The following is a 72,089-nucleotide window of genomic DNA, read 5'->3' on the forward strand; positions in this document are numbered from 1 at the left end:
ATTAAATTTGTTTGAATTAGCTCAAGAGCTTAGAGGGCCACAATTGGACAAGGGAAGGAAAAGTGATCGAATAGCCGTAAAAGCCTGTTCGACAACATCCGAGGTAAGTCCTCAAGAAATGACCCTACTCGAATTATGTGAAATGAAATAGGAATGTGTAATGATTATTGATTATGGGTGTATGAGCAGTTGAATGATACTCGGGCTAAGTCCCGAAGGCGATTATGCTAGTAATATGTTTGTGTTTGAGCCTTAGTAACGAGAAAGAAACATGAATGTGTAATGATCATTGATGTATGTGTGTGCATGAGCAAATTGTGATATCCGGGCTAAGTCCCGAGGACATTTATGCTAGTAATTATATCCGGCTAAGACCAAGGCATTCGCAAGTTGTTAAATCCGGGCTAAGACCAAGGCATTTGTGCAAATCGTGATATCCGGGTTAAGTCCCGTAGGCCTTGGTGCGGGTTACCATAACCGGCTATGTCCCAAGGCGTTTGAACGAGTAGCTACATCCGTTAAACTCAAGGTATGTGATTTGAAAATTATAAGCTTGCTGGAAAATTTCAGCTAATGCACTTGTGAAATTTCCCAATAACAAGGTAAGTGTGGTGTGTGCTTATGCTGCTAGGAGTAAGAGCGTATGCATATCCGCTCCTATGATGGAACGAGTTATCGGCCTTAACGAAGCCGTTATTTGTGTATGAACATAAGAGTTGGGATGGTGAAGTAAGTATGATTATGTGAATGTGTATTAATGAAATGATGTATTTGGTTATGTGAATGTATTGCTTTAATTAAAGCTGATTTTATTGCTTGAGACTTACTAAGTATAAATATGCTTACCCCGCTGCTTTGGCTCTCTATTTTATAGATTGTGCTCGATAGCAATCGGATTCGGGATCATTAAAGTCAAGTCATCTACACTATCAAAGCCTCCATTTTGGTATAATTTTGGTTGAACTTTGAAATGGCATGTATAGGACTACCCCTTGTTGGTTTAAATATGTTGTGATGTATATGTGTACGGCCATGCTAAAATGGCTCGTAAAAGTGAAGTACTGAACTTAGACTATTTGCGGTTTGTATATATATATATATGGTGTCATGATGTGATCATGGATTGAAATGGGAGTGTTGGTCACATGATCAGCCATTGGTATGGTTAAAATGATCATATGTGAACCTATGTATGGCAAGACTAGTTGGTTCATGGAGACTACAAAATAGGCAAGACCTACCTTAAAAACAGATGCTGCCAGCTGCAGTGACGTGAATGTGAAAAATCACCAAAAATTGTAGGAATGGTATTAAATAGCGAATAAGCTATGTAAATGAACCTTGATGAGTCTATTTTCATATGGAAGAAACGAAACGGTCATAGGAGTTACACATTAAGATATATTAAAGCTATTGTGAGACAGGGCCAGAACGGTTTCTGGGTCCCCTGTTGCAACTTTAAAAATTTACTTTAAATTATCCAGAAAGAATTAGGAGTCATGCCTTATATTTACAGATTCCATTTTGAGTCTAGTTTCATTAGAAACAAACGGAACCAGTATTAAAGCTCTGTACAGAGAGATATTCAAGTTGTAACGCGCAAAGGTCAGAGCAGTCGATCCCTGTAACATGGGTGACTTTAACTAATAAACTGTACCAATTTCCCCGACGAAAAATTCTAGAAATAAATCCATGGATGGATATATGAGTCTAAATTCAGGGAAAATTTACGAAACCAGTTTCCGTGTTTTGAAACTCGAGATATGATTTTTAAGGCGACGGTGACGCAGTTTTCCAGCCTGACTGGAAATGTCAAATTGGTGGGCAAAATATGTGGACTTGGCTTGTTAACCCTCGTGTCCCTAATCGCGATGGTCTCGGGTTTGGGGTGTTACAATTTTATTGGTATCGAGCCACGGTTTAGTCGATTCTAGGACTACCGTGATGTGTTTGGGGTCTAGCTATACATGCCATTAAATGATGAATCGATAGTGTGGTGATTTCGACAATTTGACTTTGTGTTTGTTTATAGCAATGGATCCCGATCCCAACCGAGCGATAGCTGATGATGTGGAGAGTGTGGCGCTGCTCGCGCAAGGGACAGCGCCAAGGACTCTCAACCCACGGCCAGCAATCCGAATGATGAGGCTAGGCAAGCCTTTTATAGTGTGATGAATGAATGGTTTAACCAATACATTCGAACTAACACTACTGCTCCACAACCTCCATTCCCGACAAATGCAACCTCAAGACCTACAATACCTCCCAGAATCGACCAAATAAGGTCAAGTAACCCCCATCGATAGGATTCGAAAACATGGGGCCACCAAATTTAAAGCTACGGATGATGATGATGCCGAGCGAGCTGAATTTTGGTTGGACAACACTATCCGGTGCTCGATGAGCTATCTTGTACACCGATGAGTGCTTAAAGTGTACCATCTCCTTGCTACGTGAGTCCGCCTACTATTGGTGGAGTACTCTAACTTCGTGGTGCCTAGAGAGCAAGTGACTTGGGAATTCTTTCAAACCGAGTTCAAAAAAGTATATCACCAGAGATTCATCGACCAAAAGCGAAGGAATTTCTTGATCTCAAGCAAGGTTCTATGTCGCCATCGACTACAAACGAAAATTTGTGAGGCTTAGCCAGACGCGCGAGAATGCATTTCGTCTGAAGCTATTATGTGTAAACGCTCGAGGATGGACTGAATGATGATATAAGGATGTTCGTTGGCATTCTCGAAATACGAGAGTTCAGAGTACTTGTTGAGCGAGCTTGTAAAGTCAAGAGCTTAGAAAGGAGAAACAAAAGTTGATGTGGGAACCGGAGAATTTCGAAGAGGTCCTCGGAAAGTCTCTTCAACAAGCATCAAGAGATTTCGAGATGATGTGAGCCGGTCTAGAGGCGCCGGGCTTTTCTAGACGAGGACGCGATCGACCCCGTGACCACACGAGTCACTTCGATCGCCGATGGTGGAAATGATCACGAGAGAGGGTGGAGTGTCGCATTGTGGCAAATGGCATTCGGGAGCTGTTGGTTCCATGATCGCTCTGCTATAAGTGTGGATCGGCCGACCACTTTATGAAGGATTGCCCGAGGTTGCTTGAACAAAATGTAAGTCGAGTGGAAACCCGGTGCTACCATCGCCGAGGTAGGCCACCTAGAAATGTGGGCAATGTTAGTGGCGGTCGAGAGGATCTAGAGATGCTACCATCGATCCGAGGCTCGAGCTCCTGCTAGGACTTATGCCATACGCGCACGCCGAGGATGCCGCCTCTCCGGATGTCATTACCGGTACTTTCACTCTTTTCAATACTAATGTGATTGCTTTGATTGACCCCGGTTCTACTCATTCTTATATATGTGAAACCTTAGCATCCAAAGAAGACTTTGCCTATTGAGTCTCATCGAGTTTGTAATTCGGTGTCAAACCCTTGGGTCATTACGTGCTTGTCAACAAAGTGTGCAAGAAAAGTCCCCTAGTGTTCCGAGGTTCTTGTTTCCGGCAGACTTGATGCTTTTGCCGCTCGATGAATTCGACGTTATTCTTGGTTTGGATTGGTTGACCATGCACGATGCGGTTGTAAATTGCAAAAGCAAGACTATCGATTTGAGGTGCGCGAATAACGAGATAATTCGGGTTGAGTCTACGGACTTAAAGGGGTTGCCACCGTAATATCGCAATGTTGGCCCGGAAATATGTAAGAAAAGGGTGCGGCGTACCTTGTGTACGTGCTCGATGACAAGGAATCAGAAAAGAAACCCGAATCTGTGCTCGTGGTTTGTGAATACCCGGATGTTTTCCCTGAAGAATTACCGGGTTTACCACCTGTTCGGGAAATAGAATTTGGCATCGAATTGGTACCTGGTACCACTCCAATTTCGATAGCTCCGTATCGTATGGCGCCAACGGAATTAAAGGAGTTGAAAGCTCAGTTGCAAGAATTGGTGGATAGAGGTTTTGCTCGCCCGAGTTTTTCGGCTTGGGGTGCGCCAGTGTTGTTTGTGAAAAAGAAGGATGGAACCATGTGGCTGTGCATCGACTATCGTCAGCTTAATAAAGCGACGATAAAGAACAAATATCCGTTACCACGATCGATGACTTGTTCGATCAACCGAAGGAGCCTCGGTGTTCTCGAAAATAGATTTGAGATCGGGCTATTATCAATTGCGAATCCGAGATTCGGACGCGCCCAAGACCGCCTTCGAGCGAGATATGGTCACTATGAGTTCCTAGTGATGCCGCTTGGGCTTACTAATGCCCTGCGGTATTTATGGATTTAATGAATCGGATCTTTAGACCATATTTGGATCGATTCAGTAGTCGTGTTCATTGATGACATTTTGGTCTATTCAAGAAATGAGACCGAACATGCTGAACACCGAGGTTAGTGCTGCAAATTTTACGGATAAGCAATTATATGCTAAGTTCAGCAAGTGTGAGTTCGTTAAGAGAGGTTAGCTTCTTGGGTCATGTGGTATCTCAGATCGGTATTCGAGTTAATTCAATAAAATTTCAGCCATACTTAATTGGAAGCCTCCAGAAATATTATCGAGGTTCGAGCTTTTTGGGGCTTACCGGTTATTACCGACGATTTGTAAAGGTTTCTCAACGATAGCCACGCCAATGACGGTTACTCCAAAAGGATGTTAAGTTCGAAGGACGGAGAAATGTCGAAAAGTTTCGATCAATGAAAACTTATTTGATGAAGCCCCAATTCTAGTGCAACCCGAATCGCAAAGAGTTTGTCATCTATAGTGACGCCTCCTCCTTGGGTTAGGTTGCGATTGATGCAAGAAGGTCGAGTTGTGGCCTGCGCGCCGAGGCAATTAAAGCCACACGAGAAAAATTATCCGACCCATGATCTCGAATTAGTCGCCATCGTATTCGCTTTAAAGATTTGGCGACATTACTTATTTGGTGAGAAGTGCCATGTGTACTCGGATCACAAAAGTCTCAAATATTTGATGACCCAAAGAGACTTAAATCTGCGACAAAGACGTTGGCTCGAATCTGTTAAAGGATTATGAGTGGTCATTGACTATCACCCGGAAGGGCGAATGTGGTTGCGGATGCCTTGAGTCGTAAATCATTATTCACTTTACGAGCGATGAATGTGCACTTGTCTGCTCGATCCGACAAAGGTGTTAGTGGCTGAATTGAAAGCCAAACCATTATTGATACATCAAATTCGAGAAGCTCGTAAAGTCGACGACGAGTTGGCTACAAAATGGGCTGAGTGTGTTCAACAAGGACTCGGAGTTTCAAATCGATGATGACGATTGTTTGAGGTTCAAAAGTCGTGTGTGTTCCAAAGAATTGAACTCATTTCGATAATTCTCAATGAAGCCCATTGTAGCCGAATGGCAATCCACCTGTGGAGTACGAAGATGTACAACGATTTGAAACGTCGATTTTGGTGGCATGGTATGAAACGAGACATCTCCGACTTTGTTTCGAGATGTTTAATATGTCAACAAGTGAAAGCGAACATCAAGTGCCTTCAGGATTACTTCAGCCAATCACGATACCCGAGTGGAAATGGGATCGAGTCACAATGGACTTTGTATCCGGACTGCCATTGTCAGCAAGTAAGAAGGATGCGGTTTGGGTCGTGGTAGATCGATTGACTAAGTCTGCTCACTTTGTCCCCGTACGTACGGATTTTTCAATGGACAAATTAGCCAAATTGTACGTTTCTCAGATTGTGAGATTACACGGGGTGCCTATTTCCATCGTGTCGGATAGAGATCCGAGATTTACCTCGCGATTTTGGAAAAAGTTGCAAGAAGCTTTGGGTACCAAGTTGCATTTCAGCACCGCCTTTCACCCCCAAACCGATGGTCAATCCGAGCGGATAATTCAGATACTTGAGGATATGTTGAGATGTTGCGTCCTCGAGTTTAGTGGTTCATGGGAACGGTACTTGCCGTTGATTGAATTCGCCACAACAACAAATTTTCAATCAAGTATCAAGATGGCACCCTACGAGGCTTTGTACGGTCATAAATGCCGTACACCATTGTTTTGACCGAGCTCGGTGAAAGCAAGATTTTCGGTGGATTTGATTAGGGATTTGAATGAAAGTGAAAGTAATCCGTGAAAGTCTCAAGATAGCCTCCGATCGTCGAAGTCGACGCGGATCTCAAGCGTAAGGATATCGAGTATCGTGGGTGATAAAGTGTTTCTCAAGGTATCGCTTGGAAAAAGATACTCGTGTTTGGCCGTAAGGGCAAGTTGAGCCCGAGGTTCATTGGGCCATATGAGATATCTGAGCGAGTCGGTCCAGTGGCATATCGCTTGATTTTGCCCCCTGAACTCGAAAAGGTTCACGATGTCTTTCATGTTTCGATGCTTCGACGCTATAGATCCGATCCATCGCACGTGATTAGTCCATCGGTTGAAATTCAAGCCAATATGAGTTATGAGGAAGAACCGATTCGTATTCCGCACGTGAAGTGAAAGAGTTGCGAAACAAGCGGTTCCGCTAGTGAAAGTGTTATGGCTCAAACACGGATAGAAGAAGCTACTTGGGAAACCGAGAACTCTATGAAAGAGCGATACCCAACCCTATTTGCGGTAAGATTTTCGGGACGAAAATTTCTTAAGTGGGGAGAGTTGTGACAGCCCAAAATTGACCCTAGTCGGGATGTGGTTTCGGGACCACAAAATCGAGGCATAAAAATAATTTAAAAATTTATTTTGATGCCTATGATATGTGTTAATATGTGTATGACATTTTGATGTTTCGATTTAGTGTTATAAAGGTGAATTTCACTAGAAAGGACTTGTGTGAGAAAACTTAGAAATGAGGTAGGCAAATGTTGAAGTGGCCTATTGATGCATACTAGGAAATGTTGTCCTTGCATGTCAAATTTCCCAAATTTGACTATAGTGGCCGCCAAGGTGGGTATGATGGGTAAGGAAAACATGTTTCCAACATGTTTGGCTAGTGAGTTATGTATGAAGTAATATAATAAAATTAGCATAAAAAATGAACCCAAAAAAAGAAAGATGAGCTTGGATGCCCTTGTTGCCGTGAGTAGAGGAAAGAGAGGAGAAATTTTGTTCATCCATTTTCACTTCTTGGCCGAAAATACTAAGGAAAAAGGGGAGGATTTTGCTTCATGCTTGGTTTAGAAGAGATCTAGAAGGAGATTTGGCTAAATTTGCATCAAGATTAAGGTATGTATGAGGTTGTGTTAGGAGTTTCATGCATGTTTTGGTTGCTAACTTGATGTGCATGTTAGCCATGGTTCAAATCTTTGTTATGCCATGGAAATGGTATTTGGCCAAAGTTGTTATTGTGTTAAAGCCATTGCATGCTAAGTGTGAAGCTTGCTAATGATGCATGCAATGATGGATTGTCTACTCTTGAAATTCTTTGTAGTAATCTTGAGTAAGACATTGAGTTTTCTTTTGTTTAACCATGACCGAAGTTGAAAGGGCATGATTATGATGTATTCGCCATGAAGCATTCATGAGCATGGTTTATGCTTCTTGCATGTTAGTTAAAATTTGTGTTTTGGATGGCTATGGACACCTTGAATTTCGCCTTGCACCTATATGTGTATATATGATTGCACATGATATTTTGATTATGAAGAAGTGATGAATATGTTTGTTTAAAGAAGAAAATGTTGAAGAATGTTTGTGAAATTTCAAGTACATTCGCCTAGTATACCTATGATGTGGAAATCTTGGAATTTATTGTTGATTTGGTGCAAGTATGACTAAGTATAATCGGCCATATGAGTGCTTGATGATATATTATAAGTATTGAGCCACAATATGTAAAGCATTAACTAGTAAAATGCATGCTGTTTTTGTGTGGTGTTAAGTGTATAATTGGCCTCAAATTGGACATGTATATTCGGCCTTAGGTAGCCGATTGATGGCCTTAGCTTTTCCTTGATGCTTGAATGAATTGTATTGAATTGCTTGATGTAGTATAAAATGTGCATGACCATTGTGTACTCAAGCTAAAGGGTGGCCATATGACCATTTAGACTCCTTGTCATATTCGGCCATAAACTAGCATAATGAGGTTTTAATAAATTAAATTTGTTTGAATTAGCTCAAGAGCTTAGAGGGCCACAATTGGACAAGGGGAAGGAAAAAGTGATCGAATAGCCGTAAAAGCCGTTCGACAACATCCGAGGTAAGTCCTCAAGAAATGACCCTACTCGAATTATGTGAAATGAAATAGGAATGTGTAATGATTATTGATTATGGGTGTATGAGCAGTTGAATGATACTCGGGCTAAGTCCCGAAGGCGATTATGCTAGTAATATGTTTGTGTTTGAGCCTTAGTAACGAGAATGAAACATGAATGTGTAATGATCATTGATGTATGTGTGCATGAGCAAATTGTGATATCCGGGCTAAGTCCCGAGGACATTTATGCTAGTAATTATATCGGGCTAAGACCAAGGCATTCGTGCAAGTTGTTAAATCCGGGCTAAGACCAAGGCATTTGTGCAAATCGTGATATCCGGGTTAAGTCCCGTGAGGCCTTGGTGCGGGTTACCATAACCGGATATGTCCCAAGGCGCTTGAACGAGTAGCTACATCCGTTAAACTCAAGGTATGTGATTTGAAAATTATAGCTTGCTGGAAAATTTCAGCTAATGCACTTGTGAAATTTCCCAATAACAAGGTAAGTGTGGTGTGTGCTTTATGCTGCTAGGAGTAAGAGCGTATGCATATCCGCTCCTATGATGGAACGAGTTATCGGCCTTAACGAAGCCGTTATTTGTGTATGAACATAAGAGTTGGGATGGTGAAGTAAGTATGATTATGTGAATGTGTATTAATGAAATGATGTATTTGGTTATGTGACTGTATTGCTTTAATTAAAGCTGATTTTATTGCTTGAGACTTACTAAGCATAAATATGCTTACCCGCTGCTTTGGCTCTCTATTTTATAGATTGTGCTCGATAGCAATCGGATTCGAATCATTAAAGTCGAAGTCATCTACACTATCAAAGCCTCCATTTTGGTATAATTTTGGTTGAACTTTGAAATGGCATGTATAGGACTACCCCTTGTTGGTTTAAATATGTTGTGATGTATATGTGTACGGCCATGCGAAAATGGCTCGTAAAAGTGAAGTACGAACTTAGACTATTTGCGGTTTGTATTTATATATATATGGTGTCATGATGTGATCATGGATTGGAAATGGGAGTGTTGGTCACATGATCAGCCATTGGTATGGTTAAAATGATCATATGTGAACCTATGTATGGCAAGACTAGTTGGTTCATGGAGACTACAAAATAGGCAAGACCTACCTTAAAAACAGATGCTGCCAGCTGCAGTGACGTGAATGTAAAAAATCACCAAAAATTGTAGGAATGGTATTAAATAGCGAATAAGATATGTAAATGAACCTTGATGAGTCTATTTTCATATGGAAGAAACAAAACGGTCATAGGAGTTACACGTTAAGAGATATTAAAGCTATTGTGAGACAGGGCCAGAACGGTTTCTGGGTCCCCTGTCACAACTTTAAAAATTTACTATAAATTATCCAGAAAGAATTAGGAGTCATGCCTTATATTTACAGATTCCATTTTGAGTCTAGTTTCATTAGAAACAAACGGCACCAGTATTAAAGTTCTGTACAGAGAGATATTCAAGTTGTAACGCACGAAGGTCAGAGCAGTCGATCCCTGTAACATGGGTGACTTTAACTAATAAACTGTACCAATTGGCCCGAACAAAAATTCTAGAAATAAATCCATGGATGGATATATGAGTCTAAATTCAGGGAAAATTTACGAAACCAGTTTCCGAGTTTTGAAACTCGAGATATGATTTTTAAGGCGACGGTGATGCAGTTTTCCAGCCTGACTGGAAATGTCAAATTGGTGGGCAAAATATGTGGACTTGGCTTGTTAACCCCTCGTGTCCGACACCGGCGATGGTCTCGGGTTCGGGGTGTTACAGGTACACTTGCCTTAATCGTGATAATAAGTTAGTCTCAAGAACGATTCATTTATAAATTTTTAAAACCTGTCACGAATATCATGCATCAAGTTTTTGGCACCGTTGTCGGGGAACTAGGATATTAGGAACACTCAATTTTTATTACTTTAGCCATTTTACTTTTATTGCAATTTAAATTTTTATTTTATTTTCTAATTGTTCATTTATTTCCTTCTGACAGGTTTTCTAGTTTATGACCAGAAGAAATCTGTCAGGACCACTACTTTTTGATGGTGAGATCGACTGCATAGTTCACAGAAACCAACGAGAAATAAGGCAAATCCTAAGATACACAAAAGACGAGCAAGAGGACGATACTTCAACCACAGCCGAGGAGATGACTGAAAACCAAGAAAATTCGCTACCTCCTGCGATTGCTGCTGATCCAGTAAATCAGAATCCTGCTCCACGCACTATATATGATTATGCTAAACCTAATTTAACAGGAACTGAGTCAAGTATAGTTAGGCCTGCTGTTGCTACAAATAATTTTAAACTAAAACCTAACACCATTCAGATGATCCAACGGTTTGTTCAGTTTGATGGTTTGCAGGATGAGGACCCCAACGCTCACTTGGCGAATTTTTTAGAATTTTGTGACTCTTTTAAAATTAATGGCATTTCTGATGACGTCATTCGCCTTCGGTTGTTTCCCTTTTCATTGAGGAATAAGGCAAAACAGTGGTTGAACTCGTTGCCATGAGGATCAATCACTACTTGGGAACAAATGATCGAAAAATTTTTATTAAAATATTTTTCACCAGCTAAAACAACCAAATTACGTAATGATATCTCCTCTTTTGTGCAGATGGATTTAGAAACACTCTACGATGCATGGGAGAGATACAAGGACCTTTTGCTAAGATGCCCTCACCATGGCTTACCGCTCTGGCTACAGGTTCAAACGTTTCACAACGGCCTGAATCCTTTGGCTCGGTAGATGATTGACGCAGTCGCTGGTGGAACTATCAATAATAAGAAACCTGAGGCGGCTTATGAATTTATTGAGGAAATGTCACTGAATAACTATCATGGCAAGTTATGAGGACAAAGCCGACGAAAGCAATCAGTGTTTTCAACCTCGACGTGGTTACTATGCTATCCATCTAAGTAGAACTCTTAAATAAAAAGATTGACGATTTGTGTGGTTCTACTCAGGTACATCCAGTGATGAAGTGCGATTCAAATAGAGGAAGGCATGCACAGAATATCAACCCTTCAACCTTAGCATCGAGGAGGAACAAGTCCAATATATGGGTAACAATGACTCTAGACCCCAAAATAACCCGTACAGTAACACTTATAATACAGGTTGGAGGAACCATCCCAACTTCTCGTGGGGTGGTCAAGGAAATCAAAGGCCACAACATCCTCCAAGTTTTCAACAACCACCTTACCAGCAAGAAAATCTAGGTGTTAGAAACTCATTTTCAAAATACCGAGACAGCCCTTAAGAATCAACAAGCGTCAATCCAATGGCTCAAAACTCAGATAGGCCAACTCGCCAAACTAATTTCTGAACAACCACAATGTAGTTTGCTGAGTAACACTGAATCTAACCCAAAGGAGCAAATCAATGCAATTACCATTGAAGATGCGGAAGGGTTAGTTGCACCTGAACCAGAACTGAAGCAAGAAACTATGGTAAGTAAAGGCAAGGGTGAGGTGGACCACAATGACCAGAAACTAGTAAGTAAAGAATACAAACCTAGTGTGCCATACCCAAACGCGACAAGGAAAGACCGCACAAAAGAACAATTCGGTAAATTCCTTAAATTATTAAAAAAGTTACATATTAACTTACCGTTTATTGAAGCTCTTTCACAGATGCCAAACGCAGTCAAATTCTTAAAGAAGCTTTTAACAAATAAACGAATGTTGGGTGAGGCGTCGCATGTGGAGTTGAATGCAGTTTGCTCAGCCATTCTATAGAATAAGCTACCCAACAAATTGAAAGATCCATGGAGTTTTACGATTCCTTATTTAATTGGTAGTTTAGATGTTCATAATGCATTGGCTGACTTAGGGGTAAGCATTAATGTTATGCCTTATAAAATGTTTAAACAGCTAGGTCTTGGAAAACCCAAACAAACTAGGATGAGCATTTAATTGGCTGATAAAACCCATTAGATTTCCTAGGGGTATCATTGAAGATGTTCTTGTTAAGATCGATAAATTTATATACCCAGTAGACTTTGTTGTTCTAGACATGGAAAAGAATAGTAACGCACCTTTAATTTTAAGACGAACCTTTTTAGCGACTACTAAAACCATTATTGATGTTGGCACAGGTGAACTCACACTTCGTGTGGGAGACGAAACAATCACCCTTCAAGCTCGTAATTCGAGTAACACATTGAAAATTGAAGGTGGTTGTATACATCGTTCTACTAGTACTGATCATGTGGTGAACCCCTCTGTGCAGGAAACAGTTACGAAGAACACATATGAGTCATGTTCAAACAACAACAAAGGACTTATAAATGAAGAACGAAGGCTACAAATTGAAGAGCTAGATGAAAGGCGGACACAGAAACCAAGAATACCCAATAAATCAAAACCGAGCCATGACGAACTCAAAACCTCACCAAATCAACTTAAGGTTGGAGACAAAGTACTACTAGATGCAGCAGATCCTCGTATTGCCACTTCTGAACCTAATGAAGAACTTCCTATTACGGTACTCAGTATTTTTCCATATGGTACAATCGAGGTAATTCATCCCAAATATGGCACATTTAAGGTAAACAATACTCGTCTTAAACCTTATGTTGATAAAGTTGATAACAGGGATGAGGAGTGTAAACTCCTCGCACCACCCTACCATGTAAAAGAGAGGTAAGTCCAGCTTAAGACTATAAATAAGCGCTTCTCGGGAGGTAACCCGAGTACTAACCGTGTTAATTTCTTTAAATTTTAGTTTTTAACATCTAACATACTAATCGAATCATGGAACACAGGCTTTCTAAATACCACACGGCCAGGCACATGGGCGTGTATTAGGCCGTGTGAAAACAGGGCAAGATTTTTCCCCAACACGAGATGTGATAAGTTGGCATGGCTGTGGGCCAAACTACCAAAACAACACAGGCGTGAGACACGCCCATACCTTGAAACCATCGCTGAAACTGAGAATGTAACATGGGCGTGCGACACGCCCATGTCATCCACCCGTGGAAGGCACTATCAAAACGAACACGGGCGTGGACCTATGTACACGAGCGTAGGAGAAGCGAATGAAGCAAGACACGGTCGTGCAATATGGCCATGTGCACTAACACGTCTGAAGAACACGGACGTGGGCCGAATGTCAGACGCGCCCAAATTCAAAATTTACGAAACACACGGGCAAAAATTAGGACACACAGGCGTGTCCCATAGTTGTGTGCCCCAAAATCTATATAAACCCCTCACTATTCATCATATCCCTCCCCAAAAATCCCTAACCCTAGCCGCTGCAACTCCACACGCCCTACCCCACATGCCCGTGCACTGCCTACAACACCGATTTTGACACCCCAAGCTCCTTCCTTTTGCGTTTGTTTACTCTTTTCTCTCTATTTTCTTTAAATATGTTGCTTATTTCATGATTTCTCTACTCTATTAAACTATTTTGAATGAATATTCATAGTTAGAATATTAAAATACTCATGCTTATTTTATAAAAATTTCGTCATTTTAGTTACTACATTATGCTATACTCTTTCATTTTTCCTTGTTTCCATGAAATTTATGCTTACCCACATGCATTCATTCATATTCCCATTACATTATTCCCATGAATCCTATAACTTGATATATTTAGTTGTTTTAGTTTGTATCATCTAGTACGTAAATCTTATGAAATATTCATATTTAGTCTTGATTTTCCATACTATTCTTGGGGCATATTGGTTGAACTTCAATTTTTCAATATAGGTACAATGTCGTACTCACGTGGTAAGAAGACTGCTGTTCCTGCCTCGAAGAAGAGGAAAGAAGTAGCGTCATCCTCGGGTCCTACCACGGAGATTAGGCACCCGTTCCTTCAGGTTCCTTTGGGACCCCAAGAGGAATTATATCAGATATTACGGGCCCGACCCCTAGGTGTGGGCTGCTGCATTGACTGGGCCGCACTCGAACAGATTCAATTGGCTGACGTGGTCCGAGCCCCTTGACGACTAACCCGTGGGGGATCTTCTTTGAGATGGTGAGCCGACGTATCTCGAGTTCACATTGAAACTCTGCTCGACGTTCCATCTTCAGACCATCATGACCAACTTCGACGATCCTGGAGTAGTCCAGTTCCACCTCGGTGGTCTAGTACGCCAGTTGAGCGTACCTGAGTTTGGGATTGCACTAGGGCTATACATAGAGGAGTTCATGGACGAAAATGAACTCGACACCCTTCACCGCCACATCCACTACCCCCTTCAAAATTCTGGAGTAACCTTGTCCCTGCCTCAGCCACCTACGATCCTAGCTGCTCCAAGGCATTGGCTCTCCCTCCATCCTTGAGGTATATACACGCCATCTTGGCTTACACTCTAACAAGGAGACGAGAGAGCACTGGTGTCATCACCACCCACGACACCTATTTCTTATGGAGTTTGGAGAATGAGCACGTCATCGACCTCGCCCACTTTATTGTCCTCGCCATTCGCTACCAGACGAAGCGGCACAAGAGAGGGGTCATCTCTATCCGGCCCTATGTGACTCGATTGGCTCAGTACTTTGGGCTCCTCAACACGGCATCACAATCATCCTCCCTTACTCTCATCAGCCAAATGTCCCCACAGGGCATCTCGAGCATGCTAAGTATGAGGATGATCGAGAAACGACGTGGCACATACCCTCCTCAGTACCACCTCACCCAGTCCACAGAGGAGGAGGACCCAGAGGACATTACTGATGATGTCCCTCCACGTCACGACGACCCACCGACTCAGCCACCACCTCCTCATCGTCCAGTTCATGTAGCGGCTTCATATTCTGACATCTCTGAGCGCCTTACACGATTTGAGCAACAGTGTTTTCAGCGTTTTGATCACATTGATGCTACACTTCACTAGATTTGTCAGCACCTTCACATCTCATCGCCACCCCCACCTCGCGAACCATCTAGCGATGAAGGTGTTTAAAAAATTTTATTTATTATTTTATGTTTTTACTTTTATTCTGTTTTAAGACTACTTTTTATTTTTCTTTAAGCTTATTTTTATTAGGTTTTATAATTATTATTTTACAATTTTTAATTTTGGCTATTTTATTACGAGTAATTATGCTTCTTTATATTCCCTAAAAAGTTCCTGATTCTATCATAGTTATAAAGAGCTCCAAAGCTCATCATCGCATAGGAACTAAAAAATCCACCAGGAAAGGTTCTCTACAACTGCCATGTCCTGCTCAACCCCGACCATAGCTACCACTAGATATAATATTCTTTTGGCGCAGGATTTATGGATTAATGAACCTCTACCACCACGGAGTATCCTCCTTCACTCTCATCATTGCTTTGGCCGATTATTCTCCATAACTCCAATTCAAGGAGTTCGTTCATCATTCAAGAAGTTTCACTTCTCTCCCTATCTTATGATTATACATCTATCTTTTTTTCAATATATCTATCTTTATACATTGAGGGCAATGTACATCTTAAGTGTGGGAGGGTCATTTATATCATCATTAGAAATCCCTGAATTGTGTCTTATTCTCACGTGAATCACTCATATCATATTAGAATGAATTTTAGTTAATTTATGATTTTTATTGATATGTCTTGAATTAAAACATAGGCATTTATGCATTGATTGTTTAAACTTTAAGATATTAGGAATCAAGCATGATAAGTTGATTTTGAAGAATTAAAACTTTTATGTTGTTTCCTAAGTTTAAGTATTATCTTGAGTTGAAATTCACAAGTTTGAACATCAAAAAGCCATAATTTTTGTGAGATCTTGAGCCTTTAGAGCATATTTTACTACTTTCATGCTCACTTTTATTATGAGTGCATCAGTATTGATTTGTTATTCTAGAACTTGCTTGATTATGTATGTCAAGACCACACCATTTGATTTGATATGTCAAGATGATAAAGGCACTTAGGTTTAACCCACTCACTCCACAAAAGCCTACCTTCATAATTAACCCTTAGTGAACCCCTTTGAGCCTAACAAGCCATTAATTGATTTACCCTCAATATTAACCCATAACCCAATATTGTTGAAATCCCCTAATTTGATCCCTATTTTTGTCGAGATTTGATTTGAACTAATTGCTTAGCTATGTTTTGCTCTTCTATGTATTTGACTTGTTCTTAAAAAAAGTGTACTTCAATACATATTAGTTGTAATTCGTCGTTTTTGAGCTTAAGTGTCAATTCCATATTCTGAGAAGAAGCTCACTTGTATTCAACTGATGACTAGTCATTTTTCTAGCTAGGTAATTTTTCAATTCAATCTCGATTCTAACATTTTCTTTTAGTTTGTGACCACACCCCCTAACCAAAACCACATTACAACCTTTTAAAAAGACCTTTTTGATTGATGTATCAGCTCAATATATAGTGGTGGAGATTTGATTTTCAAGCAAGCCTATGGTAATAACTTTTCATATTGACTAATGAGTGCCTTTATTGATGTCCTTAAACACCTTGAGTGATTTGAGTGAATCTTTAGTGAGGATGTTAAACTCTGCGATATTTTGATCAAAGGTAATCACTTAGATAAGGGGAGACACCTATGTTTTTGTGATAAAATACTCAACTTGGATTGTTTGAAACTCTGATATACTTTTAGTTGAATTTTCAATGTATGAATACTTATGGATTACTTTGAGATATAATTGATAGGGATTATAAATTGAGAAGAATTTATTTTGATTGTGAGTTGAGGATTTTGCTTGAGGACAAGCAAATGCTTAAGTGTGGGGGTATTTGATAAACCGTAAACTATACATATTTTTATCCCATGCTTAGCACATTTATGGATGATTTCTCCTCAGATTTGGTGAATTCGATGCTCCTAATCCTTTAATTCCATGTTTTATACTTAAGTGAGCATAGGAGAGTAAAAAGAGCGAGGCTGAAAATGGAAAAAATGGACCCACGTGGGAAATCAACACGGCCTGGACTTTCTCACACGGGCGTGTCACACGGCCGTGTCCCTTTGGCAGGATCGAAGCATGACTTACATGGGTAGACTACACACCCGTGCCTATTCAACAGCCTTGAACACAGGCTGGAGTAATCGTACAAGGATGTGTCCCTGTTGAGCCCAAGTATAGTCCTATTCGGAAAAGGCCAATTTTTAGGGCTCTGAGGCATTCAAAAGCCTATTTAAACACCTAAGGAGGCACTGAAAAAGGGGACGCAGAGTAGGAAGCAAGGAATTACTCAAGGAAAACCGATTGATCCATCTCAGAAGCCGGATTCATCATCAAGACTGAAGATCTCCCTTTAAGTTCCTTCAAGAGTTTTGGGTTTTCTTATGTTTTGTTATCTTTATGCTTTTGAGATGTTTTCCTTCATAAGTATGAACTAAAACCCCTAAACACCTAAGGGGAATGAAACCTAAGATGATCTTGTTATTATTATCTGAATTGTATGATAAAGATTTAATTAGTTCTTAATTATGTGTTCTTAATTCTTGTTTTAATATTCCAGGATATTGATTCAAGTTGACGCTCTTATTCAAAGGAGGAATAGACTCTGTCTAAGAGTAAATTTTTCGTAATTAAGTAGAGTTGATTGCACGCCTAAAGGTAGGGTGACAAGATTTTACCGGATTAGGGTGAAACCTAATAAGGGAATCCATAGATCGATTTAATTGAATTCTAGTGTGTTAATTAGAAAGAGATTTCAATTATTCAACCAAGGGTTAGACGTTATTAGTCTCGAGAGAGATAATAATATAACTTAGGGATTTCTACGGATCAAGTCAAATGAATAAATCGTTTGATTCAGAGTCAAATAACAAGTGAAGTCTAGGTGGATTTTTCCTTAGGTATTGTCTTAATCAATCAAATTTTCTAAAAAGTATCTTCCCAAATTTTGTTTCTGTGCATTCTTAGTTTAGTAATTAGTTTAGATAACCAAACCTCTTGATTTTTAGGCTAGATAATAAAAAGGAAGTAAATACCAATACTCGTGGTTCCTTTGGGTTCGACAATCGAGTTTTACTAAACTATACTACTGTTCAATAGGTACACTTGCCTTAATCATGATAATAAGTTAGTCTCAAGAACGATTCATTTATAAATTTTTAAAACCTGTCACGAATATCACGCATCAATGGTTGGTTGTGTGTTAATGTACCTCTGGGTTCTAGGTTCAAATCCTCATGTGTGTTTTGAGGAATGATTTTTGTATCTTAAAATTCGTTTTAAGTTTAAAAATATTTATTTATTTTTATTTCCATGTCAACATCCAATAGTTTTTACGTTTCTTTCCTATATGTTCTTCGTCTCTTTTCCACTTTATTCTCTGTAACTTTTTCAATTTCCTTAGATTTTCTTTTTGCTTCTCCCGCTTTGCCATTTGTCAAGGGAGCCTTGTTCTCGAGTGTTTTGCTTGATTGGCTCCAAAATTAGGTAAGTTCTATCTTTTTTTTTAATGGAGGAATTGTTTCAATTTTGTTGTGTTGCTTAAATTAAATTGTTATAATTAGTTGTGTTTGTAATTGAAGTCTCTAAATCTTCTTGGTAGAGCGAGTCTAACAATTTTGGGTGCTTAAATCACGAATTTAGGTGTGGGTTCGAAAACTCTTCCTTTTCATTATCGAAATTCTGATTTGATTTTGAGAAGCTCGACATATTTGGTGTGTTTCTAAAAATAACCAATTGTAGTGTCGATTGTTGCAGTTTAGCTTGAAATACTGTGTGTTTTGGGTGTATTTTTGAGTTAACGAGGGTCGGGGGTTGTTTTGACATCAAAAGCATGTTATGCAGCCTATTCTGATATGAATTCATGACCACAAAGGTGGCCACACGGGCATATACCGTACATGGGCGGTCCACACGGCTATGTGAAATTAGGGATTAGGGGTTTTAAGGAAAATTTGGTGTCACATGGTCATGTGGCTGATTTGGGGATTTTAGTTGATTTTCACACGGGCGTGTGTTCTGGACACATGGTCGTGTCCCATGAGCATACGGGGGTGTGAGACTTTCACACGACCGTGTCTACCCTACACCTTATTTAAGCACAAATGGATAGAGAGTTACACGAGCTATCCACAGGATAATGTTCATGGATCACACGGGCGTGTATCATAGTTACACTGCTGTGTGCATCTTTCACATAGGCGTGTTGACCCCCATATGGCCGTGTGGCCTTGTTTCACAAATTTTAATACTGTGTCAGTTTGTGACTTGTTGGTGTTCCTGTGTGTTCTGACCTTCAGTTAGGCTTTACTAAAGTCGGTAAAGACTTTGCTTATTTCAGATTTGTGCGTCAATTTGATCGCTTTCCATACTTCACAAACAGCAGCTAGTTCAAGACTCCATTTGCTAGCCTCGTGGATAATTTCATTACCCTCAAGGGCAAGGTCACGTCCCTCATTACGAGCTTGTACACATGATTCTAAAGCTACTCAATTAGCTACGGCACCTGGTGCATTTCCCCAAGGGTGTCCTAAAGTTCCTCCACCGAATTATAGTACAAACTCATCTCCAAAGATCTCGGTCAAAGCAGGCATATGCCAAACGTGAATACCCCCCGAAGCTATGGGCAGAACACCTGGCATAGAAACCCAATCTTGAGTGAAATAAATACCACGGCTTCGATCTTTTTCAATAAAATCATCACGTAGTAAATCAATCAGTATACAATTCATCAAAAAACCATTCTTTTGGTGTGAAAAAATATATTGTTTTTTGTATCATTTCCCCAAAAGTTGCTAAATTGGGTGGATACGTAAAAGATATTTTTTCTTTTCCATCACTTTGACATGTATAAAAAAAATATTGCGACATTTCATTTTTTATAGCATTTTCAACCCGGTCATTTTTTATATATCGCAAAGGTCGATTTCATTGTTTAGAATCAAAAAGAAGTGTCACAAGAGGTTTTTCAATCCATAATAAATATTTATCTTCTTTTTTATTTAATATTTCTAACTTCGAACTTTCTTAATTCCTATCCAGATAAGAAGTTTCATAAACCGGTCAATTTTTATAGTATGTCTCTTTAAAATGAAAGTGGCGTTCGCCCTTTATTTTTTTTTCTAGTCACTTGTAGCTTTTCTGTTTCGTCGATTTTGCTCTGATACACCTCTTTCTCCAAAAAAAGGGAAGAAGAAGTATTTTCTTCGTTCCCTTGTTTCTGGTTAGCCCTTCCCCCTTTGGAAATAGTTTATATTTCTATGTTCCTTTCTTCCTCACTTCCCCCTACTTCTTCCGGTTCAAAAATTCCTTTTAGTTTATTAGTTAGAATGGGTGACGGTATTTTCCCTAAATAGTAAACACAGGTAATAAATAACAGAATACTAAAGATTCGAGCCATAGAATTTCTAAATTCTGATACAAGATACTTATTAGATCGACTAAGCACATTAGACCTAATTAAATTATTTTGTTGTATCCAGACTAATACCAACCCAACCCATTTCATCAATAAAATATAACCAATAAACCAACCAACAAAACTACTTGTTACAAATAACATATTGTTGTTGCATCAAAATATATAAATGTTGACTAATTTGGCTAACATTGAACTTGGTAAAATGAAATGGTTGAATAATTGAATAATGAGATTATTCAGGAATACACATTGAATGCTAAGGTTACGCATTGAATTTCTGGTAGGACGTCTATGATAAAAAAAGTCTTTGTGATTGTTCCCGAAGAAATGAAACAAAAGAAATAGTAGAGCTAGGACAGTTATTGTATGAAGTTTACCCAATGCTAAATGCATAGGTACATAGTAGATTGATATGAACATCATGAGCTGGCCTGCAATAAACCCAGTTGCTGCTAATACTCTCTTCTCGGTTCCTTCTTTTCCTTCTTTCATAACCCGAGCTTGTAGAAGGAAGATATAAGAGGGACCTATGGATAGTGTGGTCAGAAATCCATAATAGACTCCGACCATAATTACTGAATTGATTATCGTCATGTATAAGGATATTAGATTCCCTGGTATAAAATATTTTAAAATCATCATTAACCTCCCTTTTTTTCTTTTCTATTTTTGGATTATTATATGATGATTTTTGAACTTTCCATATACATATATAGAAATAGAAAAAAATAGACTAGAACCGACATCTCTTACTAGAGCCTCAATTTAATAGTTCGACTAAGTGTTATATGGTGTTTTGGTAAATAGTTACAAACATGATAGTTTCTGAATGTGACCGATTGAGCTTGTGAGTTTAGGCTTCCGTGTGAATGTGTGTATGTGGTGTGCATTCTGTAATCGCATGGGAATTCTATAATTGATTGACTAAATATGAGCTTCTGTGTCTATGTTATTGATAGTGTTTGATGTGCATTCATTGATGAGCATCAAATTGGGGGTTTTGGTTGTGAAGAGAAGGAAATCTGATCTGATTTGGAAGTTTCAACTGCAATACGTCTGTATAGCGGTTTACCGTACAGTATGATACATATGTCAACTCAGCTGCATATTGTCATTTTCATGGCTTAGTTCCACATTTACGGTGTGTAGGGTTGGATGGGCCTTTCAAGGTCCTATGTGGTGTGCATGGTTGGTTGGGCTTCTTATAGCTCTTACGTGGTTTGAAGGGGGATCGGAGTGTTGTTTGTCTCGATGGGTGGGTCTATTCTTTATTTGATGCTCACATTCTGCATTAGATTACATATTTGTTTGTCTGAACGTTGAGGGTACTTATTTTGTTTTCATTAAACCACATAATCTTGTGTGATTAAGTAACATATGTGTTTGGAATTTTGTATTTGCATTTTGTATTACTAATGAAAAGTTTTCATATGTCTGATCGGTGGTTCGAGTAATGTAGTTATGGCATTTTGGATTGATTCTTCGTCCTTTGCTTCTTACGATTAGTTTCAGACTCACATTAAGCTCGTATAGCTCACCCCTTTAGTTTTCCCCTTTTCAGGTACTCACATTTTTTGTAGCTGGATTTGGCATGTTGGAGGTCTCGGAGTAATGCATTTTAAGTCAGGCTAATAAACTTATTTTGCAAATACTTAAATTTGTAAACTGTTTTGGAGTGTAAAATTTTTTAGAGGAACTGTGTTACAAACTTGGTTTTGGGTTTTCGCAACTTGCTATTAGATTGAATTTTAGAAGTTTTTGGATTTTATTTTTGATTATTTTTATGTATCTTCAGTATTGCTTTGTATTCTAATCGGCTAAACTAAAACTGCTTTGGATCATTTCAGTGATCGATGTAACCTCCGAGATTCAGTCTAGACTTCTAGGCCGGGTTTTGGGGTGTTACATGTATTCAAGTTCTCATGAATAAAATTGGTGTGTCTAATTGGAAAAAGCTAGTTGAGCCCTAATCAAAGGAGATAAAGATCGAATTTAAATGACCCACGCGGTTGAGGCCATTAATTCGAGTTGGGCTCTTCTAGATCGTAAGGCAGCCAAGATCCTAAATTGTGGACACATGTTACGTGGTTAGATAACTGGTAAGGGTTGGTTTGCAGGTTGTGCTAGAACCAACTACACAAGGAAGAGTTGACAGTTGGAGCGTCCTTGATCTCCATAACCAACCTATTGTTTGGAAGGAAAAATCCACTTTCAAGAATCGATGTGAGTTCGGATTGTACCAAGGCTAAGGCTAAGAATTCGCTTTTTTTTATTTACCAATTTAATTTCAATTATTTAATTTCATATTGCAATTATCATTCTGTTATTATTTCATTATATTAAATTTTATATTTTAATCAACAAAGATTCACTTTTATTTATTTTTTTTAGTTTAGCACTCGATGAGTCATGGGCACAACAATTGCCACGACTTTGGAATTCGATCACGTAAAAACGTTGCTAGGAGTCCAAGTCCCTATGAGATCGACCCTACTTCTCTATACTAATTTTTAATTCAATTAGAGCGTAGGAAACTTATATTTGGTGGTTTCAACAGCCATCATATCATTATTCACAAGAGTGGAATTCATAGCCCAATCTAATAGGTAAATGATATCCTCTCATTGGCATTACATGGTTGATGAAAAGTAAACGTGGTCATGGGTCATTCGTCTTTGTGACTTGATTACTATTTGATAGTGATTGACTTTTCAAGAAGGAAGATGTAATGGTTATTATGAGATAAAATATAATAATATTGGGAAAGCGGATTTATCCCAAAGAGATTAATGATACCCTATGAGGGTAACACACTTATGACTAGGTCATTGGATGCACACTACTCAACTGCTTTTGTACTGGTATTCCATTAGGAAGAGCTCAACCACAATACTATAGTGGAATGACTTTATAACTAAATGAGTTTATAAGTAATAGGCGAAAAATTAGAACTTAATTATAAATCATTTAAGCCTTAATCGCATATGTCCAATCGATCCCTCTGTTAGCTCGCTGAAACCAAAACTGAACTGTTGAATCAAATGAACAAAAATGGATAGAAATGTTACAGTTAGAGAAATAGAAACATATGGAAATAAACGTGGTTTTCTCTAAATGAAAATGAAAATGACTTGAAAATGAATTTATGGTTTTCAAATAATTGAAGTTCAAAATTGGAAATAAATTTATTAGTCATGGTGAATCCATTGAATGTAGAAATATTAAATATATTTTCTCATAGATTCTTTTATGATAGGGTCGTCATGATTTTAACATGATTAGAATTGGGTTGAGAAAATTATTTAATTAAGAAATTAATTTAAGATGTTTATTTTAGAAAATAAAACAACAAATACTGGATTGGATTGAGTTATAAAGTATTGGGGTTTAAAGTCTAAGAAATACTTGTAATTGGACCTGGTATGGGAGAGGTCCAAAAGCCCTTCATTTTTTATGTGAGGGACGACAAACCCTAGTTTGTTTAACTAGGGTTGCTACCCCACATACTCCTAGTTAGACTAGGAGTTCCTTTTTGTATTAAAATAGGCTTCTACAATTCAAAACGGGTCTCATCTCTTCTCCCTATAAATAGATGACACCGGTAGGGCTAAGTACAAAACTTTTGAGCTATTATTATTCTACCTAAAACTAGTGAGTGTTTATTCTTTAAGTAATAATTATATTTTCCAAAATAACAATTCTTCCATTTTTATTGAAAGAGATTTTTTCTTTCCCCACTAAAAGTAAAGAAAACTATTTTTGGCTCTGTGTTTTATTTGAACCATTCGAGCCCCTTCGATTGAAAGCCAAGAATGAAACGGATTTGTCTAGCCAAAAACACAGATGTCATTTCGGTAAAGGATTTATTGTTATAAATATCACAAACCGATTCGATTTTCAAAATTTTTATTTTCCTTTGTGAAAGAAAACTATTTTCGGATTAGATTTTTTTCAACAACGGCATCTTGGGGCCAATGTCATGACCCTGAATCCTCTTATGCTAAACAAATCAAATTTTCTTTACATTTGTGTTAAGATCAATACCACATGATCCTATATACATACTAATCAATTTAAATCCACATTAAACTTCAATTTATCAACAAATGCTTCTTTAATTCATCATATAACAATTACTCACTTAATGTCCCAACAATTTCATTTTAACTTCTCTTACATATTAGCATTTTCATCACTGATATCAACTTCTTAGCATTACAATTCTTCTATTATTTTCCTCATCCTCCTCTCCATTCCACATCCTATATATACATGTATATATATAAGAACCTTTGGCTTTTAGTAAAGTATGCCTATATGTAATATTAATTATTCTTTCACTAATTACTTTCACTAATTACATAAATACTCTTAACAAGATTGTCTATTTGAGTAGCGGTCACTAAATAATTTAAATCTTGACCTAAAAATTCAAAATTAAGATTTTCTTGTTGTTTTAGAAACTAGGCTCAAAGAAATTTTTATGGGATTTCAGAATTTGCACATAAGTCAATTAAAACATTTTTTTTCCTTCATTTTATCCCTTCTTCGCTACTAGGCAACTCTAACTCAGATCGCTAAAAATTATTTATCTTTCAATATAGGATTCAAATAATGTTTATGTTTGTTTCTCTTGAAAATAAAATAATTAATATTTTATACATATAAATTTCATCTCCTAAATATTTTTTTTACAATTTTAATAATTTTTCAAATTCGAATAGAGGAACCCAAAATCAATCGACCTTGTCTCACTTAAATTTATTTATATAATGATATAAAATTATCTTACTTATACCATTTCTTCTATCCAAAACTAGACTTAATAGGATTTAATTTTATATTTAGTTCAACCTCTAACTCAATTTTTACAATTTTTGGTGAATTTTTAAATTTAAACAACTGCTATTGTCCAAAACTATTTTAATGAAAAATTTACTTATTGGCACTCATATCAACATCTAACACTTATTTCACTTATCAACTATTAGATTCTTATACAAGATGTAACACCCCGTACCCGAGACCGTTGCCGGAGTCGAACACGAGGTGCTAACCGACTTAATTCATTTACTTTCACAGTCCATTTAAAAATTTTCCAGACGACTGGCTAACTGCGTCACTGTCACCTTAAAAATCATAACTTGAGTTCCACCACTCGAAAATCAGTTTCGTAATTTTTTCCCGAAACTAGACTCATATATCCATCTACAGATTTTTTTCTAGAATTTTTGGTCGGGCCAATTAGTACAGTTTATTAGTTAAATCCTCCACTGTTATAGGGTGCGACTACACTGACCTTCATGCATTACAATTTGGATATCTCCCTGTACAGGGCTTCAATACTGATGCTGTTTGTTTCTATAGAAACTAGACTCAAAAATGAATCTATACATATATGGAATGACTTCTAAATGTCTCTGGTTAATTTATAATGAATTTCCAAAGTCAGATCAGGGGATCCAGAAACCGTTCTGGCCCTATCTCACGAAAACTTTAACATCTCATAATATACTGTTCATATGAACGTTTTGTTACTTTCCTATGAAAATAGATTCATTAAGGTTCGATTACATAATTTATTCGCTATTTAATTCCATTCCTACTATTTTTAGAGATTTTTCACATCCACATCACTGCTGCTGCCAGCATCTATTTTTAAGGTAAACTTTACCTATTTCATGATCCTCCATGGATCAACTAGAGTTTGTCATACATATACCAAAAGTGATTATGAATAACCATTCCCATGACTAACCGTTACCAACATTTCCATACCTCTCGACGGACGACATACAAAACGATTATAATGCTATGATCAAAGTGTACTTAAGCCATTTTCGCATGGCTATCCAAATTTACACAAAACCGAAAGGTACATGACCTACAACAAAAGGGTAGTCCTATACATTAACCAAAATATCCTCTCACTACTAGTCTATTCTATACATGCCATAAGATATTCCAAAACGTAGCAGTACCAAACAGTGGATGGTGATAATGTGACTAGTTGCTGACGATCCCCGAGCCTGTAGCTTCCAAATGAGATCTATAAAACAGAGGAAACAAAGTACACGGAATAAGCATTACAATGCTTAATAAGTTTTAAGCCGTGTTAACGGATAACAATCAAATTATAACATAGTTGTTCGTATTTTTATTTCACTCTTCCTTCGGGCATACCATCCCCTTTTTCCGAATATGCACGTCTCATCATATGTAATAGGCAGATAAATTCTCACTTGATGGTGACCTATTATGATCATAGGTACATTACATATTTTTTTACCTGACTTTCCACATTGACCAAATGCAGAATAATCATAGAACAGTCTCATTGCTTTACTCACATGTGCATCACATAACGACCTTGTGATTTAGTCTAAATCAAACTTAAATATAATCTCAAAATACATACCTAACCAACTTAACGCATTGAACGTATTTATTACTAATTGTCACTGTGAAGTCGCAAAATCTTACGCTTTACTTGAATCTTCAGCAAAACCTTTAGTTCGGGGCTTACCCGGACAAAATCTCCACACGTAGTCATCGGGTCATTAGAGCTCGGATATAGTACGAGCAACGGCTTCACGGTCCTTAATCGGTGATAATATTCTCGCATAAAGCCTGCGGGGTTTTAACCCGGATATAGTACTAACACAAATGCCCTTCGGGACTTATCACATTTATACACTTCCACATCCATCACGTTGGCCACTCGGCCCTATCACATATATACACTTTCACATTCATTACATTGGCCATTCGGCCTTATCACATATATACACCTTCACATTCATCACATCGGCCATTAGGCCTTATCACATATATATACACTTTCACATTCATCACATCGGCCATTAGGCCTTATCACATATATACACACTTTCACATTCATCACATCGGCCATTAGGCCTTGTCACATATATACACTTTCACATTCATCACATTGGCCATTCGGCCTTATCACATATATACACTTTCACATTCATCACATCGGCCATTAGGCCTTATCACATATATATACACTTTCACATTCATCACATCGGCCATTAGGCCTTATCACATATATACACACTTTCACATTCATCACATCGGCCATTAGGCCTTATCACATATATATACTTTCGCATTCATCACATCGGCCATTAGGCCTTGTCACATATATATACTTTCACATTCATCACATCGGCCATTCGGCCTTATCACATATATACACTTTCACATTCATCACATCGGCCATTAGGCCTTATCACATATATGCACTTTCACATTCATCACATTGGCCATTCGGCCTTATCACATATATATATCTCATACATATTTCATATTTTTCTTGTACATCAATTTCAGAAATAGCTTATAAGCAACTCAAATAGTTTCATCAAAGTTTACAACAAAATCACATATTCACTACGAGCAGTTTTCCTGAGCAACAGTCACTAAATTGTTTATAACTGGAGCTACAAAAATCAAAATCAATTGCCGTTAATTTTCCCCGAATGTAGACTCATGTATCTTTCATCCATAAAATTTTCAGAATTTTAGGTGTGGCCAATCAATACCAGATTTTTCATAAAGTTTTCCCCTTTTTCACTGTTCAACTAATCTGACCACTCCTCATTACAAATCAGATTTCTCATTGTACAGAATTAAAAATGTGTTATATTCAATTTCATTTGAAACTAGACTCATTAAGGAGTCTAAGCATATAAATTTTACCTTATAACCATTTTTGTGCAAATTATAACGATTTTCTAAAAACAGAATAGGGGATTTCGGAGTCATTCTGACACCGTCTCACACAACTTTAAATATCTCTTTATAGGAAATTTCTTTGCTCACACGGCCTCTTTTATAAAGAACTAGACTAATTAAGCTTTGATTACATATTTTATTCAGCCTATAATTTCACACCAACAATTTATGGTGATTTTCTAAAATCACGTTACTGCTGCTGTCCTAAGCAAATTATTGCAATTTGCTCTTAAATTTCCAAGTCCAAACACTTATGAACTTACCATTTGAGTTTAAAACATATCATGGCCACATCATATCTTATTAAATCAACTCATTATGTTCTATTATGATTGAATTTACTCAACGTTTAATCACTTAAAACTTATCTCGGATATTTTGAATAGTTGCGGATAGGCTACTCGATTGCTTTTTCTTTTCCTTTATCTGATTTTGACCCTCTTAGCTCTTGAGCTTGATTCAAACAAATAGATCTTATTTAATAACTTATCAAATTAGCTATTCGATTAAATACATGTATATTATACAATTAAGTGCGAATGATTTTATTAACTAGTTATTCAAGCATTATACATATGCTCTACTCATGCCCCATCGAACATAATACTAGCTTAATACCTTGCATATTAGGATTTCATAGACATCATTTAGTTTCACATAGTACACATATTGTCCCAAATCGACACAAGAGTCAAACGCATCACTCAAAATGCCGAAATCCAATTAAGTCTACCATTATAGCATTATCATATTTATGTACTTGGTAAGTTGGGTTTGAACACGTTTGGCACTAGGTGTCCAACCAAATATTCCTTGAACACTAAACTCAATTTATAATCTTTCCTAATTAAAACATTTAACACCGATTAGACATGTTTACAAGCCTAGGCCGAATATTATTTTAGACATTCGAGAAATCATTTCTCAACTCGTGATTCACTAACTTGGGAGTTATTTTCTAACAAATTTTAACTTACTCTAATACCGAATGCTACTCAAGCTTTAAGCTCATGTCCTTTCATTATTAAGCAAATGTTATAACATAACTAACATCCCCTTTTCAATTCGAACATCAACACATAAAGAAATTAAACACAAAGATTCATAGCCGAAACCTATACATAACATCATTCAAGGTTTAATCCCTAAATTCATGCACAAAGCCGAACCTATTGAGAGATGTATATAAAACAATATCTAGTTAGTACATTCAAGCACCTACGGCATTCCCTTCAATTTAATACTAAGACAAACCAAAAGATTTATTCATGTAAATTCAAAATTTCAAGTTCATCTCTTTCACATATAAATACCAAAAATTAAGTATTAGTAGCTTAAACTCTATTAAACCTTAAAACATCAATCTATCCCTACCATTTTCCCCATGGCGAATGCTCAAGACACCATAAAACTAAAAATTTTGTCATGGGCTATGTAATGAACTTAACATCTAACTCAAAATATGCTAAAAAAATCCATAAGCTAACATGAATTTCTCACCTTATTCATGACTTAGAATCACCGAATGGTTGCTCCTCTCTCCCTCTTAGAATCGGCCAAGAAGAAACAAGAATAAAGACTTGTTTCTTTCACCCTTTCCTTCTTTCTTCTTCTTCTTGTACGGCTAAGAAGAACAATGTGATGCCTTTTTTTTTTCTTTCCTTCACCCTTCATCCCCCTTATTCTATTACTAACTCATTATTTTATTCTTTCCAACATGAACATTAGCACACCATGCTTAAAATATGCTATGACCCATAGCATGGCCAGCCACTAGCTCAATTTTTTAGGCAACTTGACATGCAAACCCCTCACTTCTATAACATGCATTAACAGGCCACTTTACATTTGCCTAGCACACTTCTAAATTTTCTCACATAAGTCCTATTTACTAAATTTCACCTACAATTAGCAAAATTCAAATATGAAATTTTCACACATGCATATATACATATAGTAAGCATCAAACATGACAGCTAATTATTTTTATGACTCGGTTTTGTGGTCCCGAAACCACTTCCCGACTAGGGTCATATTAGGGCTGTCACAACTCTCCCCCACTTAAGAAATTTTCGTCCCCGAAAATTTCTACCGATGCATAGTTTAGGATAACGTCCTCTTATTGAATTATATTCATATAAACATTAGCTCATTGATAGGAATTGTAATTCATTATTGATTTCGCATCGAGCTATAAAATCATTTTCTTATCTTAAAACAAATACATAAACATTTCTACAAGTATGCACCTATATCTCATTTTCTTGATTTCATAAGCAATAATCACTTAATTTAATTCACAATGCATTTCAAACACATATTAAGCACATTTTAACATGTATAATTCACATCATCAACCCACATATTCATTCATGTATAAGTCAGTAACTTTGACCGAAAGTACACACATACTCAAACACCCCAATAAATATCCTTTATAACTCCATCGTATCTCAATATTCAACTTAACTTATTTCCAACAGAAAATTCAACTTCCACACACCGAACATTTAATTCATTCAGACATTCAATCACCGTTAATGCTACCCAGATACAATCGATTAGGCATAAAGCCTCGTATAGTACATCGACATGGGATTTATGTTAGCACGTAACCCATATATCCAAAAATTATCAGCATTCATCACAAATTCTTACAGACTTTCAAATGTCAAACTTAATCGAAATAATTTCTTGAATATGATTAACAACAAAAAAAAATAAGGGTCATTTAGCAATAGCACATATGACTTCATATACCAAGCATTCCATAGACTAAATCCGTAACACATTTATAACTTGAATTTATTTCTTAACAACATATCCACCATCTTTTTACTTTCATCTGATTTTCTCATACCTTCCGTACATACCTGTATCACTTATTCTGATTTACTTAATTTATCATCTTAAATATACCCGTTGAATCATTCGAAATCATTACGGATACTCATTAAGCACATATAGCTCTTACAATGCCATATCCTAGATATGGTCTTACAATTCTCACATATCGAGCCGATGCCATGTCCCAGACATGGTCTTACACACTATCTCAAATCAATGCCTTCGTCCCAGACGAGGTCTTACATGAATTCCACTTCACACACTTAGTGCCCACTGACCGATCTCGAACTCATAGTGCTCGGTTAAAGGAATTTGCACACACACAGTGCCTCTAATCATTCACACACATAGTGCTCTTATTCATTCGTTATTACACATTGAAATGACTTAACCAAGTCCGTAAACATCATGTATGTACACTTTTAAACATATCATCTCATTTAAGTTTGAATTCGTATAGTAATGAACACTTAAGCTTTGCTCAAATTACCAAGACGAAGCCTACTAGGCACGAAGGCCGAATACACGCCACCAAAGATGATTGCTCTTCGGGACCTAGCCCGGATACATCACTAGCACGAATGCTCTTCGGGACTTAGTCCGGTTGCATTACTAGCACGAATGCTCTTCGGAACTTAGTCCGGATACATCACTAGCACGAATGCTCTTCGGAACTTAGTCCGGATACATCACTAGCACGAATGCTCTTCGGAACTTAGTCCGGATACATCACTAGCACGAATGCTCTTTGAAACTTAGTCCGGATACATCACTAGCATGAATGCTCTTCGGGATTTAGCCCGGATATATCACTCTCAATTCTCATGTACATATACACATATAGCAATACACATTAGTATATCATTTACGTTACTTGAATACAAACACAACATGCTTATCGACCATTCAACTTCCAGTTCCATAGCAACATACAAAAATCACATTTATAGTCATAACACTCTTTCAAAATTGCATCACTTATACCCTTAATTCAATCCAAATCGAAATTCAAATACGAGTACATGATACGTGCACTGATCAACTTAATAATTTAGGCATATCTAACTGAAGTTATATCGCAAATTCTCATAGTCAGAAGCTTGCTACAACTCGATCGGGATCAAGATTCATTACAATACAAAGAACCACATTTTAATAGTCAAAAATCATCACACTATCATTTTATCACTTTATGGCATGTATAAATAGACTCACGCGTGCTACGTTAGTCCTAGAATCGACTAAACCGTAGCTCTAATACCAATATAATTGTAACACCCCGTACCCGAGACCGTTGCCGGAGTCGAACACGAGGTGCTAACCGACTTAATTCATTTACTCTCACAGTCCATTTAAAAATTTTCCAGACGGTCGCTAATCTGCGTCCTTGTCACCTTAAAAATCATAACTTGAGTTCCACCACTCGAAAATCAGTTTCCTAATTTTTTCAGAAACTAGACTCATATATCCATCTACAGATTTTTTCTAGAATTTTGGTTGGGCCAATTAGTACAGTTTATTAGTTAAAGCCTCCCCATTACAGGTGCGACTACACTGACCTTCATGCATTACGATTTGGATATCTCCTGTACAAGGCTTCAATACTGATGCCGTTTCTTTCTATAGAAACTAGACTCAAAAGGAATCTATACATATATGGCATGACTTCTAAATGTCTCTGGTTAATTTATAATTAATTTCCAAAGTCAGATCGGGGATCCAGAAACCGTTGGCCCCTGTCTCACTAAAACTTTAACATCTCATAATATACTGTTCATATGAACGTTTCGTTACTTTCCTATGAAAATAGATTCATCAAGGTTCGATTACATAATTTATTAGCTATTTAATTCCATTCCTACTATTTTTAGAGATTTTTCACATCCACATCACTGCTGCTGCCAGCATCTATTTTAAGGTAAACTTTACCTATTTCATGATCCTCCATGGATCAACTAGAGTTTGTCATACATATACCAAAAGTGATTATGAATAACCATTCCCATGACTAACCGTTACCAACATTTCCATACCTCTCGATGGACGACATACAAAACGATTATAATGCTATGATCAAAGTGTACTTAAGCCATTTTCGCATGGCTATCCAAATTTACACAAAACCAAAAGGTACATGACCTACAACAAAAGGGTAGTCCTATACATTAACCAAAATATCCTCTCACTACTAGTCTATTCTATACATGCCATAAGATATTCCAAAACGTAGCAGTACCAAACAGTGGATGGTGATAATGTGACTAGTTGCTGACGATCCCCGAGCCCTGTAGCTTCCAAATGAGATCTATAAAACAGAGGAAACAAATCGCGGAATAAGCATTACAATGCTTAGTAAGTTTTAAGCCGTGTTAACGGATAACAATCAAATTATAACATAGTTGTTCGTATTTTTATTTCACTCTTCCTTCGGGCATACCATCCCCTTTTTCCGAATATGCACGTCTCATCATATGTAATAGGCAGATAAATTCTCACTTGATGGTGACCTCTTATGATCATAGGTACATTACATATTTTTTACGACTTTCCACATTGACCAAATGCACAATAATCATAGAACAGTCTCATTGCTTTACTCACATGTGCATCACATAACGACCTTGTGATTTAGTCTAAATCAAACTTAAATATAATCTCAAAATACATACCTGACCAACTTAACGCATTGAACGTACATATTACTAATTGTCACTGTGAAGTCGCATAATCTTACGCTTTACTTGAATCTTCAGCAAAACCTTTAGTTCGGGGCTTACCCGGACAAAATCTCCACACGCAGTCATCGGGTCATTAGAGCTCGAATATAGTACGAGCACGAAGCCTACGGTCATTAATCGGTGATAATATTCTCGCATAAAGCCTGCGGGGTTTTAACCCGGATATAGTACTAACACAAATGCCCTTCGGGACTTATCACATTTATACACTTCCACATCCATCACGTTGGCCACTCGGCCCTATCACATATATACACTTTCATATTCATCACATTGGCCATTCGGCCTAATTTACTCAACGTTTAATCACTTAAAACTTATCTCGGATATTTTGAATGAATTTACTCAACGTTTAATCACTTAAAACTTATCTCGGATATTTTGAATAGTTGCGGATAGGCTACTCAATTGCTTTTTCTTTTCCTTTATCTGATTTTGACCCTCTTAGCTCTTGAGCTTGATTCAAACAAATAGATCTTATTTAATAACTTATCAAATTAGCTATTCGATTAAATACATGTATATTATACAATTAAGTGCGAATGATTTTATTAACTAGTTATTCAAGCATTATACATATGCTCTACTCATGCCCCATCGAACATAATACTAGCTTAATACCTTGCATATTAGGATTTCATAGACATCATTTAGTTTCACATAGTACACATATTGTCCCAAATCGACACAAGAGTCAAACACATCACTCAAAATGCCGAAATCCAATTAAGTCTACCATTATAGCATTATCATATTTATGTACTTGGTAAGTTGGGTTTGAACACGTTTGGCACTAGGTGTCCAACCAAATATTCCTTGAACACTAAACTCAATTTATAATCTTTCCTAATTAAAACATTTAACACCGATTAGACATGTTTACAAGCCTAGGCCGAATATTATTTTAGACATTCGAGAAATCATTTCTCAACTCGTGATTCACTAACTTGGGAGTTATTTTCTAACAAATTTTAACTTACTCTAATACCGAATGCTACTCAAGCTTTAAGCTCATGTCCTTTCATTATTAAGAAAATGTTATAACATAACTAACATCCCCTTTTCAATTCGAACATCAACACATAAAGAAATTAAACACAAAGATTCATAGCCGAAACCTATACATAACATCATTCAAGGTTTAATCCCTAAATTCATGCACAAAGCCGAACCTATTGAGAGATGTATATAAAACAATATCTAGTTAGTACATTCAAGCACCTACGGCATTCCTTCAATTTAATACTAAGACAAACCAAAAGATTTATTCATGCAAATTCAAAATTTCAAGTTCATCTCTTTCACATATAAATACCAAAAATTAAGTATTAGTAGCTTAAACTCTATTAAACCTTAAAACATCAATCTATCCCTACCATTTTCCCTATGGCCGAATGCTCAAGACACCATAAAACTAAAAATTTTGTCATGGGCTATGTAATGAACTTAACATCTAACTCAAAATATGCTAAAAAAATCCATAAGCTAACATGAATTTCTCACCTTATTCATGACTTAGAATCACCGAATGGTTGCTCCTCTCTCCCTCTTAGAATCGGCCAAGAAGAAACAAGAATAAAGACTTGTTTCTTTCACCCCTTTCCTTCTTTCTTCTTCTTCTTGTACGGCTAAGAAGAACAATGTCATGCCTTTTTTTTCTTTCCTTCACCCTTCATCCCCCTTATTTTATTACTAACTCATTATTTTATTCTTTCCAACATGAACATTAGCACACCATGCTTAAAATATGCTATGACCCATAGCATGGCCGGCCACTAGCTTAATTTTTTGGGCAATTTGACATGCAAACCCCTCACTTCTATAACATGCATTAACAGGCCACTTTACATTTGCCTAGCACACTTTTAAATTTTCTCACATAAGTCCTATTTACTAAATTTCACCTACAATTAGCAAAATTCAAATATGAAATTTTCACACATGCATATATACATATAGTAAGCATCAAACATGACAGCTAATTATTTTTATGACTCGGTTTTGTGGTCCCGAAACCACTTCCCGACTAGGGTCATATTGGGGCTGTCACACAAGATCATTTCATTGCACATAAAAATATACTTTTGATTATTATTCTATTTTATCCCTTAAAACTTACATGTAAACTTAATTCCATCATCACTTCACATACTATAATTTATATCACCTTCATTTATATCACCTTCTCTTCCTTACAATATTTCCATTACTTCTTCATTCTCACTCTATGAATACATTAAAGAATAATCAATACTTATTCTATAAATCTATTTCTTATATCTTTACTTCAATTAAACATAAATTTCATAAGGAAATACTTGAACTTACTTGTCTCTTTAACCTCTGCACTTTCTTTTCAACTTCCTTCACTTTAATCTTCAAATTTCTTGTTTCCAAGATGATACTTAAACTCTCTAGGGTCTCTACTACAACTTTCTACTTGGATGCTTAAGGAAATTCTCAAGAATTTAAGGTGAAATAATAGAAATGGATGACAAGAGACCAAATTGTATGAAATGGAAAGTTCTTTCTTCCCAAATATAATGGCGTGAAAAGCATAGAAGTATGAGCGAATTATCTACACTTTTCCTAAAAATATCCCATTTTATTTAATTAATTAAAATATTATAATATAAAATATCTTACAATAAAATAATAATAAAATATTCCTCCAATCACGTTTCAACGCCAAATATTCATAAATTATTATCATGATAATTCATGATAATTATCTTGATTGAAAATTTATCTTTTTTATAATATCTCAATATTCACTTTTGTGCCATTCTCACTTTTGGTAAAATTACAATTTAGTCCCTCTTAATTTTCCACTTATTCAATTTAGTCCCTCATTCTACAATTAATTTACCCTTTAGTCCTTCCCTACTTTAGAGCATTTCCAATTTTTTTCCTTTAATTATTCCATATTTATATTTTGACTCCATGAAGTTTGAATATTTACACTAAGACCACACACTTTTTTAATATTTTTACAATTTAGTCCCTACCATAAATTAATACGTCATATCATACTTCTTGATTCAAATTCTTTTGTAATCTAACACCCTTTCTTTATCAATCTTATGTCTTATTTCGTTTTATCAAGAAATCCACTACACACGATTTCAACTTAATAACATTTTCATGGCATAGCGATTTTTAGGGCATTACATTAATTATTTCAAAATTAATATTAAAATTATTTATATAATTCATTATTATTATGATTTTGTAATTTTGAGGTAATTTACAACGTTAGAATAGTTCAATTACTACTATGCAAACTAATCTAAATACATCGAAGTGGATGAGCTAAGTTATTATTTTGAACAATATTGTTTCCCATTAATTACTGAACTAAAACTAAATTATACATTGAATATATTAAAATGCTTTAATTATAATTTCAAATTTACTATAATATTTAAATTTTAAATAAGTTAATATATTTTAATTAGATTCAACAACTTAAAAGATATTATTTTACATTAACTAAAATAAAATAATTAAAAATTAAATGCGTGGAGTCACATGCAACACATGCAACCATAAAAACTAGTATAATTAAGAATGAAGCATTCTGAACTCAAAGTTTCCATTTTTGCTTTAGTACCTTGTTTTATAATATATATATATTTATATAATATGTAACACCCCATATCTGACCTGCCTGTTGGGTTCGAGTTACAAGATGTTCCATTTGTTACCGAAGCAATTATGATCAAATTTAGTTAATTTATATAAATTCACATTTAACTACAAGCAATGTAGGAATATGATATAATATACAAACCATTTTGGATCTCATACAAGCTTATGAAAGATCTATTGCTAACCCGAGGTCAAATTAGGACAAAATTGTAATGTTTTCAAAATCTAGGGTTGACGTCGTGACTTCGAGGTCTCCTCATTGCGATGCACCATATTGACTTGGTTTGGTCGTGATGAAAAATTCTTGACATCATGACGTGACTGTCTGTTTCTAGATGGTAAAAATTGATAGCAACCTACAAATGTCAAACCAACTGTAATGACCTAGAAATCAATTGAGTAAAAAAATGCGATTTCAGTACCTCATTTCTGTAAACTAAGATTTAGGTGAATTGAATATTGGACAAGTAATTTTTTTTTTTGAATTACTGATTAATTAAAGTTCAGGGACTAAATCATAAAGTCTAATCACTATAGATTTCTTTTAATTAAAAATGAAATGATGACATAAATTGAAATTAAAACAAGAACTAAAATGGAAAATTTACAACCTTAAAAACATTAGTGGACTGTAGGTGGATGAATATAATTTTATAAAATTATAATTTAATTAATATTAATATAAAAGTATAAAATAAAGTTAATATTTGTTTATATATTAAAAATCGGTGGGGGAGAGAGAGAATACATCATCTTCCCCATCAAAATTGCGATAAAAACAAGAAGAAGGAACCTAGACACCATTGTAGGAGGGTTCCAAGCTTTTAATCAAAAATTGGTTTGTTCAATTTAGTTAATTTATTGAAATTTTCATGTTTTTGAAATTAAGAAAGCTTAATCTAGCTAGCCCATGTATCAATTTGTAAAAATGTTAAAGTTTTGAAAGTTCCATAGTTGTGTTAAATTGATAGATTTTAAGCTTAGATATTAAAAGGACTAAATTGTGAAGTTAGTTGATAGTTAATGAATAAATTGTAAAATCAGTTGTAGAAATAAGAAATAAGAGGTCCTTAATGGACAATAGTGAAATCATATTTCAAATTGGAGTTTTAAATTGAAAGTTAAGTTAGTCTCGGTTTTAAGGACTAAATTGAATAAAATGCTATTTTTTTTGTAAAATGAAAGTTGATTGTGAATTTTTTTTGATTTTTTATGGTATTTTATTTTTATGTTAATCCGTAGCTAACGTCGACCTGGATTCCTCGAGAGGGAAATGGAAAGCTAAAGTTGTCAACGAATAGCTCAATTTTTTTTTTTTATTTCTATAATTCGAATTACTTAAATTGTTGCATAATTGCATTGTATAAAATGGTAAGGTATTGAGGTAAGTTGAGATTGAGTAGTTGGATTGGCATGAAAATGTTTGATTTTAGAGATGGAGGACTAAATTAAATAAGATTGAAAATAGCGTAAATTTATGAAAATGTCAAATTGACTTTAAATTGGGTTGATTCATGATATTATAGATATGAAATGATTATTTGGTTGATTAGTTGGATATGATGAATTGTGATGTTTAATTGTATTCAGAATTGAATGATTATTACCCTATTAATTATTTTGGCAAAGTTGGATATAGTTGGCATGCCATAGGGTAGATTGAGTATGGGTTACTTCAACTACAAGTCGAGGAGTGCTGGACACAATTTTACTTTGATTGTACCAATGAGCTTTGGTTGCATTTTTTTTACTTTGAAATTGTCCGATGAGGCACTAGGTGCTAAATTGGTGTGATTGGTTGGACCGTGTATCTGTTCGAGTCTGAGTCAGGTTAAAAGGGTATAAATTATAAAGTTGATAATTTGTATATGAATTGAATTGATATTGTGAATTGGTATTATAAATACAAGATACGATATACGAATTTCAATAGCATGTGAAAGATCATGTTAACTGATTTAACGAGCCTAAGGGTCAATATGGAAAAATGTTATTGAATTTATTCGATTTTGGAAATGATATGTATTATGTTCAAGTGCATTGAGATGTTGGTATGATACAATTACAAAGATTGATTAATTGAAGTAATATATTGATACATTGGATGAGATTTGGCTTAGATGTGCATAGATGTTAGTTGATGAGAAAAATAAAATAGAATAAAATAAATAAAAATAAAGAACACATAAATTTTACGTGGAAACCCTTTCGGAAAAAAAAACCACGGGCAGAGGAGAAGAAAATTCACTATGTCGAAAAATTTTTACTCAAATACAAGAGGAATAGACTATGTCTATTTATAGGCTTGCAAAGCCATATTCTAGTAGGATTGAAACACCTTATCCTAATCAATATAAAATAGATGGAGTTTAATAAGGTTTAAAAACCTTATTCTAAAATAAAATAAAAGAAGTCTAGTTCTATATGGATTTTACTTTTATTTTATTTTCCATCGTATTTTATTTAAATAAGAATTTGGGTCACTTAATTCTAACAATCTCCACCTTGACACAAATTCTCAATGAACAAGTTCTTCATCGCGAACTTTCAATAAACAAGTTCTTCACCTCTTCCAAAAACCCTTAAGGGTTTAACTTCAACAATGAACACCAACCAAGTCTAAGCAATGCTTAAACTTGGTTATAGGAAGTGACTTAGTCATCATATCTGCAGGATTTTCATGAGTGCTAATTTTGCTCACAACAATATCACCACGAGCAATAATATCACGAACAAAATGATACCGAATATCAATGTGTTTTGTTCTCTCATGAAACATTTGATCTTTTCTAAGAAAGATGGCACTGATTGTCACAAAATCTGTGCTGATTTGAAGGTCTTCATTGAGTTCACTAAATAGTCCTTCAACCAAATAGCTACTTTACAAGCCTCAAGAATCGCCATGTACTCAGCTTCGATTGGTAGACAAAGCGATCGTAGTTTGCAAAGTGGCTTTCCAACTAATTGCACAACCTCCGATTGTAAAGACGTAACTCGTGAGAGATCTTCTTCTATCAAGGTCTCCAGCAAAATCAGCATCAACATACCCTATAACTCCATCTTTAGTTCTTCCAAACTGTAAGCAAACATTAGTAGTGCCTCGTAAGTATCTTAAAATCCATCGAATCGCTTTCCGGTGTTCTTTACCAGATTCGCCATGTATCGCTAAGCTGACCGACCGCATATGATAAAACGGACGTGAACAAACCATAGCATACATGAGAGATCCCTCTGCACTAGAGTATGGAACATGTGACATGTACTCAATCTCATTATCGATTGAGGAGATAAGGCCGATGAAAGTCCGAAATGGGTCGCTAAAGGAGTACTAACAGCTTAGCACTCTGCATATTGAACTGCAAAGAACTTTCTCAATGTACCCTTCCGACTTAGGTACAATTTACTTGCTTTTCTATCTCGAGAATCTCCATACCAAGTATCTTCTTTGTCTGGTCCTAAATCTTTCATCTCAAATTCTTCACTTAGTTGGGCTCGATACCTATTTGAGAAAAATAAAATAGAATAAAATAAATAAAAATAAAGAACACATAAATTTTACGTGAAACCCTTTCGGAAAAAAACCACGCAAGAGGAGAAGAAAATTCACTATGTCGAAAAAATTTTACTCAAATACAAGAGGAATAGACTATGTCTATTTATAGGCTTGCAAAGCCATATTCTAGTAGGATTGAAACACCTTATCCTAATCAATATAAAATAGATGGAGTTTAATAAGGTTTAAAACCTTATTCTAAAATAAAATAAAAGAAGTCTAGTTCTATATGGATTTTACTTTTATTTTATTTTCCATCGTATTTTATTTAAATAAGAATTTGGGTCACTTAATTCTAACAGTTGATAATTGAAATCAAAATGGAATAGTATGTAATTGGTTTCATTTCATGTTTTATTAATTGAATTGTAGAAATACCACTAAATTTAGTACTCAATGTACTATTTTATTTTCTGTGCGCAGGTTAGGTTAATACAAGATCCTGAGCATCGACTTCAACATCCAAACAGAATCCCTGACTCAACAAAGTTGGTGAATTTATTTTGTTAGTTAAATGGCATGTACTTGGGAAGTCCTTTTTATTTTGCTATGATGGAAGGTTTGAATTGGAAGTTGACAAATGTGTATAAATGATTTATGTTATGTTGATAATGGTATGTCTTGGTAATAGATGATATGCACATAAGGTATTGTAGTGATGCTTTTGGAATTTTATTTTGGTATGGATCTTGTATGTGTATGGTTAATGTTTGAATTGTATTTCTTGGTAGATAGAAATGGTATGTTTGATGAATTGATTTTTGAGTATAGGGGTTAATGTTAAAGTAAAGAAGTTAATTGATGAGATATTGTCTTGCATGTGAAAGGAACTTGGTAAGAAATTAGACATTGAAGATTTGTTTACTTTGATTGTGGTATTTGTATATTGAATTGAAAATGTTAAGGTTATGGATTGGAATAAATTAGTTACCAAATGCAACGTTTGAAATTTTTCTTCGATGTATTGATACCTTTGGAAGAGTATCAATACTTTAGCAATTTCTCTTTAGTTTCTAAAACATCGAACCTTAAAATGGTATCGATACAAAAGTAAAGTATCGATACTTCGTAAAAGGTATTGATACTGTAACACCCCTAACCCGTATCCGTCGCCGGATTAAGGTTATGAGGCATTACCGATCAAAAACACAATTCCAATTATTAATATATACACATAAACGAGTCTCGAAAATCAGTCAAAATTTATTTCATGAACTAATACAACACTTAAATTTGAAGCATTTCTTATCATACATATACACACAGTCATATCATTCACAGGCAGTAATATGAATAATAACATTCAAATATTAAAGCATTTACGGACTTTAACAAAGATAAGATAAAACCTAAATGATTATTCAGCTATTATAATACACGAGCATAAGTATACACTGACTTTCCATATTAGCTAATGATATCATTAGTCAACTCAAAACTTAAGCATCATTTAAATATCTAATATCAATTAAATTTATACTTAAAATCACATGTCAATACATTATATAAATAAATATCTTTATAAATTTTTACAGAGTGACTAACACAATTTACCAAATGTGTAATTGATAAACACCACATGAGTCATATAATTATGCCGAACATTTATGCATGCTATTATCATGTAATAGTTCATTTATGAAACTAATCTTTATTACTTAAATGAATGTTTTGTCATGGTTGCTTTCAATAAACATAAATCACAACTAAATTCCCAGTTCCCATATTCTAAATTATTTTGTCTTATAAACATATAATTCAAATAATACATCAAACCATTTCTTTACATGTATATTCACAAATGCCTAACCATAGGTAGCTCAAAAAAAATAATATTCATATCTCCCATCTCATGACCGAACGTCATTATTTCAATCATGGTCATTTAACTAATATATATATATGTGCGTGTGTATGTAACATGAATTTACCCGTATCAAATAACGAACATATCAAGACAAGGTTATAACATGTTCGGACATAATCAACTAACCTGTAATGTCGAATCACAAATAATTCATTATCCTAATACAACCACCCCATTCACATATGCCTTACTCTATGTATACTTTAACCGATTCAGCTATATATACATCCATAATCAATAACCATTTCCAAATCATAATACACCTATCACAAACATCATTTCATCATAGCGCTTAGCACTATAAACAAAATGAATTCAAACCACAACCAAACATAATCGAATTTAACATATAAATTAAGCCATTTTCGCCATAGCTTTTGTACATAACCAAAGTTCATTATTTCAAAATGTAATCCAGCCTATACATGCCATAGTTCCAAAATACAACTTATAAAATACTGAAGGCGATCGATAGTGTGATAGACTTTGCTGACGATCCTCGAGCTTCTAACTTGAATCCAAAATCTATAAAACAAAGTAAACATGAACACACAGAGTAAGCTATTATAGCTTAGTAATTCATAAGCAAATAAACAACCCCATGGTATAATCAACTCATTTTAAGCTAAATTGGATTACATTATCATTACCCAGCTTAATCTCAAACCTACAAGTAAGATAAATAATACATTTTCATGCACAATTTTACCTTGGCCGAATGCTCACATAATCATATTAACCAAATGTCAATCAACTTCCTAAGCTAAAATGTCATTATATAATCAAACACACATATACATATTTACATAAGCTCAAGAATCTGATTATAGTATCATGTACATATACTACTAATATGGCCGAATATACATGTTCACATATATATATCCAAGAATCAGTTCCATAATATTCATACCATTTGTTCAAAAACCGAATACACTTACATACATGTATATTTATCCTTTGCATCACATATAACTTGTAACAACTTTCAAGTTACATACTTACCTTATTACTAGTAGCTGACAAGCTAACTCATACCTAGCCTTTTAACTTGTTTTACACATCTGATCATGATTTACCTTTGCCCGATGAACCATTAGGAATTGGCTAGGACACTTGGATAGTCACAAATATATCATACAATGCCAACGTCCCAAACGTGGTCTTACATGTAATCACATATCGATGCTGCTATCCCAGATAGGGTCTTACTCGCACACATATATCGGAGTCACATATCGATGCCATGGTCTTAGTCGCACACATATATTGACATCCTATGTCATGACATATGTATCCTAACTATTCCTAAGGTTCATACAAGGCTTTCGGACGTCGTAACTCGGTAGAAACGAATTCAGAAACATAATAACCAAGCTTATTCACATTCGGATAGTGCATATATAAAATCACATATTTCATTTCATCAAGTATAATTTGCATATAATTATAATTAGGTACGTCTATCTGCTTATAAACTTACCTCAGACTATGTAAAATGGAACGGGATAGCTAGCCGACAACTTTCGCTTTTCCCCGATCCAAATCCAATTTCTTTGGTTCTTGATCTAAAAATATTCAAATTAAGCTCATTCAAACATATTTTCATTCAATTTAGTCCAAAAACACATAAATGGTCAAATTACCATTTTAACCCTGACATTTACACTTTTTAGTCCCTATTGCACAAAACACAAAATATGCAAAATTTCCCTATACCCATGTTTGGCCGAATCTTACCCATATCCATACAAGTCCATATATTTCATTTATTTTACATTTTAGTCCCTCAAATTATTATTTTTCAATTTAGTCCTAATTACTCAAAATCATCAAAAACTCCAATACAAAACATCTTAATCGAAAACATATCTTTTGTGACAGCCCTAAATTGACCCTAGTCGAAAAGTGGTCTCGGGACCACTAAACCGAGTCATAAAAATAATTAGCCGTCATAGTTGATGCTCATTATATGTACATATGCATGTGTGAAAAATTCATGTTTGAATTTTGTTAATTGTAAGTGAATTTTATCAAATAGGACTTATGTGAGAAAATTTAGAAATATGCTAGGCAAATTTAAAGTGGCCTATTAATGCTTGATGTGAAAATGATGGGCTTGCATGTCAAATTTCCCTAGATTAAAGCCTAGTGGCCGGCCATGACAAAGGGAGATGGGCAAAACATGTCATAAAACATGTTGTGTAAGTGGTTTATGTTGGAATAAATAAAATAAGGTGTATGGGTAATAAAGAAATGAAAAAAAAAAGGAAAGAAGGTGTGTGATCCCCCATTGCCGTGAGTTGAAGAAAAGAGAAAAAATTTGTTCATCCTTTTCATTTTCTTTTGGCCGAAAATTCTAAGGAAGAAGGAAGGAATTCTTGCTCCATGTTTGGTTTAGAAGAGGATTAGGAGGAGGTTCGGCCATACTTGTATCAAGATTAAGGTATGTTTGATGTTGTGCCATGAGATTCATGCATGTTTTTAGTTGCTAGCTTGATGTTCTTATTAGCCCATGGTTCAAATCTTTGCTATGTCATGGGGATGGTATTCGGCCAAGGTGGATTTTGTGTTGATGTCATTGCATGCTAAATGTGAAGCTTGTTAATGATGCATGTGATGGTGGATTGATAACTCTTGAATCTCCTTTTTAGCATCCTTGGGTGAGACATTAAGTTCCTTGTTCAACCATGACCAAAAATTGAAATGGTAAGGTGTTGTGATGCATTCGGCCATGGTAGGATATAGAAGAGAAATAAGGTTGTTGTTAGATGAAGTAGAGTGTAACAAATGAGCTCGTATGTGCATTGGTTGCTAGATGGAGAAGAATCGGCTAGCAAGTTGTGTGCTAAGGCCGAATGTAATTTGGTATATTATGGGTAATGCATGTGTTGAATTAGTGTAAAGGGAGAGGATGCTTTAATAGTGTATATATGTGTATTAGCCAAGTTTTGAACTTGAAACAAATGGTGTTTAGTCAACACAAGTGACCATACTTGTAGAATGTATTAAGTGTTGCAATCGGCCTTAGCATAGATGTGTATGTTCGGCCATTGGTATCCTATTGATGGCTTTAGCTTGACTTAGAAAATTCGGCTAAGGGGAAATATTAGCTAGTATGTTGAATTCGATTCGTGATTTCGTACATATGTGACTCTAATGTCTAATGTACATATATGGGCTAAGTACCTTGAGCTTCTCTTTTGATGTTCGAATAAATTGTATTCAATTGTTGATGTGATTAAAAATGCGTATGATCATTGTGTATTTGAGCTAAAAGGTGGCCATATGACCTATCAAACTCCTTGTCATATTCGGCCATAAGCTAGCAAAATGAGATTTTGATAAGTTAAACTTGTTTGAATTAGCTCAAGAGCTTAGGGGACCACAGTTGGATAAGGGAAAGGAAAAAGTGATCGAATAGCCGTTGAAGCCGTTCGACAACATCCGAGGTAAGTTTTCGCGTAATGGAACTTAAATTATGATTCGATTAGATTATGTCTTAAGTAAATCAAAATCATGCCCTTTGTATGTGGCTATTGAGCCGAAATTGTAAATATGATAAGTGTCTTGTGTTGAGCTTTGGTAATGAAAATGAAATATGGATGTGTCATGATTTATTGATATATGTGTGCATGGTTCTTCGAATGATGTCCGGGCTAAGTCCTGAAGGCTTTGTGCTAAGTTACTAAATCCGGACTAAGATCCGAAGGCAATTGTGCGAGTTACTAAATCCGGACTAAGATCCGAAGGCATTTGTGCGAGTTACTAAATCCGGACTAAGATCCGAAGGCATTTGTGCGAGTTACTAAATTCGAGATAAGTCCCGAAGGCATTTGTGTGAGCTACTATAACCGGGCTATGTCCCGAAGGTATTTGAACGAGTAGCTATATCCGGTTAAACTCCGAAGGTACGTGATTCGGGAATGAATGAACTTGCTGTAAAAATTTCAGTTAATACGCTTGTGAAATCCCGACAATGAGGTATGTTTCGTATGTGCTTTGAATTAGTCGAGCCCTTACAAATAAGAATTCGCTCAGTTGATAAATGAGCTACCGGCCTTTGGCTAAGTTGATCCTTTGTGTATGAACATAAGGGTTGGTAATGTGAACTAAGTATGATATTGAGAAATTGTGCATATGAAATTATCCGTTTAGCTATCTGAATGCAATGCTTTTGTTGTCTTTGAATCCTTGCTCAAAACTTACTAAGCATAAATTGCTTACTCCGTTTCTTTGTTTCTCTGTTTTATAGATTTTGGCTCGTCAGCTATCGGACTCGGGATATTTGGAAGTCGAAGTCTCCCACACTATCAAAGTCCCTTTTTGGTACAATTTTGGTTGAACTTTGAAATGGCATGTATAGGACTACCCTTTTTGTTGTTGGTCATGTACCCATGGATTTTGTGTAAATTTGGATAGCCATGCGAAAATGGCTTATATACGTTTTTAGCATAGTACTATAATCGTTTTGTATGTTGATCACTAAGAGGTATGGAAATGTTTGGAAACGATTAGCCATTGGAATGGTTAATCATGATTATACTTTGTGCTATGTATGCAAAAAAGGCTAATTGAATCATGGAAACTATGAAATAGGTAAAGTCTACCTTAAAGGCAGATGCTGACAGCAGCAGCGATGTGGATGTGAAAAATCCCTAAAAATAGTAAGAATGGAATTAAATAGTGAATAAATTATGTAAATGAACCTTGATGAATCTACTTTCATATGGAAGAAATGAAACGGTCATATGAGTTGTATGTTAAGAGATATTTAGGTTTTCGTGAAACAGGGCCAGAACGGTTTCTGGATTCCTTGTTCCGACTTTGGAAATTCATTATAAATTAAACAGAGATAATTAGGAGTCATGCCATATATTTATAGATTCCTATCTGAGTCTAGTTTCTATAGAAACAAACAGCATCAGTATTGAAGCCCTGTATAGGGAGATCTCCAGGTCGTAATGCATGAAGGTCAGTGTAGTCGTACCCTGTAACAGGGGAGATTTTAACTAATAAACTGTACTAATTGGCCTGACCAAAAATTCTAGAAAAAAATATGTAGATGGACATATGAGTCTAGTTTCAGGGAAAAATTAAGAAACTGATTTTCGAGCTTGAAACTCAAGATATGATTTTTAAGGCGACAGTGATGCAGTAACCAAACTTGCCTGGAAATTTTAAATGGATCGTGAAAATAATTAAGTCTCAGACGCATTTTGTGTTCGACTCGAACGGACTCGCACGGGTGTTACAATTTTATACTCTCCCCCACTTAAGAAATTTTCGTCCTCGAAAATCTTACCGGTAAATAGGTTTGGGTATCGCTCTTTCATAGAGTTCTCGGGTTCCCAAGTAGCTTCTTCTATCCCGTGTTTGAGCCATAACACTTTCATTAGCGGAACCCTTTTGTTTCGCAACTCTTTCACTTCACGTGCTAGGATACGAATCGGTTCTTCTTCATAACTCATATTGGCTTGAATTTCAACCTCTGATGGACTAATTACGTGCGACGGATCAGATCTATAACGTCGAAGCATCGAAACATGGAAGACGTTGTGAATCTTTTCAAGTTCAGGGGGCAAAATCAAACGATACGCAACTGGACCGACTCGTTCGGATATCTCATATGGCCCGATGAATCTCGGACTCAGTTTGCCCTTACGGCCAAATCGGAGTATCTTTTTCCAAGGTGAGACCTTAAGAAACACTTTGTCTCCTACCTGATATTCAATGTCTTTTCGTTTCAAATCCGCGTACGATTTCTGACGATCTGCGGCTGCCTTTAGACTTTCACGGATTACTTTTACTTTCCGTTCAGCATCTTTCATCAAGTCCACTCCGAAAATTTTACTTTCACCGAGTTCGGTCCAAAACAATGGCGTACGGCATTTTCGACCGTACAAAGCCTCGTAAGGTGCCATCTTAATACTTGACTGAAAACTATTGTTGTAAGCGAATTCAATCAAAGGTAAATACTGTTCCCATGAACCACTAAACTCAAGGATGCAACATCTCAACGTATCCTCAAGTATCTGAATTATCCACTCGGATTGACCATCGGTTTGTGGATGAAAAGCGGTGCTAAAATGCAGCTTGGTACCCAAAGCTTCTTGCAATTTCTTCCAAAATCGTGAGGTGAATCTCGGATCTCTATCCGACACGATAGAAATAGGTACCCCGTGTAATCTCACAATCTGAGAAACATACAATTCAGCTAATTTATCCATTGAAAAATCCGTGCGTACGGGGATAAAGTGAGCCAACTTAGTTAATCTATCAACAACGACCCAAATCGCATCTTTCTTACTTGCCGACACTGGCAACCCAGATACAAAATCCATCGTTACTCGATCCCATTTCCATTCGGTATCATGATCGGTTGGAGTAAACCCAGAGGCACTTGATGTTCGCCTTCACTTGCGACATATTAAACACTTGAAACAAAATCGAAAATGTCTCGTTTCATACCATGCCACCAAAGCGGCGTCTCGGATCGTTGTACATTTTCGTACTCCCGGTGAATTGACATTCGGCTACAATGAGCTTCGCTCGAATCATTGAAATGAGTTCAATTTCTTGGAACACACAACCGATTTCGTACCTCAAACAATCGTCATCATCAATTTGAAACTCCGATTCCACATTCGAACACATTCAGCCCGTTTTGCAACCAACTCATCGTCGACTTTTCGAGCTTCACGAATTTGATGAATCCATAATGGTTTGGCCTTTAATTCGCTACTAACACATTGTCGGGTAGAATAGACAAGTGTACATTCATCGCTTCATAAAGCAAAAAGTGATTTCCGGCTTAAGGCGTCCGCAACCACATTAGCCTTTCCGGGTGATAATCAATGACAAGCTCATAACCTTTTAACAACTCGAGCCAACGTCTTTGTCGCAGATTCAAGTCTCTTTGAGTCATCAAATATTTGAGACTTTTGTGATCTGAAAATACATGGCACTTCTCACCAAATAAGTAATGTCGCCATATTTTCAAGGCGAATACGATGGCGACTAATTCGAGATCATGGGTCGGATAATTTTTCTCATGTGGCTTTAATTGTCTCGACGATAGGCCACAACTCGACCTTCTTGCATCAATACGCAACCTAACCCAAGTAGGAGGCGTCACTATAGATGACAAACTCTTTGCACGATTCGGCTGCACTAAAATTGAGCTTCAGTCAAATAAGTTTTCGATTGATCAAAACTTTTCTAACATTTTACCGTCCATTCGAACTTAACATCTTTTGAAGTAGCTTCGTCATGGGTGTGGCTATCATCGAGAAACCTTTACAAACCGTCAAGAGTAACTCGCAAGTCCCAAAAGCTCGAACCTCGATAATATTTCTGGAGGCTTCCAGTTAAGTATGGCTGAAATTTTGCTCAGTCGACTCGAATACCCGTCGCAGATACCACATGACCCAAGAAGCTAACCTCTCTTAACCGAACTCACACTTGCTGAACTTAGCATATAACCGCTTATCCCGTAAAATTTGCAACACTAATCTCGGTGTCCAAAGATGTTCGGTCTCATCTTTTGAATAGACCAAGATGTCATCAATGAACACAACTACGAACCGGTCCAAATCGCTCAAGATCGATTCATCAAATCCATAAATACCATGAGGGCATTAGTGAGCCCAAACGGCATCACTAAGAACTCGTAGTGACCGTACCTCGTTCTGAAAGTAGTTTTGGGTACATCCGAATCTCGAATTTGCAACTGGTAATACCCCGATCTCAAATCTATCTTTGAAAACACTGAGGCTCCCTTTAGTTAATCAAACAAATCATCAATACGCGGTAACGGATATTTATTCTTTATCGTCACTTTATTGGTGACGATAGTCAATGCACAACCTCATGGTTCCGTCCTTCTTTTTACAAACAATCTTGGTGCACCCAAGGTGAGAAACTTGGTCGAGCGAAACCTCTATCCGTCAATTCTTGCAACTGAGCTTTCAACTCTTTTAACTCGGTTGGTGCCATACGATACGGAGCTATCGAAATCGGCATAGTCCCGGTACAAGCTCAATACCAAACTCTATCTCCGAACAGTGGCAAACCCGGTAATTCTTGGAAAAACATCCGGTATTCACAAACCAGCGCAGATTCGGGTTTTATTTCTAACTCCTTATCATCAAGTACATACGCAAGGTATGCTTCGCACCCTTTCTTACATATTTCGGGCCAACATTGCGATATTACGGTGGCAACCCTTTAAGTCCGTAGACTCAACCCGGATTATCTCGTTATTTGCGCACCTCAGATCAATAGTCTTGCTTTTGCAATTCACAACCGCATCATGCACGGTCAACCAATCTAAACCAAGGATAACGTTAAATTCATCAAACGGCAAAAGCATCAAGTCCACGAAAACAGAACCTCGAATTACTAGGGGACATTTCTTACACACTTTGTCGACAAGCACGTAACGACCCAAGGGATTTGACACCGAATTACGAACTCGATGAGACTCAATAGGTAAAGTCTTACTGGATGCTAAGGTTTCGCATATATAAGAATGAGTAGAACCAGGGTCAATCAAAGCAATCACATTAATATCAAAGAGAGTGAAAGTACCGGTAATAACATCCGGCGAGGAAGCATCCTCGCGACGTGCAGATAGCATAAGCCCTAGCAGAGCGCGAGCCTCGGATCTGGTCGTAGCATCTCTAGATCCTCTCGACCACCACTAGCATTGCCCGTATTTCTAGATGGTCTACCTCGGCGGTGGTAGCACCGGTTTCCCACTCGATTTACATTACATTCAGCAACCTCGAACAATCTTTAATGAAGTGGTCAACTGATCCGCACTTGTAACAGGAGCGGTCATGGAATCTACAACTTCCAGAATGCCATTTGCCACAATACTGGCACTCCGTTCTATCTCGACGATCATTTCCAACACTGGCGATCGAAGTGACTCGTGTGCTCACAGGGGGTCGATCGCGATCTCGTCTAGAAAAGCCCGAAGTGTCCCTAGACCGGCCCAAGCCATCTCTAAATTTCTTCGATGACTGTGGGAAGGGCTTCCCCGAAGACCTCTTACGAAACTCCCTTGCTCCCACTTCAGCTTTTCTTTTCTCCATACTGAGCTCCTCGGCCTTGCAAGCTCGCTCAACAAGTACTACAAATTCTCGGATTTCCAAGATGCCAACATACAGCTTTATATCATCATTTAGTCCATCCTCGAAACGTTTACACATTACGGCTTCTGAGGAAATGCATTCTCGTGCGTACCGGCTAAGCCTCACAAATTTTCATTCATAGTCAGTAACCGACATGGAACCTTGTTTGAGTTCAAGAAATTCCTTCCGTTTTTGGTCAATGAATCTCTGACTGATATACTTCTTTCGAAACTCGGTTTGGAAGAACTCCCAAGTTACTTGCTCTCTAGGCACAATAGAAGTCAACGTATTCCACCAATAGTAGGCAGAATCATGTAGCAAGGAGATAGTACACTTTAGGCACTCATCGGGTGTGCAAGATAGTTCATCGAGTACTCGAATAGTGTTGTCCAAACAAAATTCAGCTTGCTCGGCATCATCACTATCCGTAGCCTTAAATTCAGAGCCCGTGTTTTCGGATTCTATCAATCTGGGGCTTATTTGACCTTATTTGGTCGATTCACGGAGGCATTGTAGGTGCGGGGTTGTGTTTTTGGGAATGGAGGTTGTGGAACAGTAGTATTAGTTCGAATGTATTGGTTGAACCAATCATTCATCACGCTATAGAAAGCTTGTCTAGCTTCATCATTTGGATTACTAGCATTAGGTTGAGAGTCCACCGCGCTGTCCCTTGTCGGGAGCAGCGCTACACTCTCAAGATCATCACTCATCGCTTTCGGTCGGGATCGGGATCCATTACTATAAATAAACACATTTGCAAATGTCAGAAATCACCACACTATCAAATAATCACAGAAAATGGCATGTATAGCTAGACCCAAACGCATTACGGTAGTCCTAGAATCGACTAAACTGTAGCTCTGATACCAATAAAATTGTAACACCCCGTACCCGAGTCCGTTACCGGAGTCGAACACAAGGTGCGTACAGACTTAACTTAATTATTTTCACAGTCCATTTAAAAATTTCCAGGCAAGCTGGTTACTGCATCACTGTTGCCTTAAAAATCATATCTTGAGTTTCGAAGCTCGAAAATCAGTTTCATAATTTTTCCCTGAAACTAGACTCATATTTTCATCTACATATTTTTTTCTAGAATTTTTGTTCAGGCAAATTAGTACAGTTTATTAGTTAAAATCTCCCCTGTTACAGGGTGCGACTACACTGACCTTCATGCATTACGACCTAGATATCTCCCTGTACAGGGATTCAATACTGATGCCGTTTATTTCTATAGAAACTAGACTCAGATAGGAATCTATACATATATTTCATGACTCCTAATTATCTCTGGTTAATTTATAATGAATTTCCAAAGTCGGAACAGGGAATCCAGAAACCATTCTGGCCCTGTTTCACGAAAACCTAAATATCTCTTAACATACAACTCATATGACCGTTTCGTTTATTCCATATGAAAGTAGATTCATCAAGGTTCATTTACATAATTTATTAACTATTTAATTCCATTCCTACTATTTTTAGTGATTTTTCACATCCACATCGCTGCTGCTGTCAGTATCTACCTTTAAGGTAGACTTTACCTATTTCATAGTTTCCATGATTCAATTAGCCTTTTTTGCATACATAGCACAAAGTATAATCATGATTAACCATTCCAATGGCTAATCGTTTCCAAACATTTCCATACCTCTTAGTGATCAACATACAAAACGATTATAGTACTATGCTAAAAACGTATATAAGCCATTTTCACATGGCTATCCAAATTTACACAAAATCCATGGGTACATGACCAACAACAAAAAGGGTAGTCCTATACATGCCATTTCAAAGTTCAACCAAAATTGTACCAAAAGGGACTTTGATAGTGTGGGAGACTTCGACTTCCAAAAATCCCGAGTCCGATGGTGACGAGCCAAAATCTATAAAACAGAGAAACAAAGAAACGGAGTAAGCAATTTATGCTTAGTAAGTTTTGAGCAAGGATTCCAGCACAACAAAAGCATAGCATTCAGATAGCTAAACGGATAATTTCATATGCACAATTTCTCAATATCATACTTACTTCACATTACCAACCCTTATGTTCATACACAAAGGATCAACTTAGCCAAAGGCGGTAGCTCATTTATCAACTGGCGAATACTTATTTGTAAGGGCTCGACTAATTCAAAGCACATCTGAAACATACCTCATTGTCGGGATTTCACAAGCGTATTAACTGACATTTTTACAGCAAGTTCATTCATTCCCGAATCACGTACCTTCGGAGTTTAACCGGATATAGCTACTCGTTCAAATACCTTTGGGACATAGCCCGGTTATAGTAGCTCGCACAAATGCCTTCGGGACTTATCCCGGATTTAGTAACTTGCACAAATGCCTTCGGATCTTAGTCCGGATTTAGTAACTCGCACAAATGCCTTCGGATCTTAGTCCGGATTTAGTAACTCGCACAATTGCCTTCGGATCTTAGTCCGGATTTAGTAACTTAGCACAAAGCCTTGGGACTTAGCCGGACATCATTCAAGAACCATGCACATATATCAATAAATCATGACACATCCATATTTCATTTTCATTACCAAAGCTCAACACAAGACACTTATCATATTTACAATTTCGGCTCAATAGCCACATACAAAGGGCATGATTTTGATTTGCTTAAAACATAATCTAATCGAATCATAATTTAAGTTCCATTACTCGAAAACTTACCTCGGATGTTGTCGAACGGCTTCAACGGCTATTCAATCACTTTTTCCTTTCCCTTATCCAACTGTGGTCCCCTAAGCTCTTGAGCTAATTCAAACAAGTTTAACTTATCAAAATCTCATTTTGCTAGCTTATGGCCGAATATGACAAGGAGTTTGATAGGTCATATGGCCACCTTTTAGCTCAAATACACAATGATCATACGCATTTTAATCACATCAACAATTTAATACAATTTAATACACAATAAAAAATTCAAGCTTGATTCTTGAAGATAACTTAGCAACGATCTCAAAAACGTAGAAATTATCAAAAACTGAGCTAAACACATACCTTGATTGAGCTTTAAAGATGACCGAACCCTGGCTTTTCTTATTTCTTTTTCTTTTTGTTTAGTTTTGGTCAAGAGAGAATGAATAAAACGTGGCTTATTTTATGTTATTATAACATATATTAACATTTTTACCTAATTACATTTTTAACCTTAATAAAATTATAACAAAACCATATAATATATGCCTATTACCATCCACCTTTTCTTTCAATGGGATAATTGCAACATAAAGGCTTCCACTTATAAAGCCAAATGCAACTCAGCCCCTTTTAAAAATAACCACTAAATTTTCATTTTACACAATTAAGTCCTTTATTCAATCGGACACTCAAACGATAAAATTAAAGCACGAAAATTTCACAGATATAAATTCACACAAAATAAACACAGAAAATAATTTTTTAAATATTTTTTTGACTCAGATTCGTGGTTCTGAAACCACCATTCCGATTAGCGTCTAAATCAGGCTGTTACAACTCTTCCCCCTTAGGGATTTTCGTCCCCAAAAATCTTACCAGTGAATTGGTTTGGATAACATTCTTTTGTTGCATCCTCTGGCTCCCACGTTGCTTCCTCAACTCCGTGTTTATGCCAAAGGACTTTAACTAATGGAATTTTCTTATCCCACAACTCTTTAATCTCGAGAGTCAGAATATGAATTGGTTCTTCTTTGTACATCATATCGGGCTTAATCTCAATCTCAGACGAACTAATCACATGTGAAGGATCAGATCAATATCTACGAAGCATCGAAACATGGAATACATTGTGCATATTTTGTAGCTCAGGTAGCAACAATAGTCTGTAAGCAATCAGACCAATGCATTCTATAATCTCATACGGTCCAATAAACCTCAGAATTAATTTTCCTTAACGACCAAATCTGAGTATTTTGCTTCCACGGTGAGACTTTCAAGAAGACTTTATCCTCGATCTAAAACTCTATATCTTTACGTTTCAAGTCCGTATATGATTTCTGACGATCTGATACTGCTTTCAAACTTTCACGGATCACTTTCACTTTCTGTTCAGTTTCTCTGATCAAATCAACCTCGTGTATCTTATTTTCGCTGAGCTCAATCCAGTACAACGGTGTACGACATTTACAACCGTACAAAGCCTCATAAGGTGCCATTTTGATACTCGATTGAAAGCTATTATTATATACAAATTCAATCAGAGGTAGGTATCGTTCCCACGTACCTTCAAACTAGAGAATGCAACATCTCAACATATCCTCAAGTATCTGAATGATTCGCTTAGACTGACCATTTGTTTGCAGATGGAAAGCAGTACTGAAATGTAATTTCGTACCTAGTGCACTTGTAGTTTCTTCCACAATCGCGATGTAAACCTCGGATCTCTATCCGAAACAATAGATACAGACATATCATGTAATCTCACAATCTGAGAAACATACAGTTCAGCTAGCTTATCAAGTGAGTAGTCTATACGTATCAGAACAAAGTGAGTCGATTTAGTCAATCTATCCACAATAACCCAAATTGTATCTTTCTTGCTCAGTGTCAACGATAAACCAGATACAAAATCTATAGTAACTCTGTCTCATTTCCACTCAGGTATCATAATCAGCTAAAGCAATCCGGAAGGTACCTGGTGCTCGGATTTTACTTGTTGATAGATTAAGCATTTGGAAAAAAAGTCAGAAATGTCTCGATTCATACCATGCCACCAGTAAAGTTGTTTCAGATCATTATACATCTTTGTACTACCTGGGTGAACAGATAACCGACTGTTGTGAGCTTCATTCAAGATTATCTGAATCAACTCTGAATTTCTCGAGACACATATTCGGTTTCTGAATCTCAAATAGTCATCATTATCAACTTGAAACTCTAAATCAGCATTTGAATCACATTGAGCTCGTTTCGCTATCAACTCATTATCAACCTTCTAGCCATTACAAATTTGTTGGACAAATAATTGTCTTGCTTTCAATTCAACTATTATCGAACCATCATCAAACATAGTCATATGCGCATTCATTGACGCAAAGCAAACACTGATTTTCGGCTTAAAGCATCAGCAACAACATTAGCCTTTCCCGGGTGATAGTCAATCATAAGCTTGTAGCTTTTTAGTAATTCTAACCATCGGCGTTGTCTCAAATTCAGATCTTTCTGAGTCATCAAGATTTCAGGCTTTTGTGATCAGAATAACAAGACATTTCTCACCGAACAGATAGTGGCGCCATATCTTCAATGCAAACACAATAGCTGCCAACTCTAAGTCATGTGTCAGATAGTTCCTTTCATGTGGCTTTAATTGTCTCGAGGCGTAAGCTATAACTTTACCTTCCTGCATCAAAACATAGCCCAAACCATTTAAAGATGCATCACTATAAATAATAAATTCTTTACCTGATTCTAGCTGAACTAATACTGAAGCTTTGGTCAAAAGTTGTGACAGCTCAAAATTGACCCTAGTCGGAATGTGGTTTCGGGACCACAAAACCGAGGCATAAAAATAATTTGAAATTTATTTTGATGCCTATAATATGTGTATGCTCATGTATGACATTTTTTGATGATTGATTTAGTGTTATAAAGGTGAATTTCACTAGAAAGGACTTAGTAGTGAACTTTGAAAGTACGATAGGGAAATGTGTGATGACTAATTAAAGCATGCATGCAAAACAATGGACTTGCATGTCAAATTCCCTTTTTATAGGTGGTGGCGGCCATGACCAAGAATATGGGCTAAACATGTCATGAAACATGTTTTGTTGGGCATTAGGGAGAAATAATAAACAAATAAGCATGGGTAAGAAAAGAATGAAAAAAAAATGTGTGTGTGAGTGTGGTATCTCCCCCATTGCCGTGAGTTGTAAAGGAAGAAAGAAAAAAAATTGTTCATCCTTTCTTTGAGCCAAAACTAAGGGGGAAGAAGAGATTTTTGCTTCATTTTATTTGTTTAGAAGAGATCTAGAAGGAGATTTGGCTAAACTTGCACCAAGATTAAGGTATGTATGAGGTTGTGTCATGAGATTCATGCATGTTTTAGTTGCCAACTTGATGTTCATGTTAGCCATGGTTCAAATCCTTGTTATGCCATGGAAGTGGTATTTGGTCAAAGTTGATATTGTGATAAAGCCATTGCATGCTAAGTGTGAAGCTTGATGATGATGCATGCAATGATGGATTGTCTACTCTTGAAATTTCTTTGTAGCCATCTTGAGTAAGACATTGAGTTTTCTTTTGTTTAACCATGATTGAAGTTGAAAGGGCATGATTGTGATGTATTCGCCATGATGCATTCATGAGCATGGTTCATGCTTCTTGCATGTTAGTTAAAATTTGTGTTTTGGATGGCTATGGACACCTTGAAATTGACCATGCACATATATGTATATATATGGTTGCACATGATGTTTTGGTTATGAAGTAAGTGATGAATATGTTTGTTTAAAGAAGAAAATGTTGAAGAATGTTTGTGAAATTGCAAGTACATTCGGCCTAGAATACCTATGATGTGGAAATCTTGGAATTTATTGTTGATTTGGTGCAAGTATGACTAAGTATAATCGGCCATATGAGTGCTTGATGATGTATTATAAGTATTGAGCCACAATATGTAAAGCATTAACTAGTAAAATGCATGCTGTTTTTGTATGGTGTTAAGTGTATAATTGGCCTCAAATTGGACATGTATGTTCGGCCTTAAGTAGCCGATTGATGGCCTTAGCTTTTCCTTGATGCTTGAATGGATTGTATTGAATTGCTTGATGTAGTATAAAATGTGCATGACCATTGTGTACTCAAGCTAAAGGGTGGCCATATGACCATTTAAACTCCTTGTCATATTCGCCATAAGCTAGCATAATGAGGTATTAATAAATTAAATTTGTTTGAATTAGCTCAAGAGCTTAGAGGGCCACAATTGGACAAGGGGAAGGAAAAAGTGATCGAATAGCCGTAAAAGCCGTTCGACAACATCCGAGGTAAGTCCTCAAGAAGTGACCCTACTTGAATTATGTGAAATGAAATATGGATGTGTATTGATTATTGATTTATGTGTGTATGAGTATTTGAATGATACGGGCTAAGTCCCGAAGGCGATTATGCTAGTGATTATATTTGTGTTTGAGCCTTAGTAACGAAAATGAAATATGAATGTCTAATGATTATTGATGTATGTGTGCATGAGCAATTGAATGATATCTGGGCTAAGTCCCGAAGACGTTATTGCTGGAAATTATATCCGGGTTAAGACCCGAAGGCAATTGTGCTAGCGGCTACATCCGGGCTAAGACCCGAAGGCATTCGTGCGAGTCGTTCTATCCGGGCTAAGACCGAAGGCATTCGTGCGTGGTTATATCCGGTTGTATTCCGAAGAAGCTTGGGCTGGAGGTGAGTGTTGGTTGCTGTAATGAATTCAATTGGTACGCTCGAAAAGCCCAAAGAATAAGGTATGTTTATATGTGCATTGGAAAGTCGACATGTTTGAGCAACATTCGCTCGATCGACTAACGAATTTCAGCTATTGAATTGGTTGATACCTTGTGAAAGTATATAATGATGAAGTGTGAAGTAAGAATGATTATGTGAATGTGTATTAATGAAATGATGCATTTGGCCATGTGAATGTATTGCTTAAATTAAAGCTGATTTTATTCCTTAAGACTTACTAAGCATAAAAATGCTTACCCCGTTGCTTTGGCTCTCTGTTTTATAGATTGTGCTCGATAGCAATCGGATTCGGGATCATTAAAGTCAAGTCATCCACACTATCAAAGCCTCCATTTTGGTATAAGTTTTGATTGAACTTTGAAATGGCATGTATAGGACTACCCTTGCTGGTTTAAATATGTTGTGATGTATATGTGTACGGCCATGCGAAAATGGCTCGTAAAAGTGAAGTACTGAACTTAGACTATTTGCGGTTTGTATATATATATATATGGTGTCATGATGTGATTATGGATTGGAAATGGGAATGTCGGTCACATGATCAGCCATTGGTATGGTTAAAATGATCATATGTGAACCTATGTATGGCAAGACTAGTTGGTTCATGGAGACTACAAACTAGGTAAGACCTACCTTAAAAACAGATGCTGCCAGCTGCAGTGACGTGAATGTGAAAAATCACCAAAATTTGTAGGAATGGTATTAAATAGTGAATAAGCTATGTAAATTAACCTTGATGAGTCTATTTTCATATGGAAGAAACGAAACGGTCATAGGAGTTACATGTTAAGAGATATTAAAGCTATTGTGAGACAGGGACAGAACGGTTTCTGGGTCCCCTGTCGCAACTTTAAAAATTGACTACAAATTATCCAGAAAGAATTAGGAGTCGTGCCTTATATTTACAGATTCCATTTTGAGTCTAGTTTCATTAGAAACAAACGGTACCAGTATTAAAGCCCTGTGCAGAGAGATATTCAAGTTGTAACGCGCGAAGGTCAGAGCAGTCGATCCCTGTAACATGGGTGACTTTAACTAATAAACTGTACCAATTGGCCTGACCAAAAATTCTAGAAATAAGTCCATGGATGGATATATGAGTCTAAATTTAGGGAAAATTTGCGAAATCAGTTTCCGAGTTTTGAAACTCGAGATATGATTTTTAAGGCGACGGTGACGCAGTTTTCCAGCCTGACTGAAAATGTCAAATTGGTGGGCAAAATATGTGGACTTGGCTTGTTAACCCCTCGTGTCCGACACCGGCAATGGTCTCGGGTTCGGGGTGTTACAAAAGGTTTTTAACTGATCAAAACTTTTCTGGCACTTTTCTGACCACTCGAATTTAACATCTTTCTACAATAGCTTCATCTTGGGGCTGCAATCATAGAGAAACTTTTCATGAACCATCTATAACAACCAGCAAGTCCCAGAAAACTTCGAAATTCAGAAACATTTTTTGTAGGTTTCCAGTCAAGTATAGCTGAAATTTTACTCAGATCAACCTGAATACCCGATGCTGATACAACATGGCCTAGAAAACTGACCTTGCTTAACCAGAACTCACATTTACTGAACTTCGCATACAACTATTTATCTCGTAAAGTTTGTAACACAAGTCTAAGATGTTTGGCATGTTCGGTTTTGTTACGAAAGTAGATCAAAATGTCATCTATGAACACAACTACAAACTGATCCAAATACTGCCTGAAGATCCGATTCATCAAATCCATACAAACAGCAGGTGCATTAGTAAGTCCAAAAGGCATAACCAAAAACTCATAGTTTCTGTACCTCGTTCAAAAAGCAATCTTTGGCATGTCAGAGTCTTTAACTCACAATTGATAGTAGCCTGATCTCAAGTCTATCTTCAAAAAAACTGTGGCTCCCTTTAGTTGATAAAAAAAAATCATCAATCCATGGCAACGGATACTTATTCTTTATAGTCACCTTATTGAGGTGTCTATAATCAATGCACATTCTCATAGTTCTGTCTTTCTTTCTCACAAATAACACTGGCGCACCCTAGGGTGAGAAACTCGGTCACGCGAAACCTCTATCTGTCAACTCTTGCAACTAAGCTTTCAATTCTTTTAATTCAGTAGGTGCCATTCTGTATGGAGCTATGGATATCAGAGTCATCCTAGGCATTAATTCAATACCAAACTCCACCTCCCGATTAGGTGGAAAACCCGACAATTCTTCAGGAAACACATCCAGATACTCGCACACAATAGGTACTGATTCAATATTTCTTTCGGCCACTTTACTATCAAGCACATATGCAAAGTAAGCTTCGCAACCTTTTCTCACATATTTTTGAGCTAACATCGAAGAAATCACTACTGGTAACCCATTCAGATCATTAGATTCAATCCGAATAATCTCATCATTCTGGCACCGTAAATCAATAGTATTTCTCTTGCAAAATACAACAGCATCATACAAAATTAACTACTCCATACCTAGAATTATGTCAAACTCATCAAATGGAAACTACATCAAGTCAGCCGAAAAGCACGAATCTCGAACCATCAAGGGACAATTTTTACATGTTTTGTCAACCATAACATATCGGCCCAAGGGGTTTGACACTCTAATCACAAACTCAGTAGACTCAACAGGTAGAGTTGTACTGAATACTAAAGTCTCACACACATAAGAATGAGTCGAACCAGGATCAATCAATGCAATTACATTAGTATCATAGAGAGTGAATGTACCAGTAATGACATCTGGGGATGTAGCCTCCTCACGTGCGCAAATAGTATAGGCTCTGGCAGGTGCACGAGCCTTAAATCTGACTACTGTATCTTTAGTCCCTCTCTGACAGCCACTCGTATTACCCGCGTTTCTAGGTGGTCTACCCCGAGCTGCAGTATTACTCAATCTCGTATTCTGCACTGGATTTTCTTCAACTAACATTGGGCAATCACATATATAATGTTCCATTGATCCACATTTAAAACAACCCTGATCATAGAAACTACAACTATCAGGATGTCGTTTGCTGCAATGTTTAAACTCAGGTTGATTTGATTTGACATTACCATACTAGCTACTGAGGTAGCTCTCGAGCTCATAGGTGGTCTACTCTGATCCCGTCTAGAACTGCTGAAATCATCTTAGAACTTCTTTGCTGCCAACTGGAATGACTTATCGGATGTTCTTTTACGTGCATCTCTAGCTTCAAAGTCAACTTTTCTTTTCTCTTTCCAAAGCTCTTCAGCCTTGCAGGCTCGCTCAACCAATACTACGAACTTCTTTATCTCAAGTATGCCAACTAATAGTTTAATGTCTTCATTCAGCCCATCTTCAAATCTTTTACACATTATGGCTTCTATAGAAACACACTCTCGGGCATACCGATTGAGTCTCACAAATTTCTGCTCATACTCTATCACGATCATCCAACCCTGTTTCAGCTCCAGAAATTCTTTGCGCTTCTAACCAATAAATCTCTGGCTGATATATTTCTTACGGAACTCAGTTTGAAAGAATTCCCAGGTCACCCATTCTTTTGGAACCACTGATACTAGAATATTCCACCAGTGATATGATGTGTCCCAAAGCAAAGATATAACACATTTCAAACATTCATCTGGGGTACAGGATAACTCATCAAACACACGGATAGTATTATCAAGTCAGAACTCAGCCCGCTCAGCATCATCATCCTCAGTAGCTTTAAACTCTTCAGCCTTGTGTTTTTTTATTTTATCGATGAGTGGCTTATATAATCTTAGTGGATCACTTACTTGAGGTATAGTAGGCATCGAAGATTGATTAGTCAGGGGTGGAGGTTGTTGTGCAATCGGGTTAACCTAAATATATCGAATAAACCAATCATTCATCATTTGGCAAAAGGCTTGTCTAGCCTCTCCTTCCTGGTTACTCAAAATCGGTAGAGAATCAATTGGCACTGTCCCTTGCTCGGGAGCAAGCACTCACTCTCGACATCATCACCTACAGCTCTGTCGGGATCCATTCACTATATGAAAACACATTTTCAAATGTCAGAAGTTATCACACTATCGCAATATATAATATGGCATGTATAACTAGACTCACACGCGTTACATTAGTCCTAGAACCGACTAAACCATAGCTCTGATACCAATAAAATGTAACACCCCTAACCAGTATACGTCGCTAATTAAGGTTATGAGGCATTAGCGATCAAAAACACAATTCCAATCATTAATATATATATATGAACAAGCCTCGAAAATCAGTCAAATTTTATTTCATGAACTAATACAACACTTAAATTTGAAGCATTTCATATCATACATATACATACAGTCATATCATTCACGGGCAGTAATATGAATAATAACGTTCAAATATTAAAGCATTTATGAACTTTAACAAAGATAAGATATAAACCTAAATGATTATTCAACTATTATAATACACGAGCATAAGTATACACTGGCTTTCCATATTAATTAATGATATCATTAGTCAACTCAAAACTTAAGCATCATTTAAATATCTAATATTAATTAAATTTATACTTAAAATCACATGTCAATACATTATACAAACAAATATCTTTATAAAGTTTTACAGAGTGACTAACCTAATTAGTACCAAATGTCTAATTGATAAACACCACATGAGTCATATAATTATGCGAACATTTATGCATGCTATTATCATGTAATAGGTCATTTATGAAACTAATCTTTATGACTTTAATGAATATTTTGTCATAGTGATCGAACACATATAACTATATATATATATATATATATATATATATTTTTCATGCTTTCAATGAACATAAATCACAACCAAATTCCCAATTCCCATATTCTAAATTATTTTGTCTTATAAACATATAATTCAAATAATACATCAAACCATTTCTTTACATGTAAATTCCCAAATGCCTAACCATATGTAGCTCAAAAAAAATAATATTCAAATCTCCCATCTCATGACCGAATGCCATTATTTCAATTATGGTCATTTAAATAATATATATGTGTGTGTGTGTAACATGAATTTACCCGTATCAGATAACGAACATATCAAGACAAGTTTATAACATGTTCGAACATAATCAACTAACCTGTAATGTCGAATCACAAATAATTCATTATCCTAATACAACCACCCCATTCACATATACCTTACTTTATGTATACTTTAACCAATTCAACTATATATTCATCCATAATCAATAACCATTTCCAAATCATAATACACTATCACAAACATCATTTCATCATAGCACTTATACTATAACCAAAATGAATTCAAACCACAACCAAGCATAATCGAATTCAACATATAAATTAAGCCATTTTCGCATGGCTTTTGTACATAACCAAAGTTCATTATTTCAAAATGTAATCCAGCCTATACATGCCATAGTTCCAAAATGCAACTTATAAAATACCGAAGGTGATCGATAGTGTGATAGACTTTGTTGGCGATCCCTGAGCTTGTAACTTGAATCCAAAATCTATAAAACAGAGTAAACATGAACACAGTGTAAGCTATTATAGCTTAGTTAGTCATAAGCAAATAAACAACCCCATGATATAATCAACTCATTTTAAGCTAAATTGAATTACATTATCATTACCAAGCTTAATCTCAAACCTACAAGTGAGATAAATAATACATTTTCATGCATAAGTCTACCTTGGCCGAATGCTCACATAATAATATTAACCAAATATCAATCAACTTTCTAAGCTAAAATGTCACTATATAATCAAACACACATATACATATTTACATAAGCTCAAGAATCCGATTATAGTATCATGTACATATACTACTAATATGGCCGAATATACATGTTCACATATATACGTATATCCAAGAATCGATTCCATAATATTCATACCATTTGTTCAAAAACCGAATACACTTATTAAATACATGTATATTTATCTTTTGCATCACATATAACTTGTAACAACTTTCAAGTTACATACTTACCTTATTACTGATAGCTGACAAGCTAACTCATACTTGGCCTTTTAACTCGTTTTACACATCCGATCATGATTTACCTTTGCCCGATGAACCATTCAGAATTGGCTAGGACACTCAGATAGTCACACATATATCGTACAATGCCAACGTCCCAGACGTGGTCTTACATGTAATCACATATCGATGCCACTATCCTAGAAAGGATCTTACTTGCACACATATATCAGAGTCACATATCGATGCCATGGTCTTAGTCTCACAGATATATTGAAATCCTATGTCATGACATATGCATCCTCACTATTCCTAAGGTTCATACAAGGCTTTCGGACGTAGTAACTCAGTCGAAACGAATTCAGAAACATAGTAATCAAGCTTATTCACATTTGGCTAATGCATATATAAAATCACATATTTCATTTCAGCAAGTACAATTTGCATATAATTATAATTAGGTACGTCTATCTGCTTATAAACTTACCTCAGGCTATGTAAAACGGAATAGGACAGCTAGTTGACAACTTTCACTTTCCCCCGATCCAAATTTGATTTATTTGGTTCTTGATCTAAACATAATCAAATTAAGCTCATTCAAACATATTTTCATTCAATTGAGTCCAAAAACACATAAATAGGAAAATTACCATCTTACCCCTAACATTTACACTTTTTACAATTAAGTCCCTATTGCACAAAACACAAAATATGCAAAATTTCCCTATACCCATGTTTGGCCGAATCTTACCCAAATCCATACAAGTCCATATATTTCATTTATTCACATTTTAGTCTCTCAAATTATTATTTTTTCAATTTAGTCCTAATTACTCAAAATCATCAAAAACTCCAATACAAAACATCTTAATCTAAAACTTATCTTTCCTATTTCATCATCAAATAATGAAAATCACAAACTCTCAACAATGGCATAACTCAAAATATTCATCAAAATCAAAAATTCATGCTTGGGTCTTGAAGATAACTTAGCAACGATTTCAAAAACAGAAAAATTATCAAAAACCGAGCTAAACACATACCTTGATTGAGCTTTAAATATAGCCGAAACCTAGCTTTTGTGATTTATTTTTCTTTTTGTTTAGTTTCTGTCAATAGAGAATGAATAAAACATGGCTTATTTTATGTTATTATAACATAGATTAACATTTTTACCTAATTAGATTTTTAACCTTAATAAAATTATCACAAAACCATATAATATATGCCTATCACCGTCCACCTTTTCTTTCAATGGGCTAATTGAAACATAAAGGTTTCCACTTATGAAGCCGAATGCAATTCAGCCCCTTCTAGAAATAACCACTAAATTTTCATTTTACGCGATTAAGTCCTTTATTCAATCGGACACTCAAACGATAAACTAAAAACACAAAAATTTCACAAATATAAATTCACACAAAATAAACACAGAAAAAAAATTTTAATATTTTTCTGACTCGAATTTGTGGTCCCGAAACCACCGTTTCGATTAAGGTCTAAATCGAGCTATTACAGGTAATTTATATAAAGTATCGATACTACTGATTTTCATTCAAATTTTCCAAACATCAAAGCTCAAATTGGTATCTGTACTAGGCAAGAGTATTGATACCTGATCTAAAATTTTGAAAATATTGTAATTTGGTCCTTTTTAAATCTCGGGTTAAGTTTAGAGTGTACGTAGGCTTATATAAGTCTCAGGAAAGGTTGTATATCATGTTTTTGTACTAAAATGCTTATGCTTGCGTGAATTGTGTTATGAATTAAATGTTTTGTGTTCATACTTATAACTCGGACTTGGCAATCAGGTCAAGTAATAGGGTGTTACATCAACCAAAGCACTATTCTCATGACTCAATTACAAACCATAGCACCTTAGTCACAGATGTACTAATGTCATACTACCATTTCTTCAATGTCATACAACCTATAAGTGAATTACCTAGTAAAATTCATTCAAGTAATTGACATCCATGCATAATCAATTAAGCTACAGATGTAATAGCCCAAAATTGGGTCTAGTTGGAACAGAGGTTTCGGGACCACAAAATACGAGATAAAAATAATTATTTTATGATAATTTTGAGGTCTATGATATGATTACATGATTGTGCGAAAATTTCGTGAAGAAATTCTATGCATAAAGTGCTAAATTTGAAGTTAGGGACTAAATTGAATAAGTTGCAAAACTTGCATTCTAGAAGTTTCTAGTATGAAATTGCTTTGAAATATTAATTAGGAGGTCTTAAATTGAAATTTGACCAATTTCTAAGTGATGGAAAAAAATTGGATATAGATGGAATTTTTGAAAGTTTAGTAAGGAAGGGCATTTTGGTCATTTGGTAATTAAAAGAAATAAAAAGGGAAAATAAAGCCAAAATTTACTCATCTTTCTCATGGAGGCCGAAATTAGCATGGGGGAAGCCATGGCTAGGGTTTTCAAGCTTTCCAAGCTCAATAGTAAGTCCGTTCTAACCCCGTTTTTCAAGTTCTTTACGTTTTGGAATCCTTAATTTGATTAAGCTTATTCTAGCAATAATTTAAGCTAGGGTTCATATTTGGAAAAATACCCATAGGTTAAATGTGTTTATTTTGATGTTTCATAATAGAATATTAGGTTTTAAATTATGTTAGACAACTTGTGCTGCTCGGTTTTGAGTGAAAACGAGTAAAAGGGCTTAATCGGTAAAAATACCTAATAGTCATAAGTATATGTTAGAGTGAGAATTTGATGTTTCCATAGAAGGGAAAAGTGATCAGCATGTCATAAAACATAAGAATAAGGGATGAAGTTTAATTCCCGAGCCTAGGGGAAAAAGTGTAAATATGCAAAAGTTTAGGGGCAAAATTGTAATTTTTCCAAAGTTTGAGTTAAGGACTGTTTTGAATAGTAAATTAATTAAATAAGTAAAATATGATGTTTTAGATCCCGAAAATGAGATTTGAACCTAGAATGAGAGAAAATCGAAAATTGGGAAAGTTGGTAAAATGGCCGTTTTAGTATCGAGGTAAGTTCATATGTATAATAAGCATTAATTTATGCATGTTTCAATGTAAAATTGATATATTCATTATGATTTCGAGGTGTTGAAAGTATGTAAGTTGGTATGATAATAATACTGACAATAATGTTGTAATTTATATTTGAAAGTTAAATTTAGTGAATTAATTGAATTATATTAAATTAAACGATTATGGTGCCAAGTTTATGAATTGATTTAAAATATGTCTATGGTACATGAAGTGCATTGAATTATCATACATAAATTTGATTTCTATGATTAGGGATATTATGGGAAATTGTAAGTTCATATGATTTTTAATAAGGCAATGTGTAATTTAATGTTATTACCTTGATATTAAATGAGATGTAAGTTTATATGTAAGTAATACATCAATTTTACTTGTATTATGATATTTTATAATAATATTGGAAATATGTTTGTGGATAATTACTTGATTGGTGAAATTGTTGGAAAAGAGAGAAATCCGGTTGAACCTTCTGGAAAGATTGGACGATCTGAGATAGTATGTAGCTAGGTCACATGTATGGTGCTGAGTGCACATCATGTGTACAAGAGAGCTTCAAGACAATATGATGTAGCTAGGTCGCATGGGTGATAATATGTGTACATCATGTAGACAAGAGAGCTACGGGATATATGTAGCTAGGTCGCATGTGTGGTTCCAGGTGAAGGATACCATGTAGACAAGAGAGCTACGAGATAAATTGGCTAGGTCACATGGGTGGTATTGAGTGTTCACCATGTGTACAAGAGAGCCGAACTATATGATGGGTGGAGCTATGTGCTGAAACCACCAAGTATCAAGGATTGATCCGAAGTGTTCAACGGGAGACTCTCTATGTATTGCTTTGTGAGTTTTGTGATGAATAAGTGCATGAACTTGATTATGTGAATGATGTGTTCATTAAGTGACCAGGATGTGGTGAGGTTAAAACAAGTAAGTTATACATGAGGATGATTTTATGGTAACCTGGTGATCATGAGCCTATACTTGTGATGTATGAAATGTGGTGAAAATGATTTGTGATATGTATGTTAAAATGAGGTTAATACAAAGAAAGTGTGAAAGAGTGAATTAGCAATAAAACTGTTTTGGACAGTAGCAGTGATGTGATTTTGAAAAATCACCAAAAATAGTAGAAATTGAATCAGAGATTGAATGAAATATAAAATTAAATCTTAATGAGTCTATTTTCATATAAAATAAACAGATCAAGAAAAAGAGTTCTATATTTTGAGTTATTTATGTTTTTGTGAGACTGGTTCAGAATGATTACGTGATCCCCTGTTCTGACTTTGGAAAATCACAAAATTTTGGATAAAAATAATTAGAGGCTTAAACTTATATTTTAAAATCCCTAATGAGTCTATTTTCAAGATAAATCACAAGAACATTATCCGAGTTCATCTTGTGAGATAATTAATTTTTAGTGAAGAGAGGTCGAATCGTAGGAAAGTGAAATAGGGAAATTTTAATGAATAAATTGTACTAATTGGCTGAACCAAAAATTATGAAAATTTTATGGTGGAAAGATATGTGAGTCTAGTTTTAGGAGAAATTTATTGATCTTAATTTGGAGCTCTGTAGGTTGAATTATAAATAAGTAAGTGACTGTGACTCGTGTTGACAGTTTGATGTGAGCATTTATTAGTAAATTGTGAAATCGTACTTACAAGAATGCTATATACATTAAGGATGTGGAATGGAGAGGATGAAGAGGAAAATAAATATATGTGGAATACATGGAAACTATGGTATATGAAATATTAATATAATGAAATAAATGATATGTGTTTATAAGAAAAGCAGAAAGAGAATGATATGTATCATGACGTGTATATATATATATATATATATATATATATATATGACTAGTCTCAATGTAATGCTTGTTGGGTATGGAGTTGAATTGAAATGTTTCAAGCAAACATGTTATTTTGTGTATCTGAATTGTGGTATTTTATAAAGATATGATCTAGTTTTAAATATGAATGCTTGATGATTAAGCTGAAGATATTTTGTAAGATGATAATCTTGGTATATATGTATAAGTGGTACTATAATAAACAAGGTAAAACGAGTATGAGAGACACATGTATGATGACATACAAATGCTATGTTTGTGGTTTAATTGAGAATATTTAGTCATTAAATGAATACCATGTTATATGCTTTTGATTCTGTATAAGTGTGTAAGAGATTAAGGTTGACCATAGCTTGGAAAATAGCCTGGGTATATTCCACACAGGCAGAGACACACCCATGTGTCTCAGCCGTGTATGGAACACGACTTTGGGACACGGGTGTGTGGAGCCTTAAAGTATGAAATTTCCAATATTTTTGTAAGTTCTCGGTTTAGTCCCGAACCCTTTCTAAAGTATGTTTTGGGCTTCGTAGACTCAAATAAGGGACTATGTGTAAGTGAATGAACGTTTTGAAATATGAATGAAATTTTATGGCCTGTATTTTTGTTTAATGTTTGTATGTTTGTCCAGTAATGCCTCGTACCTTATCCCAGCCTCGGGTACGGGTAAGGGGTGTTACAACAAATAATTAAAATTTTTATAAAATTTCAAACCTTGCATTATACTCAAATACATATGCAACCATATGACCATTTTGTATACCAATTTCTAACTTCAAATGTACACAAAATCATGTTATTATACCAACAACGAACTCAACTTAGGTACATACCATACTTTAAAATAAAATGGAATTATACAAGCTTTGTTGAGTCAGGGATCACTTCCTAGATGTTGGATCTACTACACGCACTCTTCAGAATCAACTACACCCATATGGGGAAAACAAATCTTACATTGAACGAAAATGCTCAGTGGTATTTCCATGATTCAAGTCAGTATGAAACAAGATTAAACAATTGCATACATTCAATTCAAGTTCAATTCTTAACTTAATCTCATTCCATTTCATGTCAAAATACTTTCATTTTCATACAAACATGTATATGACCAATCTTACACACCAATTTATTTGGTATGCACACAAGTTTACCATTTCTCAATAATTTCACATACCATTTTATCAATTCCAATTTTCATCTCTAGTTATGTATATAGTGATTCATTTATCATCAGTAGAATATAAATACATATGTTTCATTTCATACCAACATTTCAACCATTTTGAGCCTATTGGCTCATTATTACTCAATCGGCCCATAAGGCTCGTTTTAATTCATTTCGCATGATCATTCACAGGCTGTTATATATCAAATTTCATCTCATATACCATTTAGCCAATTAATGTGTTTATAACCCTATTAACCAGATACAAACTCAAAACGGATATGCAGATTCGTCACCCCTAGTTGCATGACAACAATGACCTTGAACATTTATATATTATCACCCCAGGTTGCCCGACGACAATGGTTTCCATAATCTAAATATCCCGTCACCCTAAATTTCCTGACAACAAAGACCCTATATGTACAATATGTCACACACAGTTTCCTTTAAGTCCAAAAATTAGGAACAATTAGGGGTTAAATTGAAAGAAGACATAAGTTGGCGGCCTTTACTGAAAAAGTAGGAAACGTTAGTAACTGATTTGGACATGGTTAAAATATAATACAGGTTTGGTTG

General features: G+C 35.9%; 1 protein-coding gene and 1 non-coding gene across 2 annotated transcripts; both read right to left on the reverse strand.

The window, feature by feature from the left end:
- Positions 1-10,773: 10,773 nt before the first annotated feature.
- On the reverse strand, positions 10,774-10,880 carry LOC128287450 (small nucleolar RNA R71). Its single transcript, XR_008278150.1, has one exon. It is a non-coding gene; the product is annotated as a small nucleolar RNA R71 (small nucleolar RNA).
- A 9,448-nt stretch (positions 10,881-20,328) lies between these two features.
- LOC128286795 (protein TIC 214-like) lies at positions 20,329-21,093 on the reverse strand. The gene is made up of 4 exons (XM_053024513.1): positions 20,746-21,093; positions 20,587-20,620; positions 20,463-20,549; positions 20,329-20,426 (listed from the first exon to the last, which is right to left on the reverse strand). Exons 1-4 carry the CDS (start codon positions 21,091-21,093, stop codon positions 20,329-20,331), a joined length of 567 nt encoding a protein of 188 aa, XP_052880473.1.
- Between the last annotated feature and the right edge of the window lie 50,996 nt (positions 21,094-72,089).

Source organism: Gossypium arboreum, chromosome 13, assembly GCF_025698485.1.
Source record: "Gossypium arboreum isolate Shixiya-1 chromosome 13, ASM2569848v2, whole genome shotgun sequence".
Lineage (NCBI taxonomy): Eukaryota > Viridiplantae > Streptophyta > Magnoliopsida > Malvales > Malvaceae > Gossypium > Gossypium arboreum.

What these genes read in the sequence shown, in the direction of transcription:
- LOC128286795 (XM_053024513.1), bottom strand. Translation starts at nt 21,093, where the DNA reads ATGACGATAATCAATTCAGTAATTATGGTCGGAGTCTATTATGGATTT. An exon ending in TTATTGGTTATATTTTATTG is followed by an intron (nt 20,550 to 20,586) that starts ATGAAATGGGTT and finishes TCTGGATACAAC; the next exon opens with AAAATAATTTAATTAGGTCT. An exon ending in TTCTATGGCTCGAATCTTTA is followed by an intron (nt 20,427 to 20,462) that starts GTATTCTGTTAT and finishes TTTACTATTTAG; the next exon opens with GGAAAATACCGTCACCCATT.